Below are 62,333 nucleotides of genomic sequence, written 5' to 3' on the forward strand. Positions count from 1 at the left end.
GGGGCTGTTGTATGAGAGTCTCTTCCTATGCAGGAGTCCAAGTCCTCTGAGGAATTATTGGTCAGCCCTCCGACTAGCACGGAGTCGGGGGAGTCCAGCCCCGACCTCCTAGAGATGATGATGGAGGAGTGGCAAGAGGCCAGAGAAGAGCCACCCACGGTCGACAGGGACGATGCTGTCCCACCTAAGCGGTAAGAGTGCGGCGGCTGCAGCCAAGGCCTGGGAGAGTGGGGTGGTGCTGAGCCACCGGTGGTGGGTCAAGGAAGCCAACCCCTGAGGCATGGGGCCGCATAGAGCAGCCAGGGATTTCTCCTGCCATGGGAATGAGCAGGGTTAGAGCCCGATGGCAGGGGCCAGAGCAGGTGCTTGAAACTCCTCCTGCCTCGAAGGGGCTGTGGGGCTGAATGGGGCCACGTACGTGTGGGGCTGGGTGCGGGAAGAGGCAGGAGGGTGAGAGCTGAAGGGTCAGAGAGACGTTGTCCTTGCTGTTGCAGGAGCCTTTCCCCACAGACACACCAGGCCCTGCGGGAGGTGGTGACGTGCGTCCTGGGGCAGGTCGCCCGCAAGCGCAGGGGGCAGAGGGATGACCAGATGGATCTGCAGGACAAGCTCAAGTGGTAAATCTCTGCAGACACGGGCAGTTCTTCCTCTCGCACAGTGCCCTTCCTCCCGCTCCCCGCAGCTCTGGGAAAGAGAGGCGCTTTGCCTGGCACTGGCCTCTCAGCAGAGCCGCCTTCTGCAGCCACAGCAGCCCCGGCTGCAGAGCGGTCTCCCTGTGCTCACACCACTCCTTCCCGCTGTGTGTCTGCAGCAAGCTGGCAGTGCTGCAGTGGCGGCGGTCGGGGAAAGAGGCACGCAGCAGGCAACGACTGCGGGAAGCTGGACCCCAAGCTGCACCCCCTGCTGGTCCGGGGAAGAGGAGGGCGGGAGTGGTACGTGGCATGGGCTCCTGGAGGGACTGTGTTGTATCTGCCTGTAGAAAACACAGTTATACGGATGACATGCCTTACAAGACCCCTTACCGTGTGCTTAGCTGAAGGCTGAAGCACTTCTCCTGGGCTTTCTCGAGAGGCAGCAGATTGTTCTGTCCGTTTGGCAGACAGCCTTTGCTTCTGCCATCTCCAGAAACAGCCAAGGACTTGATTTGGTGGTGTTTGTAATGGCGACGGCACTGCCAGGCTTGTCTGGGATAGCAAGCAGCTGGGTTGCTTTCAGCCCCATGGCTGCTTGGCTCAGGGGTCATTGCAGAAAGGCTGTGCAGTGGGGCCTGTGAGGACTGTGAGCAAAGCAGGGCTGATGGAGGGGCTGAAAAGAAGAGGCAGGAGGGAAGGGGAGAGCTAAAATGCCCCAGCCCTGTGCCGGGGAGACTGACGCTGCCTGCTGCTGCATTGCCGTGGCCCTGCAGGCACAGCCCCGCGTGTGCACGGAGGAGGAAGGACGCAAGCTCTGGGACTCCTTGCGCAAGAAGTGCCAGCAGAAGGCAAGGGCAAAAGCAGCACCCCTGAAGGCTTTGGCAGAAGAGTGAGAGCAATGGGTGGCCCAGGTACTGCAGGCAGTGAAAAACAATTAGGAAAAGAGCGTTCCTCTTCTGCCGGGAAGCCAAGGTGGGAAGGTCCCTAAGCCCTAGGAGCGTGGGGGCTGACCGTCCTGTGTGGGGCTGTACCTGCTCGAGGTGCCTTCCCTGCTGCCCAGCGACATCTCCTGTGCTCACCCCTCTCTCTCTGTGCAGGACTCCTGCATTCGGGGCACTCCAGAGTGGTGGGGAGAAGGCAGAACAGAGCCCTCCGTGGAGGATGGGGAGAGCCCAGAGGACAAGTTGAGTCCTTGCCTGTCCGAGTGCTCACCTCTGAAAAGGTGAGTGTGGGCCAGCTTCAGGCCAGACCTGGGCCAGCTGGGAGCTGGTGACCCAGCTGTGGGTGGAGGAAGCAAATCTCAGCGCCACGGGGCTGGACATGGACAGCATCCTCTCCTTTCTCATGCCATGGGAATGGCACGGGTCAGTCCCTGATGCCAGGTGCCCTCTGCAGCCCCAAGCACAGCTGGCACTGAGGGGGCTGTGGGGCTGAATGGGACCATGGATGTGGGGGTCACTGGGAGAGGCAGGAGGGTCTCGGTCGAGATGTGAGACTTTGTCCTTGCTGCGGTAGGAGCCTTTCCCCACGGACCGACCAGGCTTTGCGAGGAGCAGTGACCTGCCTCCTCGAGAAGGTGGAGGGAAGAGACCATTGCTGTTGGTGGTGAGGAGTCGTCCCTGAGGTAAGAATCTCCAAACATGCCCGCTGTTTGCCCCTGCGCGGCAGTCCCCTTCGTTCCTTTGCCTTCCCGCAGCCCCTGGGCGAAGAGGGCCTTTTCCTGACAGCCCTCCTGGCGTGGAGCAGGCTGGATTGCATTACAGGGACCATGGGCCTGCTCGCTCCAGACAGAAGCAGATGCCACCACATGTGTCCTGACTAGACTTGTAGTGTTGCTCTGCTCCTTCTTCATGCACACAAGACTACAGAGCTTTGTATTCAACTCCTCAGCTCTGGGAGCAGACCTAGCCCACATCAGCGAGTGCCAGGAGAGCCTCTCAGGCACAGAGGCTCCCGAGAGAGATGTCCATCCAGCAAGAGCCTCCTGCAGCAGGATGAGTGCCAGTACCGGCCGGCCAGGCTGTTAACAGCAACGCTTCCATCTGTTCAGTAAAGCCCCATCTGCAAACCACTGGGTCTGACACTGTGGGTCTTTCCTTGGTGGCTGTGAAATCTGCACTCGGCAGTGGGATCTTTCTTTTGGGGCTAGCAGCAACTTTGCATGCTGAATCCCAAAGATCCTTTTTATCTCTCCCTACTCCTGCCAGGCTCGCTCGGCTGATGGGGATGCCGTGGGTCTGTGGCCAGTGGGCTGGCTGCCCCATGGGGGTGCAGGGGTCTCTGGCAGGGCTGAGACACCTCGCTGCTTCTTCCCTGCAGTCGACGTGCACTGCGCTTCCAAATGTCCTGCAGGCTGGCGCTGTGCAAGGGAGCAGTGGTGGTTGCTGGGGTTTTGGGAACAGTCCTGTCCCAAGCAGAAGAGGTGTGCGTTGAAAGTGGGTAAGGGGAAAAGCCCCTGAAAAGCTGAGGCTGGGTGACCTCAGTCAGGGTGACCTCAGACGAGTGCTCGTGCACTCCTGTGGGGAGGCCAGGATCTCCAGGCATGCAGTTCTTGAGCCTGGACAGATTTTGGTCTTTTCTTCTTCTCTCTCTGTGAGTGGGGAGGAGATTGGCCCACCACACCTGGCTTTTTGGAGGGGAAGCAGACTTGTGAGGGGAAGGAATTGGGCCTTCTGTGGGGATGGGCCCACCAGTGCCTGTGCTCTTACTGACTCGCATGGGCTTTCTGACTGTGGTGGTGTGATACAGCAGGCACTTGGGCCCTGCAAGAGGCAGGCAGCTGCTGGCAGCAGCCACCTCGCAGCCAGGAGAGAGACTTAGAGCCTGAGCCCTGTCAGCTGAGCAAAGGTCTTCCACACACATGGCCCTTTGGGACACTGGCTGAGCCTGCAGCCGTCTCTCTGCACATGAGGATGTTCACCCATCGTGTGCTATCACTTGTGCTGCAGGAACTCATTTTGTCATCTGCATATAAGACCCAGCTTAGCAGTCTTCTGCTTGAGCCTCTCCACTTCCTCCCACACTTCAGGAGAGCTTGCCTTCCTCAGAAGACAGTTCTCTTGAAGGACACTGCATTGCCTCTCGGGCTCCTTCAGGACACTCTGCAGGTGGGCGTTCTGCTCCAGCAGCCTGATGTAAGTGCTACCAGGCAGCCAGTTGTCCTGCTGCCCTACTGTTGGAACACCCCGCTCTGCCACAGACCGCCCGCTGCAGGTCCTTCCTTGTGGCGGGGATTCCAAGCAGTGCGGCGCCAAGTCTTGCCCCACAGTATCTAGCAAAACTCTTCCCTTCCTCCTGGAGGTGAGCATCTTTGAAGTTCTTGTGGGTTTTCCGCTGTCCTTCTCCATCGTGGGAGTAAGGTGCCAGGAGGCTCTCCAAAGAGCAGGGCCCAATGGACCCAGTGCTCAGGAGGGTCTGCAGACCTGGCCTCCTTGCAGGAAGTGGGCTGCTTGCCCTCAAACCACGCCGAGATGTACTTTAGGAAGAGTCTCCTCTGCAGCAGCAGTTCGTTTTGGAGGCAGAGATGCGGGCGGCCTGGTCACCGTTGGTATTCAACTCTTGCACGTCCTGGGCCTCATACCTCTTCTGCTGTTTTGCCACTGCTTCTTCCAGGTTTCTGTGCTGCCTGAGATTTTCCCCCAGCTCTGTCTCCAAATGCTCTCTCTCTCCTGCTTGTTAACGTGCTCTTTCTGTTGTAGTTGTTGCTGGGTTTTGGAGCTTTTGTGGTCTTTGTTAGTGTACGGTGTCAGCTAACCGTCCAATCTGATAGAGAAAATGCAGAGGAGAGAGAGTGTAGTCAGTCTAGTACTATTACTAGTAAGACTTCCAGCAAAGACATGGCGAGAGGCTTGCATGAGTGAACTCTCCCTGAGCTTGGGCTGAACGGAACCCAAGCAAAAACTGTGCAAGAGCATTGAGATTTGGCTAAGTATGAAAAAACCACTTGGCATTTTCTCCACCTTGAAAAAAATCACTTTAGCTACCTGATGTCACTTGCCCTTCCTGGGTGCCTTTGATGCATCTTGTGCCATGTGCAGAGGCTTTGCAAGCAGGATCTACGCAATTTAATCAAAGAAACTGCTTTACACTTTGAGTGAACACAAAAGATAGGACAGAGTAGCAAGGCATTATGCGAGGTGTTAGCATGCTCCCAGAAGGAGAGCCTTCAGAGTCTTTGCTGGCCAGGCAGGCTTCAGGCAGGAGGTGAAGGATGGGGGTCCGCTGCTCCGTGCACTGGGCTGATCTGAAGTCTTGCCGGGTCACTGTCTTCCAACTCATTGTTTTTTCCATTGATTTTCTCCTCTTGAAGCCTTGAGTTCCTCACCATGGCAGTTACAACAATCCAACCTTTCTGACCTTGCCACTTTTGCCCTTCCTGTCTTCTCTGGATGACTGGATGATCTTAAAGGTCTTTTCCAACCTAAATGATTCTATGATTCTGTGATTCTCCCCCATCCCACTGGGAGCAGGGGAGGGAGCAAGTGTGTGACTACAGGGGATAAGCCACAAGACTAACAAAGACCATAAGCCACAAGACTAACAAAGACCAAAACTCTTTGGCCATTAATTGGCTGAGGAGCTGTTAAGGACCTACAGGCACAGCCTTGAGGAGGGTCAGCCTGGTCTTTGTAGCTGGAACAAGAGGACGAGAGGAAATGGCCTCAAGTTGCGCCAGGGGAGATTTAGATTGGATATTAGGACAAATTTCTTCACTGAAAGGCTTATGGAGCATTGGAGCAGGCTGCCCAGGGAAGTGGTTGAGTCACCATCCCTGGAGGTATTTAAAAGAGGTCTGGATGTGGCACTTAGGGCCATGGTTTAGTGGTGGCCTTGGCAGTGTTGAGTTAGCGGTTGGATTCGATGGTCTTAAAGGTCTTTTGCAACCTAAATGATTGTATTCTATTCTGTTCTGTGAGGATTACGGAGAGTTGGGGGTGGCCTGTGAGACCATGCACAATACGCTAACACATGGCTAGGGGAAGGGTCGAAGGTGGGCAGAGCGGAGGGGAGGGGAGGAACATGGCATGGAAAATGGAGAGGAGGATGAATAGAGTCTCATGTGGCCAGTCAGTATTTCTGTCCGACAGCCCTGTGCCTGCTCACTGCAGTGTGTATCCTAGCTTATGACGTCCTTTCTTAACTGTCTGTCTGTGTAATTTCACTCTCTGTCCCAGCTGTGCGTGCTGCTAGGCCCAAACGCCAGCAAGTGGAGAAGCGGCCACAGGTCCCAGGGCTCACAGCTCTGTGTGTCAGCAGCTGGAGAGACCGGTGCATGCGTGTATGTGTGCCAGGTCCAAGGACCAGTCATGGGAAGGACTTGGCTGAGTTTATATTTTTCCTTAGCACGTTTAACCTTATGTGTGTGGGGGTGTATGCACAGATCACTCGCAAATTCATAGTGGATTAGACTGCGAGCAGGGGGGAAATCTGTATCTGGAAAGCCTCAAAGCCTGAGCCTGATGTGGGTAGGGGAGCCCGGGGTCTGGGAATGGGTATTAGGCTGGCTGAGAGCCTGGACTAATCCTCCAGGGATCCAGGAGTGTGCGGGTGCTTGGGAGACAAGCTGGTGACTGCATGCACCCATTTGCTGGCAACCATGGTCAAACTGGACTAGCTGGCAAGGAGGAGGAGACGCACACGCCAAGTGAGAGGGCCCAGCATCTGGGCTGGGATGTTGGATGGACGGAGGGCCCACGCTGACATTTGAGGGATCCGTGAAGGTGGGCGTGCTTGTGAATCCGGAGAGCGATACCATGGGCAGAGCCATCTTTCCTAACTTTTGCCATCTGAAAGTTTGCTTTTGAGGTTAGATATCACTTTTTTCCCAGTCAATGGAGGTAGACTTCTCCTGCACTAATGAGAAAGAACTAGGCACTTCATGTCAAATTTCTGATTCTTAGCTGAACGTACAGTCATGTAACATCCTTTTCTAGAGCCTTCCCCTGTAGTCGCATCATGCTATAAAAATAGCAATAAACATATAAAAATAGCAATAGCGTGGGTGATGAGTCACCCCTCTCATTATCCTGGGAATGTTAGCTAGAAATAGGTCTCCCTAAGGAATATCTAAAAAAATACTGACATGTCTCACAAGCAAAGAACGAAACAGAATCCAGAGAAGATCTGGTATCTTCTACCAGTCTACCTCAAGCTGTCCACACTTGGAGGGAGACAGAGGATTGTGTTTGCAACTGCAATCATCCTTCTGCACGGTGATGGCAAACTGATGTCACGCTCAGATTTCTGTGTAGATCTCGGCAAGGATGTTCAGAAGGAAAAGAAACAGAGCAAGAAGAAAGAGAAACCAAAGGATGCGCGACCTGTGCTCAGGTCTGTGATCTGCAGTGAGGGCCATTCGTAAGTGGACAGCAAGCTGACATCTAACACAGTAAATACACGTGTTGGTCAGCAGACAGTAAAGGAGAGTCCCTATGGGAGTACAGACACAGCCAGTTTCCACCTGCTGTCTTAGCAGGGGCACTCTCAGCCCATCAGTACAAAGAGGATGACTCCAGGCCAATCCCTTTACAACTTCAGTGTCATTTGAAACCATTTTGAAGACAAAGAGATGTAAAACAAGGACACATTCCTGTGACTCATTTCTTCTAATGAACTCATTTATTTTTCCTTTGGGCATTTTTAATATCTACAAGACAACAGAAAACAAGGAAGACAACCCAGAGGCATGTGATATCTCATTTTTGTTCCCTTTGGCATAGCTCTGGACAATAATAAATAATAAGAGTTCTTTTCCAGGGAAGTCAGAAGTGAATGAGAGCTTCTGTAAGCAGTGAGGCTGTTGCCAGTAGGTCGAGGGAGGTGATCTTTCCCCCATAGTCAGCACTGGTGAGGCCACACGTGGAACACTGTGTCCAGTACTGGGCTCCCCAGTACCAGAGAGCCATGGACATACTCGAGAGAGTCCATCAAAGGGCCACGAAGATGGTGAGGGGCCTGGAGCACCTGTCCTGTGAGGAAAGGCTGAGAGAGCTGGGGCTGCTCAGCCTGGAGAAGAGAAGGCTCAGGGGGCACCTCATCAATGTGTATCAATACCCAAAGGGAGTGTGAAAAGAGGGTGGAGACAGGCTCTTTCCAGTGGCCCCCAGTGCAGGACCAGAGGCAATGGGCACAAAGTGAAACACAGGAGGTTCCCTTGGAACATCAGAAAACACTTTTTTACTGCGTGCGTGACTGAGCCCTGGCAGAGGTTGCCCAGGGAGGTTGTGGAGTCTCCACCTTTGGAGATAGTCAAAAGCCGTCTGGACATGGTCCTGGGCAACCGGCTCTGGGAGTGCCTGCCTGAACAGGGGGTTGGACCAAGTGACCTCCAAAGGGCCCTTCCAACCTCAACCGGTCTGTCATTCTGTGACTGCAGACATCATCAAATACTGTTTGTCCTCTCTGCTGCCCACCTTAGAAATGTCTAGAAATCTCTACAGGCACAAATAAGGAGCAGCTTAGATGCTGTTCAAATCAGCCAACTTTGATTTGGATCCCAGTGAGACCCGTGTGTTTAAAGCAGACATTTCTGAACCACCCTTCAAGCTCTCTGTCTCTTGGACGGTAGATGAGGGGACTGATTCAAAATGTTAAGACAGTTTAGAAAAGTTCAGGTGCCTATTTGCTTCAGGTTTCCTCTTCTGAAAGCATCTGGTGATCAGTACACCATGTTGACGTTTCGTTGACATTGTAACAGCAATCAGTGATCAGATGAGAGGAGCAGTTGTAAACATCTTTTTGCTAAAAGAGATTTTCAGAACGGAGGAAAGGATATGAATTGCAAGATGTCAGACATTGTAGCATTGTGGAAAGCATCTCATAACCTCTGTGGTGAACTCTGCACTGTGGCCAGTGTAGCATCATCACAGGAATGATTAAAGTTTAGCATGAGATTGCCAAAGAATCGATAAATTTCATTAGCAACATCAAAAGTCAGTTGCCATAGAAACACTCGGTAAGGATACTAGCCTTCCATTTTCTTACCCGGCTCCGAGCTTAATGCAGAGACGGGTATTTCCTACTGTGCTACAGGGCAGAAGTTTCCATGTTGCTAAAAACCAAGCCTAAGGCACCCCTGCCTGGAGATAACATTCTCCACACACCAAAACACTCAAACTGTAAAACTTCTGTGCAGCCCCTGCAGAATTGGGCTTCCCGCCGTTCTGAAAGCCGGGATGGGGAGCAGGCCATCAGGCAGGAGAAGCGGCCCCGAAGATGTCCATGGAGGGTTGGAGATGGTGGTCAGCCAGCACCAGCGCAGTGATGAGGCGTTTTTGATCACAGTCAAAACACAGACCGAGAACAGGCCAGCAAGACAGCAATCTCCACTTCTGGAAGGTTCCCAAATCCCAAAAGGGCAAACTCAGCGGAAGACGTTTCATTTTCTTTTCCTTCTTTTCTGCATGAGCTCTTCCAGTGTGGTAGGAGGAAGAGAAGCAATGAAGCAACAAAAGATATGACTTGTGTTAAGCCTGAATAAATCTCAGGCATCTAACATTGCTGAGGGAGAGAGGCAGGGCTCTGGAGTGCGCTGAAGGGAACGGAAGGTCCTGGGGGTCCGCTGGGACGGGTGCACACAGGGCTCTGGGACAGCTGGAGAGCAACAGGGAACAGGAGGGCAAATGTGGGGCTTGGGGCAGCCCAGGAGGACGCAAGTGCCCAGGGCCGAGCGGGCCTCGTGCCACCCACAGGGGATACCCTGCCCCTCCCGGCCTGGGTGGCGGGTCACAGTGGTGCCCTTTGTGACGCGCCTCTGTGACACCCTGTGGCGCTGCATGTGGTCAACGTGGCCGCGGCCCCCACCCCACAGTGTCCGGCAGGACAGTGACGGGACAGGGCGGGAGCGTGGAGCTGGCGAGGAGCCCCCGAGCACAGCCCACATCTTTCCCCGGCAGCCCCGCGGTGCTGAGGCATTTCGCCAAAGCTCCCCCTTCCCCACACTCACCCCTTTCCTCCGTCCCGCGGGATGGCGCAGAGACCCCCCAGCCGCCCCAGGCTGGCCTGGGAGCAGAAGGGGGCTCCCCAGGAGAGCAGCTCTCCACCGCAGCCCTACGAGCTGTGCGTGCCCAGGCCGCTGCAGAGCAGTAAGTGAGGGGCCCCGGCGGGCTGGGCAGGGCTGGGGCCAGTGACCGCACCCTCATCCACGTGGGCCAGGGTCCTGTCTCCCTGGCACACGGGCACTGGGGGTCCCACGGGCAGGGAGCAGGGCGCTGCTGGAATGCTGCTCAGGGCTGGGAGCCGCCCCCGCACAGCCTCCCCCAGGGCGGGAGAGAGCAGAGGGGACCCAGCTCCTGCTCCGCGATACAGTACGGGCAGCAAGAGGCAGCTGGCCTGGCAGGAGGCAGCAGTGCTGAGCGACGGGGACCTTTCCAGCCTGTCTGCAAGCGAGATCCTAAGCCCGCTGCACTCGTGGCTTTCCACGCCGCGCTGCACTCCAGCATTGCAGCCCATCTGCCGGGCACCCTGCAGCCCGGGCACCCACGGGGAGACTGCGCCAGGGGAGCCGGCACGGGGCTGGACGGAGGGCAGAGCTCCTTCATCTCCTCGCGTTTGCCTTCAGCCCCTCTCTACAGCCTTCCGCGCTCTCCTCCTTTCCTAGGTGCCTCCTGGTGTGAGCCCAGCTGGCGGGCTCTCTACAGACTTGCAAAGCAATCGATGCAGTTCATCCGGGCTTTCCTGAAGAGCTCAGCAAAGGTAACCGCGGCCATTCCCATGGTAGCTGTGCCTGCGCCTCCTGACGGGGCCACCGGCTCTGCTGCCTGCTGCTGGGGCTGCTGGGGGGCTGCTGGCTGGGCAGAGCTGCTCCCCCCCAGGGTCTCCTCCACAGCACTGCAGCACCAGTGCTCCAGTCCTGCTGGCCCTGTGCCTACCTTCTCACGCTCCCCGTTTGTCTCTCTGTCGCCCGGCTGCCAGGAGGAGGCCCAGAAGATGCGGTTCCTAGAGAGCGTCTGCACCCTGTGCAAAGCTGCCAGGCGCAAGGGCTTGTCACGGAGCCTGAATGCCTTCTGCCAGAGATTTGAGCTGGCAGAGAATATCAAGGTGAGGGGACAGCTGGCAGGCGTGGGGAGCGGGGCAAGGTCCCCAGGCACCGGCGGCACGCTGTGAGGACAGCGCATGGGCAGGGGGAGGGCAGGGACAAGCGTGCGTGGCCACTGAGCTGCCGCGAGGGGACTCGGGTGCCGCTGAGAAGCCCTGCCAGCAGAGACGCCAGCACCGGGGGTGGCAGGGGGCACTCTGGGGACCGGTGCTGGGGCAGGGGCAGAGGGTGTCCGCCAGCCTGGTGCTGGGTCTGCTGGCACTGGCTGCTGGCGGCTGCCAGGTCCCATGCCGCTTGTGCTCTGCAGGTGCTGCTGGAAGAGGAGCCCAGGGACCAGCTGCACACAGCGGTGCGGCAGCAAGCCATGCTTGCCATCGCCGCCTTGAGGTACCTGCCCAGCCCCTGGCTTGGCTGGCACCTCTCCACAGCCCGTGGCCCTGGGCCTGGCCGGGGGCATCCCCCATGCAGGCAGAGTGCAGTGGTGCCGTCAGAGGGCCTCTGCTCTGCTCTGCTCTGCCCTGCCCTGCCCTGCCCTGCTCGCGGCTCCTTGGGAGGGCGCAGGGGAGGGCCGAGGGCTCCTGCAGCTCCCCACCATGCCTCGGCTCTTCCCCAAAGCGGGAGGCAGGAGGCTTGCCTGCCAGGACTGTCCTTTGGCCCAGGCCGTGGCGGGGAGGGAGGAGGTGCCTCCTGGCAGGGCTCCCTGCACACCCTCCATCCCTCTTGGGGACCACTGCTCCAGAGGTCCGTGTCCACCTGCCCAAGGCATCCAGGCACCGCTCCCAGCGCCGGTGTCCGACAGAGCTCTCTCTCTCTTGGCAGCAAAGCGGGGACGGTGCTGGAGGGCAAAAAGAAAAGCCTCTTACAGGCCTGCTTCCGCAGCGTCTTCTCGCTTCCTGCAAAGGTGGACATGCAGGGCCTGGACGCTACTCTCTACTTGGACGTAAGTGCTGGCCGTGCTCCAGGAGCCCCCGGTCCCTCTGGGCTGCTCCCTGGCCGCCGCGTGCTGAGAGACAAGCGGAGATCCAAGGCAGGGCAGGAGCTCAGCTTTGCTTTCCCACCCTCAGCCCTTCGGCCGCTTCCCGGGGGCCTGGCCACGTCCAGTGCCGCAGGCTGCTCTGCCCACAGCAGCTTGTCTGCCCCGAGGCCTCCCCTGGGCTCCGCCAGGCAGCACGGCTGTCCTTCCTTGGCGTGGGGAGTTCATATGCGTCTCCGGGGCTGAGAGGGACCGCAGAAAGACTGCCACAACCCTTTGTCCTCCTTGCAGACCCTGGATGCCATGGACACCATGCTGCGCACGTTGGTGCTCAGCTCTCCTGCCTCCGGCTTCATGGAGCTGCAGAAAATCTTACAGGTCTGGCTTTGGCAAAGAGTGCAGGTGGCAGGGGCTGTTCCTCACCCTGGAGGGAAGGGAGTGTCCACTCTTGAGTGGAGGCTCCCCAGCCCAGTGCCACGCACAGAGCACACTGCAGGGAGGGTGCCCGGCTCCCTTGGGGGAGCCAGGGCTGGCCCACCATGCTCTGCTGGGAGCCCGCTGTCCCCTGGCTGCAGTCCATGGGCCTTCCCCTCTGCAGCCTGCTCCAAAGCCTTGCCCATGGCACTTGCTTAATGCAGAGAGTGGTATTTCCTACTGTGCTACAGGGCAGAAGTTTCCATGTTGCTAAAAACCAAGTGGCCGTAGCCCCATTCCCCCACTGCAGACCCCACAGGCAGGCTCCTGCCCAAAAGCCCAGCCTTGACGGAGAGGGGACACAGGGCTGTGCTCTGGGGGAGGGCACAGAAAGGAGCAGACTCTGCCCTGGGGGTGGCATCTGCCTACCTGCCTGGCCTCAAGGACTGCACGAGTCCAGCCAGGACCTCAGCAGTGCTGCTTCTGCTGCCGCGGGCGCCAGCTCCCAGGGCACTTTCTCTCCTCCCAGATGCTGCTGACCTTCGCCCAGTGCCAGAGCGCAGCTGTGTGTGAGAGGGCCGTGGGGAGGATTGGGAAGCTGAGCGATTTGCTGGCCAGCTGTTCCTCAGTGGAGGTAAGGAGCCAGGCACCCTGCAGCCAGGCTGTCTCCCCTTCCCTGCACACCGGAGCAGCCTGCAGCTCAGAGACGCCTGCCAGGCAAGCCTGGGCACCGCTTGAGGCATTCAACAAGGCTCTGCCCTGGAGCGAGGGTCTGGGTTTCTTTCTTTTTCCCATGGTCTTCTCTCCCCAGCTCCCTCGCTGCCAGGAGCCATCTCGGCCCCAGTCCTGTGCAGGACAGGACTGCCCAAGGAGCTTGGCGGGAGCCCAAGCCTGGCAGCTCTCCGTGCCCTGCTGCCCAGCTAGCTGCTTTGGGAGGGCCCTCCAAAGCTCTCACTCTCCGGGGATCCTTCCCAGGGCACACTAGGGGCTTCAGGCCTTTGGTCGCAGCTGCTGCCCCTCAGCCCTTCTACCTGTCCTGCCTCCTTCACCCAGGTTTTCAGCATCTTTGGCGGAGATGATGACAGCCCTGCCTGCCACACAGAGATCCATATCCCCATCCTGGGACAGCTGCTGGGACGCCTCATCCTTTGCCGCACTTGCAAGGAGTGGGAGATCAGCTGGGGGGCTTTGGATGCTCTTCATCACCTCTTCAGATTCATCCTGCAGCAAAAACGTAAGAGAAGCAGCTGTGGCGGGCTGCGTCCCTCCACACACAGCCAGCTCCTCACGTGCCTGCTTGTTTCCCTGAGGATTGCAACGGACCCTTCTTGTGCGTGCTGGAGGCTGTCCATGAAAGTCGGCCAGCTTCTCTGACCCCCTTTGCCCCTCACAGACACTTCTCGTAGCATCCCAGCTATTGTTTTGCTGCAGCAGCTGAATGCTCACCAGAAGTCCAGCACCTGTTCTTTGCCGCTCTCCTTCCCCACTCCTCTCAGCACCTCTCACAGCCCGGCTGTTTCGTGGGCCCCATAGCCAAAGCTACCATTGATTGCCACGTCCCAGAAAGAATTCTTCCCTATCGGAGAGCTGCAGACCCAGCTGTGCATCACCCCACCCCAGCTGGTCCCTCCAGTGCCTGCAGCAAGAAGCTGTCCCTGACGCCCTCCAGAAACCTCCCTGACTGCTTGTGTCCTGCCATCTTGCAAGCAGGTCTCAGGGACGTTCGAGTTCCCCATGAGGATCCGGGCGTGTGACATGGACGCTTCCCCACGCACTTTCAGGAACACTTCACCCACATGCTCTCCCCGACCCGGGGGGTCTGCAACACGCTGCCACCACGATGTCACCAGCACTGCCTCTCCTCTGCTTCTGAGCCACGTGCTCTCTCTCAGGGTCTCGACCGTCCCGTATATCTGAGCTGCTCCTTCAAATACGAGGCAGCCCCGCTCCTCCTCTCCCCCATCTCCCCCAGAGAGCTTGCATCCCTGCACCGCAGCACTCCAGCCGTGCGAGCCGTGCCCCGCACCTCAGTTATTCCAACAATGTTTTAGGTGTGTGACTGCATGCAGAGCTCTCGGTCCTTTGAGGTTCCCAGGCCATGAGCGTTTGCACTTGAGGCAGGGGTAGAGACAGAGATCCTTCTGCATCATCCCTGAGGTCCCTCTTGTTCCCTTTGCCTGTCACCCTTTGCTTTGTAGCCCTGTCCACCAGCACCTCCCCTGACTGTGGGTCGTAACCTCCCTCCTCAGCCATTCCTAGTTCAAAGCTCTTCTCACCATTTGGTAAGCTTGTTGGCAAAGACGCTGTGTCCTACCGACTCTTCTGTCATCCCCTCCTGTTTAGGCGCGACGCTGCCCAAGGATAACCCGGAGCATCCACAGCGTCAAAGGGAATGGGAAGCTGAGAACACCTCCTGGCTTGCTTTGCCCAGCACCAGCAACATTACAATGGTAATGAGCCACTCCCTTGCTGGGCCTCTTGTCCGTGGCATCAGCAGGAGCCTTGTGTGAGCAAAGGCATCCAGAATCAGCGGGCTTGGCATGGCCCCAGTGTCCCTGGGGAGAGGGTTGCTGCTGTCCCTGAGCAGGGACTACAAAGGGCTGCACTGCAGTGCCCCAGCAGCAGCTCCAGCCCTCCTGGCTGCCAGCAAGCCCTGCTCCTCTGTAGGGCCAGCACGCTGTGCCCACCACCCCAACCCTCCTGCCTCCCCCTGAGGGCCCTTTCTTCTCTTCCTCCACCACGCACTGATTGCAGCCCCTGCTTCCAGCTTTGCTGCGGGCACTGCTGCCAGCACTGCCGGGCCATCTCTGGCCAGAGCTGCTCTCACTGCTCAGCTAAGCAGCGCCATCAGGGCACTCGGTGTGACAGCTCTTCCCTGCCTTCCTTCCTCCCTCCCTCCCGCAGGCGTTTGGAAAGTACCTCCAGCCTTCGGAGAGGACAGGCATCGTCCTCATGGCCATTGAGGCCATGAGAGACTCAAGCATCTATGACGAGGAGGAGGCGAGCAGCATCCTGGCTGTGGCCATGAGAGAACCTGCCTCCTGGCTGACGGAGGTAAGCGGCCTGTGGCTGCCCTGCCCCTGCCCTTGAGCCCTTTCAGGCGTTGTTTCTCCCTCCATCCCTCCCTCCCTAACCCAGGCGCCTCAGGCACCTTGAAGCCATTTTAAGCCAGCAGAGTAGGATGGCAAGGCCAGCACTTTCAGAGGCAGCTGAGGAAATGGCTGCGCTCCAGTGGCAGCACCATCCTCACCTGTGTGCCCTCCAGGTGCCAAACATCGTGAGGGGCATCTATGAAAACATGGAGTGCATCCGCACAGCGTCAGCCCGGCACAGCTTGGACTTGCTGCTTCTCCTGATGACCGACCAGTGCCCCAGGGAAGTGGTCACAAGCCTCCTGAAGCTCTCTCCGTCGTCATGCGACAGGTGCTGACCCCAAAAGACTTTCTGCCTGCCAGACCCACGGAAAAGTGCAGGGCATCCCCGAGGAGCAGGGCCCTCCACGCCACCACGCTTTCCAGCCCTGGCGGGGCGGCCAGGCCCGCAGTAGCCAAAGCTGGCCAAGCCAGCCCAGAGCCCCGCCACGAGGTTCCTCCCTGCCCCATGGGGAACACTCTCTCAGCCCCCTCTTCCTTGCCCAGGCAGGGACCCGGGCACTCCAAGCCAGGGGGCGGGAAGGGCCGCAGCTGCAGCACAGCCTGGGTCCGGCGGGGCTGGCCTGGGCACAGTGTGGTGGCCGAGGCAGCCCTGCTGACAGAGCGCTCTGGGCCCGCAGTGCTGCTCTGGCCATGTGGGATGTGATGCTTTCCCAGCCCCACACGCTGGTGAAGGTCTTGAGGGAGCTGCTCAACAGGCTCGAGGACCAGCGGCTGCGCAGGATGTTCGGCTGCAACACAGAGGACGCCTGCATCCCGCACTTGGCTGTGAGTGACCAGACCAGTCCTTGCTCTGCCTCAGGGCTGTGCCTGCCTCTCCAGGAAAACAGGCACGGCCCTCTCCCCTCCCATCTGCCCGCAAATGGTCACCTCCTCCAGGACATCCAGCTTCCCCGCTGCCTGCATCCCCCCACCCCGCTCTGCACACTGGGAACCTGGGGCAGGGCCAGGGCAAGGGCAAGGGCAAGGGCTGCCTCGGGGGCAGGGGCAGAGACGTGGCCATGGCCTCTGCACAGGCTGAGCGGGCTGCAAGGTTGGGGACAGGAGACACTCCTCACCACTGGCGTCTCGTGCCTCCTTTGTGGCAGCTCTTGCTCTTCGAGCGCTCCTCAGAGGCGTCAGAGCAAGAGGCTGCCGATGCTCAGAGGACAGGAGGAGCTGGCACAGACGACCACGTGGTGTGCAGCGAGGCGCAGGGCACGGGGGTGCCAAGCGGCCCTCTGCGGGCAGAGCTGCCCCCAGGACAGGCTGTCTGGCCCCGCTGCCCTTGCCCTGAGCTGCCAGGGGGAACCAGGAGCCACACGGTGCGGGGAGCCCTGCGGGCTCTGCCAGTCTCTCACTGCCGCCTTTGTTTCAGCTGCTGGCCTCCGGCGACATTAAATCAGGGGACTTTGCTGGCCTGTACAAAGTCCACAGGTACCTGAGGCGGCCAAGCCTGGTGCTGCTCTCGCTGGTGCTCAGAGGCCTCCTCACGCTGTCGCAGAGACCTGAGACGGTGAGCAGGGCAGAGTCAAGTGAAGCCCCACGTTGGCAGCGTGGGGCTGGGGCAGCGGGTAACACGCACGGGGGCTTGGCCTGGGCTGGCAGTCAGGAGGTGGGGTGACGGCTCCAAATGCCCTCGCTGTCCCCTTCCCGGGCCACAGTGTCCTTCAGGCTCGCACCTTGCCGCTGCAGCGCAAGGAGCAAGGCTCCCTCAGCCAGCTGCAGGAGCTCTCGCTCCTGGCGCATCCCCGCGCTGTTGGGCAGGAGTTTCTGCTGCGCACCGAGGCAGCCAGCGCCAAAGTGCCTCAGTGGCGGGAGCGCTGTCCCCAGAAGAAGCGTCCTGCTGAGAGGGGGACGATGAGGTACAGCCGATGCTACGGGCTGCCTCTGGGGCCTGGGGCAGCGGGCCTCTGTCACGAAGGGGTCACAGCCCGCTCGTTGCCAGCTTGGAGATCGCTGCCCTTCCCCGCACCATGCGGTGCACAAGCCGTGGGGGTCCGCAGAGCGCTGCCATAGAGGGGCCTGGTGGCTGCCTGGGGAGCTTTCCAGGCCCGGAGGGTTACTAACCCCTGTGCCCGTTTGGGCCAGTCAGGAAAGGGGGTGGCTGAGCAGGGGACACGCAGCCTTTCTTCTCCTGCCCTAACTTCCCTCCCCGCTGCTATCCCCGTGTCCCCATCAGCGCGCCCATGGCCACCGCCTGCCAGGAGGCTGCTGCAGGGATTCCTGTGCTGCCTGCCCTGCCAGGAAGCCCGACGGGAGGCTGCTGCTTAGTGGCCAGAGCACTTTTGCCAGGGTGGTCTTTCACCGCTTCGCAACCAGGAAATTCTGTGCTTCACACAGGCAAGAAAGATGCTGGTCCTGCTGCCGGACATCCTGGAGAGCCAGCAGAATGCCAGCACTGACAACAAGAGGAAGGCCCTGCTTGTCTTCAGAAACGTCATGGGCCATATGAAGAGGAAGGAGGCCAGCCTCACCGCTCTGCAGCTGGCGGAGAAGCTCCTGCTGCTCTTTGATGACGTAAGGCTGCTGTGGGAGCCTGAGCCCCACTGATGGGCCCTCCGCAAGGACAACTTCCCAGCAGCCCAGCCCTGCGGCAGCCCTTGGCCAGGGCTCTTCCCCTCCTCACGCCCCTGGGCTCTCGTGGGGATGGCTTCTGGGCTCTGCAGCCCCACACGCATTCCCCCCGGGGCCATTCAGCCGCTGCTGCAGATCTGGCCCACAGCTCCTGTGTGCAGAACCTGACTCCAAAGCAGCCCCCCTCACATCAGCCACGCTCACGCCCTTGCTCAGGGAGCGCCTGTTGCTAAAGTCCTCCTGTCCTCCTCCCTAGCAGGAGTCCAGCCAGCTGCGAGAGCTCTCCATCTGCCTCTTCAAAGATGTCATGCAGATGGCGGTGGGGAACGACAAGCGGCAGCTGAAGAAGAGCGTGCAAAGAAGCCTGCTCCCACTGCTCTTCCGCATGAGTGACCGGACCGAGAGCGTGGCTGAGGTACAGATTTCAGGCCCCAGCGGTCATGCGGAGAAGGGCGTGCTGACACCACAGGGGTGGCCTGGGCATCAGGGAGGGGCAAGGGCTGCTGGCAGTTGGACTCTGGGCAGAGCTCCCCTCCTTGCCTGCACCGCTCCCCCCACTGCCTTCCTCCTCCCTCTGTGCCTCCTGCTGCAGAGGAGGACGGGGAGGTGGGGTCCCCTCCCATCCCCACTCCCCCCATTCCGCCCTCCTCCAGCACACCCCAGAGGAAGGCTCCCGCCATCCCCAGCGTGAGGAAGGGCGCAGAAGCTGGCACGGACATTTCCCACACCTGCCCTACCTGGTCAAGCCGGGCTCAGCAGCAGCCCATGGCCACCAAGGCCTGAACATGAGAGGCCCTAGAGGCCTCCCAGCTGCCCCTGCAGGTCTTGGAGGCCAGGCCTTTGAGCCCCAATCCCTCTCCACAAGCACCCCAATCCGTCTCCACAAGCCCCCCAGTCCCTCTCCACAAGCCCCCCAATCCCTGTCCCACTCTGCAGGCCTCTCGGGAAGCCCTCCTCGTCGCTGCAAAGCTGCTCAAGTGGAAACAGCTCAAGCACCTGACCAAGACCCAGCAGGCATGCAGAATTGGGGAGTGCTTGGTGAGGACAACCCCCAAGCCCCAGGGCCCGCGCTGGACGAGGGCTGCCCCCTGTGCAGCTCTGCCTCGCCTGCCCTGCTCCAGCCCAGAGCCCACAGCCCGGAGCTGCATCCTCCTTCCCTGCCCTCAGGCACAGAGCCCCCCAAGGGCTCTTCTCCACGCCCCTCTCCCCTCCCCACCCTCAGCATGTTGCAAGCCCGGCTGTGCCCTGGCTCAGAGGCTCTCAGGGCCTGCAGAGCCCGCTCTGCCTGCGCCTGCCTCTCAACCTCAGCCCCATGCCCTTGTGCTCTCTCCAGCTGCTGCAGGACAGGAGCAGAGTTGAAGAATACCTGAGTCAGAGCCTGCCATACCTGACCGATGCTCAGGTCACCTTGCGAGAGGCGGCCGTGAGCTTCATTGGTGAGCCACAGCCCCTGTGCCCCATGGGGTCCCTCTTTTGGCAGCCTGGCCCCAGCCCCAGCCGCTGCACTGGCAGCAAGGGGCAGCCCTGCGGCTGCCACAGCCCCGACTGCCCTGTGCAGGGCCTGGGCAGCCAGGGGCTCTGTGCCTCCCTCTCCCAGCCCTGCCCACGCAGGTGGGCTTGCTGGCAGCCTTGCTCAGTCCCACCCGCCCTCACCTACTGTCCTTCCCTGGGCTCACCCTGCTGAGGGGGAGGAGGGTGTGCAGCCAAACCGGCAGAGCCGGGAGCTGCGCTGCTGGGAGCATGCTGGGGAGCGGGAGGTCTGACGCAGCTCTGTGCCTAGGGCTTGCCGCGCAGCACCTGAGGAACAACAGCGAGGAGAAGCTGTCTGAGATCTGCAGCGGTGAGCAGGGGCAGTGCTGTGTGTGCCAGGGCTGGTGGGGCAGGCCCACAGGGCCTGGGCAGTGTGCTGCTGCTATGCCTCGCCCTGCTCCAGGGAAACACTTTCAGGGCAGAGGAACACCTCCGGGGCATTCCTGAGCAGCAGCTTCCAGCTCATCCATGTGTCCCACCTGCTCCTCCTGGCCAGGGAAAGGCATGGCTGGGGCTGGCATGGTCTGGAGGGGATGCCGCGGGGTCTCTGCAGATAGGTGGGTTTCAGCTCTGTTCTCTTTCCTTCTGTTGCAGCCCTCCAGCTTTTGGAGAAAGACGCCGAGCCCTCGCTCTCGTCCCTGGCAGCCCAGACCCTGCTGATCCTGAGAGCTCCAAGGGAGCAGCCAACAGCGGGGCAGAGCCTGTGGGCGCTGTGCTGCTGGCCCTGCACAGCCAGGCAGAAGTGAAGCTCTCCTCAAGACAACGGCTCTTTTGGATTAAAGCTGGAAGCACAAGCCCAAGGCCATGGCGTCCTTCCTTCACACGGGAACCACCCTGAGCGTGCCGAGCGGACAGCGCTGTTCCGGGCCTCTACCGCTGTGCGCAGGGCAGCTCACCCCTCAGCACACCACTGACATCACAAGCAGCTGTGCAACACAACTTCCTGCTCCTGCTCTGCCAACTCCTCAGACATCTGTGACATCATAATGACCGGTACCCGGAACGTTCCTGCTCCAGCCATACCACCTACACAGCTCCACATGACATCATAAGCACCGCCAATATACAGCTGCATGCTCTGCCCTACTACATACACTGCCACCACAGGCATCACATGTAGATGTACACGCCACGAGACACCTCTGTCTTGCGAACATCCGGGGATTTCTCCCATGCCAAAGGTGCCAGCCCCCAAAGCTCTTGCCGGCCCTCACTCTGGCCATCTGCCCTTGCCTTGCCTCAAAGCATTCCCAATACACACACATTCTCAGGCTCACTCTCACTCCAGGCACAGACCACCTCCCAAGGTACAATCATCCACCAATTTCTCCCATACTATAGGCCTAAGTGCTTAGAGCTGTTGCTGGTCCTCACCTTCCCTTGCAAGCGCTTTCACAGCAAACACACTCTGGCCATCTGCCCTTGCCTTGCCTCCCAGCACTCCCATTACAGATTCACAACCTCACTCTCACTTTCGGCACAGACCACCTCCCAAAGTGCAAATTTCCAGCGATTTTTCCTACACCGCAGGCCAAAGGGCTAAGAGATGTTGCTGGTCCTCACCTTCCCTTCACAGCGCTTTCACAGCCAAAATCACTCTGGCCATCTGCCCTTGCCTTGCCTCCCAGCACTCCCAACACACATTCTCAGGCTCACTCTCACTCTTGGCACAGACCAGCTCCCAAACTACAGTCATCCACCAATTTCTCCTATACCATAGGCTTAAGGGCTAAGAGTTGTTGCTGGTCCTCACCTCCCTTGACAGTGCTTTCACAGCCAAACACACTCTGGCCATCTGCCCTTGCCTTGCCTCCCAGCACTCCCAATACACATTCCCATACTGTGTGTTTGAAATCGCTGGGCGTTTGCACTTTGGGAGCTGGTCTGTGCCAGGAGTGAGAGTGAGCTTGACAATGTGTATTTGGAGTTGTTGGTGGAAAGGCAAGTGCAAATCAGCATTGTGTGTTTCGCTGTGAAGGCGGTGGCCGGGAAAGGTAAGGAGGAGCGAGAGCTTTCTGTGCTGGCACCTTTGCTGTGAGAGAAATCACTTGACTTTTGCAGTATCGGAGCGGGGTTCTGCCTGTCATGACAGTGACACGGAGGGTTGGCAGTGTAAGGAGCTAAGCAAGCATGGAGCGCCACTGTGTGCGCTTGGCAGAGCCCTGCTCTGCACTGCAAACTTCCAATGCTTTCTGCCACAGCAAAGCTGCCAGCACTCAAAGCTCTTGCTGTTCATCAGCTTTCATTGTGTGTTGTTTCACAGCCAAACACAGAGTGGCGCTCCATACTTGCTTATTTCCTTACACTGCCAGCTCTGTCTTACTGTCATGATCAGCAGAGCCCTGCTCGACACTGCAAACATCCAGTGATTTCTCCCACAGCAAAGATGAGAGCACTGAATGCTCTTGTTGCTCCCCACCTTCCCGTGCCACCGCTTTCACAGCACTAAGGCCTTCAACTATTGCGGTGGGAGGAATCTCTGAACATTTGCACTTTGGGAGCTGGTCTCTGCCGAGAGTGAGAGTGAGCTTGAGAACATGTCTTCGGAGTGCCTGGCACAGAGGCAAGGATACATCACCATTGTGTGTTTCCCTGTGAAGGCGGTGGCTAGGAAAGGTAAGGAGGAGCGAGAACTGTCCGTGCTGGCACCTTTGCTGTGGGAGAAATCGCTGGATGTTTGCAGTCTCGGAGCAGGGCTCTGCTGATCGGACACAGTGGTGCCTGTGTTTGCTTTGCTCCTTACAGCTCCAAATTCACTCTAGAGCATCAGCACATCAAAGTTCTTGGATGGAGCACCTGCTGCATCCATTTGTCCACAGGGATCCACTAAATCCAAGCTTACTGGTGAAGCCACTACTCACAGGACTCATTCCGCATCGTGACCATCACTCCTCTCAGGAACAGATGGGAAAGCTCTGCATGACAAAGGCTGTCAGGACGTGCTCCAGAAGACCAGTACAAGAAGACCCCTGTCACCTAATCGCACAGAAATAATTCTAGCTCAGTGAAACAATTATTGAAAATGAAACACACAGAACAGCATCCACCATCAAAACTCTTTCAGTCATAGTTTTAACTGCCACAGAGCTGCAGGCTGACAACCTTACCATCACCGTCACAGGACCCCAAAAGAAATGGTAACTGGCAAACAGTAACTCTGCCCATAGCCCGTATCTCTCCAGCCTTCAGAGGTAGAAAAGCTCAGCCTACAGCTCTGCAGGTACAGACCAGCCCAGGCTTACAGCCTGTGTCTGCCTACTCCATCATCTGCCCAGAAAGTCAAATCAGCGGCTCCCGTCACGCAGCTCCCCCTGCCCAGGGCTGTGGCTGGCAGCACAGACAGACCTGCATTTTGGGAAAGCCTTGGGGCCCAGAGCAATTCCAGGCAGCTCCCTCCTGGCAGCTCCCCTCCCCTCCCCTCCCCTCCCCTCCCCTCCCCTCCCCTCCCCTCCCTCCGTGAAGCAGGCCCAGACCCCTACACTGTGGCCCTAAACCCCTAATTCCTTGTGTTTGGGGGGACTTATTGGTCATATTGGGGCCACTCACTTTTTTTTGGTGGTGTTTCCGGTAGTAATGTGTGACTTCCGGTAATGCTGGAGGCCTTCCGGACCATAGAGAGGAACTTCTGGATCGTAGAGTTGGAAACCAAAAGCTCCTCTCTATGACCTGCACCATCGAGTTCGATCCTGGAGGCCCAACTCCATGGTACGGCCTATAGAGTCGGCCCTGTGCAGCACAGAGCGGCGCGCCAGAAGCCCCTCTCGTACCCGGAGGTGCAGCTCCATGGTCCGGCTCCCAGGGATGGCCCACAGCGATCGTGGCGGTTTGCCGGTAGCGTTTGGAAGGCGCTGTCTGTGGTTTGGGAGTCCTGCACGGGCAGAGCGTGGTGTTGGTTTTTTAGGTTGTTCGCTCCTTTTGTTGAGCCTTTGTGTGCTGGATGTGCCTTTTGTTTCGCAGTGGGTGTTTTTACTTGGGTTTATGGGTGTAGATGTTATTTTGTTTGTGTGTAGGAGTGCTGGTGTGCAGGTCGGTTAACAGATTTGTTGACTCTTGTTTGCATATTTGATGGGTGAAGTTTCCTAATGGTGATGTAGTTTGCATTCCCGTTGGGATTAATCAGTGGTGATGGTAATCTGTGGGGGACAGTGGTGGGTGTGATGTCAGTAGTCCTGGCTGGAACGCTAATGATTGTGTAGATTAAGGTATAAAAAAAATTAAAAATAATCAGTCTGGTGCAGCAGTAGAAAATGCCATGCTCCCTGGGAGTAAAATTAATTTATTTTTTTTTTAATGCTTACTCGCAGGTAGTATGTAACTTTCTCCTGCTGCTTTTTTTCTTTTTATAAAAGTGATTTTTCTTTTAGGTTTTTTTTTGTTGTCTCGACTGAGCGTGCGAGCGATGTCAGGGCCGTAGGGAGGCAAGGCAAAGCCAGAGCCCCCGTGTTTGTGGTGCTGTGGAAGCGGCGCCAAGGGAGGGTGAGGGCTGGGCAGAGCTTTGGGTGCTGGCACCTTTGGCGTGGGAGAAACCCCCGGACGTTGGCAATTTGGGAGGTGGGCTGGAGAGCCCTGAGGGAGGGCAGGGCTGTGCACAGCCCTTGCGCTGCTGAGAGAACAGCCCCAGGGCCATGGCCCTTCTCGCAGGCCGTCTCTCCGCAGGCCCAGTGTCCCGGCGGGCTGAGGAGCCGCTGCGGGCTGGGGGGCAGCGGGCGCAGGGCAGCCCTGGGAGGAGAGGCGCGGGCTGCCTGTGCCCGCCTGGCAACAGCCACGCCATTGGCCACAGCTGAGCCAATGAGCGGAGCCGGAGGCGGCCTGTCAGTCCCAGGCAGCCTGGGGCGGGGCCGGAGGGGGCAGAGGCGGAGCAGCCTGAGGAGAAATGGGGGAGGGGGGGAGCGGGGCGGGGAGCTGCGGTGGCGGGAGGAGGAGGAGAAGGCGAAGGAGAAGGAGAAGGAGAAGGAGAAGGAGAAGGAGGAGCAGGTATCTCCCCGTGTGGGTGGGCCTGGGGACAGGGACCTGGAGACCTCAGTGCCCTGGGCCCCAGCATGGCCCAGCTCCCCAGCCCAGCCCCGAGTGCTCAGCCCCAGGGCCAAGGCCACAGGCAGGGTCCGAGCGGTTCCTGCTGCTGCCCCGAGGGTTGCCAGCCCGAGCCCTGAGAGCTGGAGGTGGGTGTCTGATGTGCGCAGGGCAGGGGAAGGCGGAGTGGCCTCCTCTCCAAGAGAGGGCTGCAGGCTGTGGAGCGGGCGTGCTGTGGTGGGGACAGAGCAGGTGCCTTTGCTGTCCCCAGGCCTTCACGTGGGTCTCGTGCTCATGGTCGGCCCCATCTCTGTTGACAGCCTTTCATAAAGAAATGTGCTGCCTGCAAAAGGCCTGCCCTTGGGCCTAATCCTGCACCCTAATATTGGCATCACCTTGCAGGGTGGCCAGGAGTGGGGAGAAAAGCCCGGCTGGGAGGAAAACAGTCACCCAGCTTTGGGTTTTTTGTTGGTTTGCTTGTTGGTTTTGCTTTTAAAATAATACCATTTAGGCTCTAAATAAAACCTGCAAGGAAAAAGGTATCAGGCATACCAGGCTGGCCACATTTCAAGCCTGAATCCATTCAACAGCCGCGCAAACCACCGCTCGCTCCCGCTGTGCACACTCCACCACCTGCCTGCAGGTACAGGCAGCCGCCCTGTTTCTTGAGCGCTCTCCAGGAGCAGCACCACCAGGCATCTCAAAAAACCCTCCTGCTTGCAAAACCTTGAGCAGGGGTTAATGGGGGACAATTTCTCCTCTTTTCAGGCCTGCTGGTTAAAGACTCGTCCATGGAGAGATGGCTCAGGACCACGGCAGGGCCAGCGGCGCTGCTTTCTGGATGCCATGGCGGCGATGGGCAGAGGGACCGGTTGTCAAATCCCAGGTCTGGGTACCCGTGTGGGGTGTGAGGGTCCCCCCTGCCTGGCTTTTCCCAGCAAAGTCGCAGCCGGTGCTGTCCCCATGCTGCAGCCCCGGGGCCAAGGCTCAAGGAGCCAGGCATTTCTGTGGGTGCTGCACCCTGCCGGGCCCCAGCGCCGTCTGCCCTGGGCTTCCCCCGCTGTTCTCTCCAGCTCTGCTTTCTGCCAGGGCCGGGGCACCGCAGAATGTCTTGCCCGCTCCCCACAGCCGTCCTGACCCACGCCTGCAGCTTGTACTGTTGTGTCCGCAGCATCCAGCGTGTGATTTGGGGGTGGCAGGTCTCTCTTGTGGCACCCTGGGAATGGGGACAAAGCAAACGCCATCGCTCTCTTTTGCTCTTTGTCCCCAGGGTGAGCAAGCGGAGACGTCCCGTGTGCTGGAGAGCGTCCTGCAGGGAGGTGACAGCGCATTGCAGAGCAGCGCTGAGACCCGCCTGACAGCCAAGGCGCGCGGTGGCCGCAGAGCAGCCCAGGTGAGCTGTTCTCTTGGAGGCCCCCAGAGCAGCCACGGCTGCCCCGAGGGGTCTTGCGGGGAGGACGGGGTCATCTGCATGGTGGCTGTGGCACAGAAACAATGAGCTGAAGCCCCGTGGTCATGGCTGGCCGGGTCAAAGTCTCCGAGTGTCTCAGCCATTCTCCCCAGGGGCATTTAAGCTGGGCACTTTTCCAGGGTGTGAAGATGGATGGTGGTGACGTCCTGGTGGCTCCGTCTCACTCCCACTTCAAAGTTGTGATGTCCAAGATCCGGGGCCACGTGAAGGCCCTGGCAGAGATCTCCAGGGAGTTTGTGATCCATTTTCTGGTATTGTAGGGCTACAATGTGCTAGGGTTATGGGGTGACAGGGTTGTAGTATGCCGGAGTTTAAGCAAGTTACAGGTAAAGCGTGTTACTTTTATGGAGAGAATCTGTGTTTGTTGGCCCTGGGTTCCTGGGGTTAGGTTGTTTTTGCCTTATCCTGTGTTCTGCGTGGTCTTTTTTTGTGGAGAGTCCTTTTTTTCAGCTTGTTTGCCTTTTTAGGGTTTGGAAAGGAGCCTTTGGTTTGTGTGCGAAGTTTCTTCTGGTTGTTTTTTGCTGTTCTGGTGGATTGTGCTGTGTTTTCTGTCTTGAAAGCATCATTTCTGGTCTAATATGTCTACTTCATGTCAGGCAGTGTCCCTTCTGGTGCAGTCTGACTCATTTCTGGTGAGTCGGTAGCTGTGTTGGTAGGTAGGTGGGTAGGGAGGTCCATGTGGTCCATGGAGAATGACTGCCAGCGACTAACGGGCAGTTCTGGGGAGGGGTGAGAGGACTTCTGGCCCATGGATAATGACGGCCAGAGGACTAAGTGTGCTTCTGAGCTTGTGTGGACTTCCAAATTGGAAGTCCAAATTGGACTTCCAAATTGTGGACTTGGTCATTTCTCCTGCCTTGAGGAAGAGCCCTGGGAAGACACCAGCCGCACAGAAGGACAAGGGTTTCCCCAAGGGTACGTGGCTTTCTGGTTTTTGCTTTTGAGTGAGCAATCTGCAAAGAGGCTGCTGTCATTAATTTTAGTGACATTTTGTCAAGTCCTGGACTGAGTTTCGTGTGACTTGAAGCATTGCTGACAAAATGGTGGAGGTTTGGGTGTTGTGGATGCTTCGGGTTTGAACGTCTGCTCGTGGTGGTGACTGCATGCAGTCTTAGCTCCTGTCTTAGCTCCTGTCTCAAGGCACAACATGTGCTTAGGACGAGGTTCATCATCCATGCTAGTGGATGTGAATCTGTATTTCAGATAGATTTCTTGATCGTTTTGGGTAGTGGGGGGTGAACTTCTTGTCAGATCTGATTCCATCATCCTTGGTCTTGCATCTTCATGTGGCTGGCGAAGAGCTCGTAGGAGGAGCGGGAGAAGGGTCAGTGCTGCCGTTTCCACATTGACCGCTTGTGCTGGAGTTATCAGGATTCTCTTCCATCGGTGGTTTCTTTGCAGGCATCTCTTGAAGCCACTTGTCTGTTTTGTGAGGGGTAGTGGACTTAACGGGAGACCTGCTTTAGCTTTTTTTGGTTGTTCTTGCATTCTTTGGCAATATCTACTTAAAAGTCTACTTCAGCAAAAGAAGAGGAAATCACTTTGGATTTCTGTGTCTGCCTGAAAGGACTAAGCTGATGATAGAGAGAACTGATGTGAAGAGCCATTTTTTGGCGATATTGGGTGCCCCATCTGACTTGTCTGTCTTTCCCTGTGCGTAGGGTGGTGGTTTGCGCATGGCACTGCTCTGTGCTGCTGGGTCCACGTCCCTGTTGGTTGCCAGATGCAAGGCAAAGGGCTTATCCTCATTAAAAATGACTTGTCTAATTTCAGAAATTGTCTGCATAGAGTTAAAGATGAAGTCTTCCTCATCTCTTTGTGCACTAGTAGAGAAGCGGTGGGGGGTTTCAGGGCAGTGCCTGTGAACGAGCCTTTAGGAGATGCTGTCCCTTGACCCTCAGATGGGGCAATGAAGAGTTTGAGAAAGTCACAGGTGTTTTGGTGTTCACCAAAGCAGTTTTTTTTTCTTTTGTAGCTTTTGTAGCTTATGTTTCTTATGTAGGAGAGCTGTGAGGCTGGGAGGACAGGCTGTGGGTAGGAGGGAATGTGCTTAGTTGCATATCAAAGGAAGATAAATATCTGAGTAAGGTCAGCACTCAGAGTTCTGGCTGTTTACATGTGGACCTGAACTTTTACCACAATGGATTTGCTTGCACTTCTCTTCTAGTTCATGTGTGGGTACAGGAAAGAAGGCAGCAAACGTATACACTAGGTCAAATCCCTTTTTATTGCCGGCCATAAAGGTGCCTCTTGGCTGGGAGCCTGAGAAGGACGCCGTGTTACAATTGATTCCTTATATGCAGTCTTAAGGCTACTCACGTATTCATTTTGACAGTCTAAAAAACTCTCTTGGATTTGACCATCAGGTGGCCTGTTAGCATTCACTTTTGAGTATTTTTTCACATGAAGCCCTGTGCAAGAATGCTTAATGCATATTTCCTAGCTGAGTTGGCACTCTTTTGGTGCAACTTTGCTGCTTTCAGCTGGTTTCCGTCTGGTTTCTTCTAACAGTAGAGCCACTTGTATAGGCGAGGTCACAGTCGGTCAAGTTCTCTTGCGCATGTCTTTGAAGCCATCTTTACATAGGAGCTTTTCTTATGTACTGCAATGTGCTGGTCAGTTTTTTCACCCGGGCTAGTTCAAAGCCTGCACAGCAGGACGTAACCACTGCCTGACAAGCTTTCTTTATATCCCACGGGAGCTCGATGGTGATAATGCCATTTCTAGCTTTCCCTAGGAGACAGGGAGGAGCAAAGCTCCTGTATCACAGCTTGGCTTGGTCTGGGAAGGCAAACTGAAAAGCACGTGGCAGTCACAGACACTTCTGTCCTGGGCCGTGAGCTGTGCAAATGCCAGCAGAAAGCTCTGGGAACACTTTGCACACAGGCCAAGGTGTTCCTGCTGCTACCCCAAGTGTCGCCAGCCCGAGCCCTGACATCTGGAGACCGATGTTTGACAGCAGCGGGGCAGGGGAAGGCAGAGTTGCCTCCTCTGCGACAGGAGGCTGCCAGCTTTGGAGCAGGCATGCTGTGGTGGGGTCAGACCAGGTGCCTTTGCTGTCTTCTGTCCTTCCTGTGGGTCTCGTGCTCATGGACAGCCCCATCTCTGTTGACAGCCTTTGATAAATGGGGATTTGGAGAAGTGGAAGTTGTTTCTCCTCCTGGTGGGAGCACGCATGGGCCTTTGTTGTCAGAGGAGCAAGTGGGGAATGGTCCACACCACCAATCAGGTGGCAATGTGCGGTTGGAACCCTCTTGGTTGCTTACCCTTTGATTTCAGTGCTGTCCTCTAGTCTGAATCTTGCAGTGGTTTTGCTGAGGCATAAAAATTAAAGGGCTAAAGCAGATCATCCTCACCCATGCACACACCTTCCCCCCAGCTCCAGGTGAACAGCCAAAATCTCTGGGGGGACGTTGTTTTATGAAACGTGTATCAGATATCCAGCATCAGGGGACCTGTGTACAGCGAATGGCTGCAGGTGCCTGGGGCTTGGCTGGTGTCACCTGGAAGGGAAAGGGAACAAAGGTGACCATGGGGACTTGTTACCAAGTACATTTATTTGTAATTTCTCATTGTATGTTGCTGTATGTGTGCCGTGCAACATTTAGCTCGCAGTACTTCCTCCTCTCCTCCCCCTCTTCCTCCTCCCGATCGTCTTCCTCCACCTGCTGTTCCTACTCCTCTTCACTGTCATCCTTTTACCCTTCTTCTCCTCCTTCTCTCTGTCCTCCTGTTTGTCGTTGCTGTAGTTGTCCTCATCCTCCTCCTCTTCCTCCCCCTTCCTCCCACTTCTCTCCACAACTTCATCCTAATCCTCCTTCTCCTGTTAGTTGTCCTTATTCTCTTGTTAATCCCCTTGCTCATCTTCTTGTTTCTCCTCCACCGCCTTCTGTTTCTCCCTCACCTCCTCCACTGCCTCTTCTTCGTTCTGTTCGTCTGTTCATCCTGTATGTCATCCTCCTCTTCCTTCTCTTCATCTTCCTCCTCCTCATCGTCCCATTCCTCTTAATTCTCCTTCTCCTTTTCCTTCCTCTTCCTCCTCTTCCTGCCCCTCTACCTCCTCCTTGTCCTTCTCCTCTTCCTCCTCTTTTTTCTTCTTTCTCATGTTTGTCCTCCTCCTCCTGTTCTGTGTCTTGTTCCCCTATCTTCTGCTCCTCCTCCTGCTCCTCCTTCTTCTCTTCCTATTCTTCCTCCTGCTCCTGGTGCCACCTGTTCCTCTTCTGACTGTTCCTCGTGTTCGTCTTCCACCTCTTCTTTCTCCTCCTCTCGCTCCTCATGTTTGTCCTCCTCCTCCTGTTCTGTGTCTTGTTCCTCCTTGTTCTCATTCTCTTTCTATGTTCCTTGTCTGCTTCATCCCCTTCCTCCTCCTCCTGCCGTCCATCAGTTCATCCTGTTTGTCTTCCTTCTTGTTCTCCTCCTCCTGTTTGTCCTCCTGTTAATTCTCTGTGATGGGGTCATCACAACCCGGTTTGTTGGGTTCCTGGAGCTGGTGATAGATGAAGGGATTCCCCATTTAGAAGCGGCTTTCCATATGCCCTTTTCTTGTGTCAACATGAGAACAACGACAGGCTGACAGTGGGGGTTTTAAAGGGTTTGTGGGCTGGACAGGGCGGGAAAATGAGCTCATTCCACTGGGCACTCTGTCCTGTGCTGCTAAAAGGTGGTCTCGGGCTGATCGACTCTGTGTTACCATTTGTGGTGGTAAGTTGATTTCTTCCTGTAGGGCTGTAATAATCTCTGCGGTTTCATTAATGGCTTTTTCTAATTCTCTTGACACATTTGCAGTAGCTTGCTCTAGTTTTGCAACCCCTAAGCATGGGATAAAAGCTGTTACAGACAGGGGGAACGTAGTGCCACATGTCATCAGAGGGCTGTAACACGTTTTCCCATAGCTATCAGTAGCTCGGAGCTCCAGAGGCAGAAGAGATAGTGGTTCTAACCTGTGCGGAAGGTATTAATGCACTTAGAATCCCCTTTTCAGCTCAGGTGGAGGGTAAATCCTGGAAAGCCCTTTCTTCACCTATCCCATATTGCCCTGGTAGTTGTGCAAATAGGGCAGTCTGATCTTCAGGTAAGTCTGAATGATGCAAATGATTTCCTGTGCAAGGGTTAGCATGTGCTGGATTGGGTTGTTCAGGTAAACGAGTGAGGCTGGGACCCAGAGGAGATGACTCAGAGCATCAGGATCCTCTGGGCCCGTAGTGGCAGCCAAACTCTTACCATTACCTTTAGTTCGATTGTGGCTTCCTGCAGAACAGCAAGTGAATCTCTCTGTGAACATCCACGTTGTCTGGCAGTGTGCAGGGCCGGATGAACTCCCTCCAGGAAGAAATGGCCAGTGTGATGGCTTATTCGAATGGGTTTCACGTAAGGGCTTCTGGAGAATCTCCCTTGCCCGTTCAGTGGATGTGGTAGATGGGAAGGTTTGGAGGAATGTGTGGAGGAATGGCGATTGCCTTTAGGGAGAGCTCAGGGTTAGGAGGAAGAGGGTGGGGCTGCCGTGCCCCCATGACGCGGGCCTTTTGTCATAATGCGCTGGGTGAGGTGAGGCACTGGCGGCAGCCTATGCACTTGTCGTCCAGGAAAGCCCTGGGCGGAATGCTGAGGCCGGGCGCCCGAGTAGCCGTAGCGAGCGGTTGGGCCTGGGAGCGCTGCGTGCGAGAGAGGGAGCGGAGGAGGAGCCGGGGCCGTGGGGGCCTCTCCCCATCGTGTGGCCGCCTGCTGGGCTGTGAGGAGGAGCATGCCGTGCGTCCACTACAAGTTCTCCTCCCAGCTGAGCTATGATGCGGTCACCTTCAGTGGCCTCCACATCCCCCTGTGTGACCTCAAGCGCCAGATCATGGGCCGTGAGAAGCTGAAGGCGACCAACTGCGACCTGCAGATCAGCAACGCCCAGACCAACAAAGGTGCATGGGGGTGGCGGGCGCGGGGCCTTGGGCACCTAAAGCTCCCTGTTTATCTGCAGATGTGTCCTGGTTTTGTCTGGGACAGAGTTGGTTTTCTCCCTAGTAGCTGGTGTGGTGCTGTGGTTTGGATTGAGAATGAGAGCATGAGAATAATGTTGATAGCACACTGATGTTGTAGTTGTTGCTCAGGAGTGTTTTTGGCAGTCAAGGACTTTTCCGCTTCCCATGCTCTGCCAGGTGCAGAAGAAGCTGTGAGGGGGCAGAGCCAGGAGAGCTGACCCAAACTGGCCAGAGGGCTGTTCCATACCATAGGGCGTCATGCTCAGTATAGAAAGTGGGGGGAGTTGGCTGGGGCTCAGCGATTGCTGCTCGGGGACAGGCTGGGCATTGGTCGTTGGGTGGTGAGCAGCTGCATTGTGCATCACTTTGTGCTTTGTATGTTCTTTTATCATTAGTAGAAGCAGTATTACTATTTCTGTTCCTCTGCTGTCCTATTAAACTGCCGTTATCTCAACCCATGGGTTTTAACTTTTTCCCCCCCAATTCTCTCCCCCATCCCTCTGGGGTGTGGGGGGAGGGTGAGCAAGCGGCTGTGTGGTGCTTAGTTGCCGACTGGGGTTAAACCACGACAAGATATTTAAACTATGTTCAGGAGAATGTCTGTGAAGAGACTTAAGAGCACAATGTTAGGGGTCCTAGGGATGCCATTGGATTGCATGACACGCGTAGGTAGAGATACATTTCAGAAGTCTTGTATTTTTCTACTACTGTTGAATGAAATTGTCAAGAGCTTTTGAAAAATGGTTAATTTGCCTGAAGGGCTTTTCTGCAGAAGGGTCTCTGAATTTTGTCTTCAATTGCTAAGGTACTGTCAGCTTCACACATGCCAGCAGGCTGAGTGGCCAACTGGCTGGCGTCACTACTGGAATGGTTGGGTCTGTGTCAAACAGAGCCTTAAAACCAGACTGATGGATGGTACTAAATGTGATGGAGCCCAATTCTTATCCCCAGGAGAAAAAATGTTTTGAGATAGGGCAAACATGTATTCTATTATAGCAGGTGAGGAACAGAAAGCAAAGTTTTAGAAGAGAAAATGATGCTCATAAAGATTTTACCCCATAAAGTGTTACTGCAATATACATCATACCAGTTTTACAAAGTGTGTTGCTTTGTTTTCATCCGTACTCAGAATGCGGTGAAGAAAAAGTGTCTGCTTCCCTAGGTTCTGTTAAGCATGGTGTTCCCTAAAGGTGAGGCTAAAGAAGGAGTATCTGTCATGCTTTAAAGAGCATCCCTCTTGTTCACCAGTGACCAGATCCTCCTCTAGGTCGGTTGTGTTGCCCTTTGACCTTTGTAAAAGGAGTCTAAAATTTTAAACTTGGTCTATTAGTGACACAGGTGCTTCCTGAAGCTTTCTTAAGGGTGTTTTCCATGTGAAAATGCAAAAATCCCCCCATGGTTTTCAGAGCAAAGCTAGAGAATACATTTCAGTGTAATGTATACGTATACCAAATTTTTGCTTGAAATGCATAACCATGAATTTCAGTTTTTATTCATCAGATGTAGATGCGTAAACTCACTAGTAGTAAACAGGGTTTTAAATATGACTGTGTCCTGGTTTCGGCTGGGATAGAGTTAATTTTCTTCCTAGTAGCAGGCACAGTGCTGTGTTTTGGATTTAGTAGGAGAAGAATGTTGATAACACGCTGATGTTTTTAGTTGTTGCTGAGTACTGCTTATGCTAGTCAAGGACTTTTCAGCTTCCCATGCTCTGCCAGGTGAACAAGAAACTGGGAGGGGGCACAGCCAGAATAGTTGATCCAAACTGACCAAAGAGCTATTCCATACCATAGCACATGACGTCATGCTCAGTATAGAAACTGGGGGGGGTTGGCTGGGGAGCAGCGATCGCTGCTTGGGAACTGTCTGGGTATCGGTCGGCGGGTGGTGAGCAATTGCATTGTGCATCACTTGCTTTGTATATTATTATTACTATTATTATTATATTGCTATTATTATTATTTTACTTTATTTTATTTCAATTATTAAACTGTTCTTATCTCAACCCAGGAGTGTTTCTCACTCTTACTCCTCCGATTCTCTCCCCCATCCCATCGGGGTAGGGGGAGTGAGCGAGCGGCTGCGTGGTGCTTAGTTGCTGGCTGGGGCTAAACCACGACAGACTGGAATAAAATGATATGATGGACTCTTTTAAGATGCTGGGAAGGCAGACTGGATGGTTGGGAGCTATTTTAAATGTCAGGGGGGCAGGGGTGTCCGCTTCCATGCTTACTCTAGAGGCGTGTTCTATAAAGGCAGAATTCCCTTCAAAAAGCCTGCACTCAGGAATGATGCATTTCAACTTGCCGCCTCCTCTTAATTTGATCTGAACTTCTTGACCTGTCTTTTAGAATAGATGTTCTCACAATGTTGTGGAAGAACTGTGAACTCCAGAGCTCAGGATTCCTGAGTGCTCTTTCCTGCCCTGTAACATTCTGACTCAAACCCCTTGGAGCATGTGCTATTCTGCTTCTCAGGCAAGAGACAACAAACCAACAACCAAACAACAAACCCCAGCTGGGACCTGACCTGGTCTTAATGCAGATGGCAGGCTGTCTTCTGTGTTCTGTCAGTCCTGAGTGACCTTGGAGACCAGTGTGCTGTTGGCATTCAAACTGTTTTAAATGAGTGGAAAAGATTTTGCTGCTTGTGTGTGATTACCAAACCTGAAGACTTCTAGGAATGTCCCGTTAGTGTGTTGAAACGATAAAAGCGCAGTGTTACATAGAAAGCTTTGCTTTCATACCTGTGAAGGGATTGCCTGAAGTGCTATGTAATGACATCTTAATAGACATTCTTACAAACTGAATACTGTTTTGTTCTATATTTGTGTTGTTTTCAGAATACACAGATGATAATGCCCTGATTCCAAAGAACTCATCAGTGATTGTTCGAAGAATCCCTGCTGGAGGAGTAGAAGGTACCAGCAAAACCTATGTTGTGTAAGTATCCATACAGCATTGTACCCTTTGTTAGGGCTTTCAGTGTGTTAGCTGGTTTTGTGGATATTAGTTTACAGAGGCATTCCGATTGCATCTTTGTTGTTAAAGCTGCTGTTAATTTTGGTTGTCATGGGGTAGATTGTAATGTACCTGTCCCAAAGTCAACTGGGACATGGGGTTCAAACTCCAACAGTGGTAACTTTTAAGATGATTCTCTTGGGCTTGTTCTTGGGCTTGATTTTTCTGAGACCCAAGTTGTAGATGCTGTTTCCTCTACGTGGACTGGTCTTTATCATATCTTCTTGCTTCTATTGCTTTTATAGTGAAGAGAGATAGGCATTGTAGTGTGAACTCAGAACTTGTTCCCATCTCAGAAGTGTCTGATTGTTGGGGTTTGACTCTTTCTTGCCTTTGGGGGAGAGAGGGTGGGATATGGCAGGTATTCTTATGCCCCAAGGCTGGGGGTTTTGCATCCTAGCTGTAGAGGAAAGACCAAGGGTTGCCAGCTGGCGAACCGTGCAAACAAGAAGTTCCATTCATAAGGGATTCATATCAGTTTCCTAAAGACAACATCCATTTCAGGCAAGAGAAAAAGAACAATATCCCAAAGTGTATTGCCTTTTGTGCGAGTACGATGAAGGAATAGTTAATCCTTTCCAAACCTGAAATGCAGGAAGCAGTTTAGCACGTTGCCAACTGTTGCTAGTTCTCTTTCTAAGTCTGTTTTTACCCTAAGCTGATATCTGTGCTCCAGGTTTTAGTTCTGTATTCCTAAGATTTACGGAGGACAGAGAATCGGGTATATTGATTAAAATGACAGATACTCAAATGCAATCCTGCCTACAGCATCACTGCTATCATTTCTGTATTCACAGAGTCCAGTTGTGTATCAGCTGCATTAGCACTGTTTGAATGGTCACGTTTTCCAGCCTTCTTAAAGACAGGCCTCTCCACCACAGTTAGTATTGTTATTAGGTGTTATTAGCTTGTGGTTTTGCCATGTCCTTCTGATGTGGGTTCCCCATAAATAAAGTATACTGATGAGTTACAGTGTGTCTTGAACAAACAGTACAGCAGCATCCTGGCACCCGTGAAGCACTTGCCAGCCAAAAACCCTGAATTTGTGTGACTCTGCATGTAAACTTTGGTCATATTACTGCAGCAGTTGTTGCAGTGCTTTCAGGCACTACCGCGTAATTCTGGACACCACAGCGCTGTGCTTATAAACGTGGCCTTGTTTTGGGGGTTAATTTAAGGATGTATGCTCAGTGCTGCCTTGTGAATGCATCCTCCGTTTCTGGTTGGGTGGCACCCTCTCCTGGTATTGTAATGCTGCCCTAAAGTGAGAGGACAGATGCTGCTGGCATCAAAGCTCAACTAAATCCCTGTGTGTGGGGACAAGGAAAGAATGGCACTGCTGTTGTAACGTTGAAAACTAGCCGTGCAGATTAGCTTTTGATTCCTCTGTCTGGAAACATTGCAGAAACTGCTGGTAGAGTGGTTAATGTTTGGGAATGCTGACCGTATGCTGTAATGGTGGAGAGGCCTTCAAAAATGCATTACTTACCTTGCAGTTTGTTCTTGAAGGAGAATGTACGAAGAAGCCCCTGTGTGGTGGTCTCAAGCATTTCCTTGTACTTCCTCATCTTCAGGAGGTACGGGCTCTATTTTAAGTTCTGATCACCTCCATTTCTCTTCCAGAAGTCGAATGGAGCCAGTGAGTGGACCATCAAAACCAGTACGTAAAAACACATCTCACACTTTATTCTAAACACTGCACTTAATTCTAAACAATGTAGCTTTGTATTAATTTTCCAAACAGTAAGTCACTGAATACTTTACAAAGTACACTGAAAATAATTTTCCTGTAGTGATGGTTACTTCTCAAACAAAATTAAGTATTTTTTTAAATTTTGGCACAAGGCTAGAGCCTGGTGCATTTGTCGGTGAAATCCCTGTCTTTTGTCCTAACCTCTGCCTGCAGTATGCTTTTGGAGCTCAGTGACTTCAGGGTTGGATGCTGCTTTAATTTCCCAAGAGGTTAAGCCTTTTTTTAGTGTACCACCATATGATTCTAAACATATAGAGAAGGAATGATGAACTGAAGTGAGGAATCATTTTCTGCATGCAGAGATTTTTTTCCCTAGAGTCGGCTAAAACTGCTCCCTTGAATTCTTCCACTGCGTTAGGCACTAAAGGACAAGAGCGTTTTCCACGGAAGGCTTTTAATCTCTCTTCTGATCCAGTTAGTGACCCCTTGAGGAGAGCTGTTCAGTTTACATTGTGAAATGTTATTCTACGCTTTTGAACAACTTCAGGCATAATAAGCAGTGATTCGAGTGTCTTTCTGCTAAGGTTTTACTGGGGTGAGCTTCACTGCTGCTTGTGGCGTAATAGAATTGAGTATACTGGAAAAGGAGCAAGCGAAGAGTTCCCCTTTTTCCTTGTGGAAAAATTGCCCTCCAGTCATTAGTTCTCAACAAACACAGCAGTCCATTACGAACCAGTGGCCTGAGGACTTCATTCCTGCAAGCTGTTCCGTAGGTAGCTGGGAGGGAGGAGTGTGGCTGCAATTTATTCTCATAAATTCCTTTTTAGCTGAAAATTGGCAGCTTCCTTACCCCTTTGACTCTTAAGCAGTTGTGAGCATTTGACAAGGGTCCCTCTCTGAGATAGTCTGGAGCAGTAAGTTGATCTCAGGCGGGTTTGGTGAGTTTGGTTTCTTCTCATTAACCACAGAGGCACTCTGGAGCTGTCACAGGTTTGGACACTTTTTTGAACAAATACAGATTACACTGGGTTGGAAATGCCTCTTTCAGTGACACTCAGAGGATACAATGCAGCCTTTCAGGCTACAGTAGAGGTGAACTATTGCTGTGTTTTGATTGTAGAACTTGAATATGTATTTAATGTTTTGTGCACAGATCAATGACTCTTCTGGATCTATTTCTCTGGCCCAGCTTATTAAGGTATATCTAGATATATTCTTGTCAAATGCTTAAAACCAAAAGTGTTTGCTTTGTATTTTTAAATCTTATACTGTGATCTATAGCTGGATAACTCTTGTAATGTGAACAGAACTTTAATTTAGATTTTACTAATTTAAAAGTATTTATTTTAACTGTAAAATATGTGTGTATTTTGATACTGTCCTGTAAAGAGTAGTTGCCAGTCTGGGAAGATAGAAGGGGAGTACCTTATCAGCCTCAACGTAATGTTGCCGTATTACTCACCTTCAAGACGCAAAGAAGCAGCACTGCAGAAGCTGTTTACCGTTTTTCATACGTTTCATTCATTTTGTGTTGGAAACTAACACAACTTTCAGAGAAGAATTATATGGTCTGTAAGTTATGGACATTTCAGGGCGGGTTGCAGCAGCCAAACGAGAAGCGTTTCTGGAACATGGACGATTGCATGGCTATTTTTGAATTTCTAGTCACGATAGTTACAATTCTGTTCTGTGAATGCTGCAGAGTTTCATACATCATAGTACATCTACAGTGGACAGCACAATCTAATTTGTTTGAGCGCAGGCTGTGTCAATTGTGTAAATGTACCTGACCGTTTATAGGAATATGCCAATGTGTATGTGTGGCATATTAGCAGATGGGACCTTCTGAAACTGTTGCAATGCCGTGTTTTGCTGTGGAACTGCTTGTGTTCTGTGCTCAACAATGTGTAGCTTTGCCTGGTGATTGCACTAGTGATTGCACGTTGTGCAAAGGCGTAGTGCTAGCCAATGGAATGAGTGGTCTTTCGAGTGACAAAGATTAGAGAAGGCCGGGCCTAGTGCAGAGGAGCTGCTTCTTTCTTCTGAAAATAAAGGCTGGAGTTCATTTCCAAGAAAGAGAAATCTCTTCCCACTCGTAACTTCTTCCCTCACTCACTGCAGAAATTACACTGTGTACATTTGGCCAAAAAAAAAAAAAAAAAATTAGTTTGGAAGGTATCCACCAGAAGAAATTGGACTCCATTAGTGCTGTGCCTAAATGTGTCCTTGGTTCTGTAAACTCATGTGAAGTTTTCCTCTGCAATGTGAAAAACTGTCCAAGTGGTGTAGACATTTCAGCTTTTGAGAACGTTTAAAGAAAAATACAGGAAAATAACATAAAGCAGCTCAGAACTGTTACTTGCTCTGACCTCCTGAGTGCAGACTGGCTTAGCATGGAGGCAATGTGTTGTAAAAAGTTTTCCAGTTTGTTATTCCTATGTATTAAATGCCATATTTGAGTTTTGGTCTATTCCTAGAATGTGTTTTTTGTGTTTTGGAAGTGTTCTGTAAACCGTTTGGATTCAAACAAACTAGTCAAGTATCTGTAAAGTTGTCTATAAATGTTAATGGCAGTGACTTCATAGATGTTGATCTGGATGATGTTACAGTTGAGAAAAAAACTGTCTATATGAATGACTTGACAGATGTTGATGTGAATGATGTTACAGTTGAGAAAAACTGTCTATATGAAACAACCATTTAATAAAATACTGAAACTAGATGGTTGCTTTTGTGAATGAATGCATCTAAAAGCAAAAATATGCGCTGTTGATCTGAAAGATAGGTGCTTGAAGGTCCAAGTCATTTACAGTCCCTCCCTTCGTCCCTGCTTATGTCTGGACTAGTGTGCAATAAAAAAATCTGACCAAATACTGGTTAAACAAAAGCAGCTGGCTTCAAGAATTTGAAGATCTCGTTGTGCGTAAGGTTTATGAAGAAGTTAGTAGGGGGGAACGTGCAGTTTGGACTGCCTACAGCACATGATGGTGACATTTCTACTGAAAAGAATCCTTTGTCTTGCTGAGGGATTCTAAAAAGCTTGATTCCTTTCATGCTTCTGTGTCCGAAACTCAGTTTCAGCAAGCAGAAACAACTTCCCTTACTGCTAAGTTGAGTGTCCTTTTAATGCTGCAAAACGTAAATCATGATAGTGGCATACATCTTTCTCAGTTAAATGTACAGCGGAGATCTTCTCCTTCACATAGTCTGGAGCTTACTATCAGTTCAAAAATACTGGACAGTGTAATTGTTTCTACGCAGAGCTTGAGTCCACGTGGAAGAAAATGGGACTGGTTCCACAAGCCTTTATGTAAGGTGCAGACAGAGCCCAAGGTTTTGGGTGCCCAGGAATGCTCTTGTCAAGCAGGTTACCGGGCACCCAACCCCCACGTAAGGGCGTAAGGACTCCCCAGAACATCTTCAGCACAACTCTGTTTTATATGAGTAGCTGTTTTGGTGGAGCCTCAGCTGGCGTTGTGCTGCTCTTGACAGGACTGGGTGAGTGCTGTGGTGTTTGGCCATGTGGGCTGCATTGTGTTTCTCATGCATGTGTCAAATCCTGACCTGTTAAACAGACTGCCAATCTGGCTGAAGCCGATGCTTCCGAGGAAGATAAAATAACAGCGATGATGATACAGTCTTGCCAGGAATATGATCCATCCAAGTAAGTGTTGCTGATGTCAGATCTGTTCTTTGAAGATGATGGAAAAGCTGCAGAGATGCTTGTTGGAACAAGAGAGACACCTTTGCATACCTTTTTCTTTCTTTCCCCAAAATCTTTCAGTTACCTGAAGAAAGCCTTGGGTCCACCTCCACCATCTTACACTTGCTTCCGTTGTGGAAAACATGGCCACTATAGGAAGAACTGCCCAACACATGGGGTAAGATTGTGGGGGACTGCTGGTGTTCGGTAGTTTGTCATTGTTTTTACCTTGGCAGTCATGTAACAATACAGAAACACTCCTATTAAGAGTTGTTTCTCTTGGGGTGAAACACAGAGGTTACCTGGCAATGTTGCAAAGCCCTTCAAGCTTCCAGGGAAACCTGCAATTACAAATGCAAAAATGTCTTTTTTCCAGGTCATAGACATTGAATATGTCCATAGACCTTTCTCTGTGGACTTTCACGCACATTTTTGTATATTTCAATATCACTGGAAATGTTTCTGGTTTTAACTCTTTTTAATGACTGGTTGTAGACAGGTTTCAGGATTCGGTCTAAACCCAAGATGTTTCTGTTGACCCCATCTTGTGACTATGTGCGTGTTTTAGGTACACAAGCCTCTGGTTGAGTATTCATGCTATTGAACGTTCGTCACTGAATGTATCTGCATGAGGTCTGAATTCAGCCTTCATCTAGAGATGGTGAACACAAGTTTCCCCAGCGAGTGATTCAGAGCAGCGAACTGAGCTCTCGCGCTGAATTGCGCTGGGGAGGAGGAGCGGGTTTGTGTCTCTTCTCTGAGTGGATGGCGAGCGCAGGGGTATTTCCCCCTTCAGGAACCTGAAGTTAAGCCAAAGAATGTCAAATGAGTTCAAAACACTGCTCAAGCCTTTTGAACGTCCTGGCTCTGTTCTTTTAGGAAAAGAAGTATTTTAGTTGAGCAACCCTTACGCTAGGTACAAGGAGAGCACTAAAGGCTTTTGCTGCTTCAAATAGTCCTTGAAATGTCATTTTAATTGTGGGTCCTGACATGAGATATGTCTGCATTTCTTTCCTTAACAGGACAAACAATTTGAGTCTGTTCCCAGAATTAAAAAGAGCACAGGAATTCCCAGGAGTTTCATGGTGGAGGTGAAAGATCCCAACACCAAGGGTGCTATGCTGACGAAAAGTGGAAAATATGCAATACCAGCTATTAATGCGTAAGTAGGGAATTAATTGGACTGACCACAAAGGGAACGAGAGAAACCATGTGTAAACATCTGAGTGGCAATGCAACCAAGTTGGCTGGCATCTGGAATTACGAGGGAGGAAGCATTGTCATTGTAGCTTACCCTTAAAATCTGTGATACTTTCTACCATTAAAATAGGGCAGTCCTTCTGTTCCTGCCCCTGCAAGTTGGTGAAACTTGTGGTATGCTAAGAATCTGTATTTCTGCAAAACGTTTCAGTAGTGTTTACAGCGGAGTCGGTCTCTGTGAACGCTCATTTTGCTTCTGGGTTATGCTTCAAAGACTTCCTGCAAAATGTAACAAAGAGCTGTTGGACTGAGCTTTCCTGCCCCCCTGACTTTTATCCAATCCCATGTGTGAAACAGACTGAAGCTTTCCTGTGGCTATAAACTAAGAAAACACTACTGTGTGCTGACAAGAGTGGCTGTTTTCAAATGCACTTGGTAGCACTTGTGTTTTTCTGTCGTGGATCTCCTTTTGTAGAAGCTGTAACACAGACTTCCTCCATTAATCAAACGTAATTACTCAGAGACTAACTTTACCCTGAGCCTGCAATTTACACTTACCCTCTGGCAAAGGAGAGGTGGGATTCATTTCACCTGATTTCTAGGTGTCAAGGAATTATTTTTCCAGTCTGAGCTGGTTTCTGAGTTGATCCAATGAATGGGAGAGTTCTGCAGAAGGAAAATTCTTCCCCCCTCCCTCTTTTAGTGCTGTGGCTACAGGAAAGTAGTTCAAACAAAATGCCTACGTGTTAGAAGGCTAATGGGGTACGAGAAGGATTCCATCTATTCTCTTCCTTTGATAAATTCAAAGTTTGGAAAAGTTTTCCTTTAGTCATCTTTAACTCCTTCCTTTTTCCTTCCCCACCCCGCCTCCAGGGAAGCTTATGCTAGAGGCAAGAAGGAAAAGCCTCCCTTCCTACCAGTGGAGCCATCCTCCTCCTCCTCAGATGATCCTGTTCCAGAGGAGTTGTTGTGTCTCATCTGTAAAGATCTCATGACGGATGCAGCTGTTATTCCCTGCTGTGGGAACAGTTACTGTGACGAATGTAAGTGTTACTGCCCTGTCTGTTCATTCAAAACATCACATCTGATCTTTGGAAAGCAGAAATAGGAGATAACGAAATTGCGTTGTTACCACTTCTACTTAATACTTCAGTATACCCTGAACAGGAAAGGACTCTTCTTGTATAAAGAAAAAAAAAAAAAGAAAAAGGAAGAAAGCTTTTGTCCCCTTTTATGTATCTAGTTAAGTCCGCTTTACATGGGAAAGGACGAGTAAGAGAAGAGTGCGTAACTCTGCAGGTGATTACAGTATTAGATATGGAATGCATTTAGTTTGTCCACAGCCCTTTCCCTCATGCAAAATTATACAGCCAGCTCTGGTGCCTGACTGTGGTCTGCAACAAAGGGAGAGTTAGGCATTTAATACACATTCTTCTCCAAGGGAGAGCTGGTTAAGGTTAAACCTTCACAACTCAAACGTACTAATGAGTTTTTGAGATGTGTTTTGTTCATTAACTTGAGGTTGGTGACTTCTTGCTGTACTAGACAGTGGAAAAAAGACTAGTGGGGACATCAAGACACAGCCTACTCTACATCTTCAGGTGTGACTAGTGAAATATCAAAACTACGGTTGTGTGCTGCATACGAGACATTTGTGACACTATTGAACTTTTATAGCTTCATGCTCTCAATTCAAGACCACATTCACCCATTAATCATAGATGTATTTTGAGAATTGATTAGAAGCCAACAAATGTCCTCACTTTGGCTAAAACCTGTTTTGATGGTTCTAATTATTCACAGGCATTAGAACAGCGTTGCTGGAATCTGAGGAGCATACCTGCCCAACGTGCCACCAGACAGACGTTTCACCTGATTCTTTAATTGCCAACAAGTTTCTACACCAGGTACCATGATGCCTTTTACGTAAACTGTTTGTAAGAAAAGTCTATTTGTGAAAAGGTGAAAGGGAAGCAAATACTAATTTACATCTCCTTTAAGCAAGGCTAAATTGAACAAGGCCAAATTTACTTTTGAAATACATGATCTGTTGTTACAGAAGCTTACAGCCTGGCACATTCAGGTCACACTTTTGTTTAAGATGATTGCCTCACTTTCTGATTTGGTGTTAACACTGAAGGACTTTAAATACAGATACTCTGAGTCACCAGTCATTAATATCAGTGTCTAATGGGATGTGTTCATATATCTGTATGGTGATTTATTTTACGGTTGATAGCATTTATAAGAACACAAAAGCAATTTTACTCTGTGGAGGCTTTTGTTCGTGTATCTCCTGAAGTTCCATATGACCTTTTTGTAAATGTTTTTCTGCCTCTAGGCTGTGAACAACTTCAAAAATGGAACTGGCTACACAAAAAGGCTCCATACCCAGATTCAGCAACAGCAGCAGCAGCGGCCACCACCACCACCACGACCACTCCTGCCCGTCACACCTCCTGCTGCTCTGGTGAGTGCCACTCAACTGTCTAAACCTTCCCCTCTGTCAATCAGCAGTCTGTTGGAAGAGAAGGTAAGTTTTGTTTCAACATATGTGCTGATTCTTGTATTTTCATAGAGCTTATTTTCCAACTGTTTGCATTTATTCACAAGGGCTACCAGGTTCCTGTACAGAGACAGCCAGCAGTAGCAAGTGTTCTGGGCCCCCAAGGACAACCAATACCCACAGCTGGTAAGTAACTATAACTTCAGGATTTCCTGAAAAGAATGATCTTCAGACCAACTGAATGGATTTTTTTCCTTTTTTGTCTCCCCACTCCACAAGATCTTCCAATGAGAGCCAGAACAATTCGCTCAGCAGGTGGCAGAGCAGGCTGGGAACTATGAGTATTCTACAGAAATTCAGTAGATGACCACTTGTAACCTGTTAAACGAGGCCGTAACACATGACTTGTACAGCAGCTGGTTTATAATGAACTGAGTATGCACAGATCGCTGTTTACACGTGATTTTGCTAAGGAACTGATGAACGATAAGAAGATTCAAGAAGAGCATAGGCATTCGTTTTCCAGATAACTGCTTTCCATGTCCGTAAAGGAGAAGCAGATTGTCTGGAAGAACCAGGAGGAGTTCCACTCCACCTCTCTCGTTAGATGGATTGGGTGACTCAAGGGATCAGCACTGATAGGAGTTGCACATGTAGGTTGCTAGCTCAACTCTGGCAGAGATTCAGGTTGACCGATAGTTGTCCTTTGGCAGCCGTTGTTAAGGAACAGGCGTCTCTTACTAAAGCTTCTCTGCAGTGACATCCTTCACCTCCTGACAGCCGTGAGAGGCTGGAAACTGAGGAGGTGGAGTTGCTGGATTTTCTGTGTCTCCCTATTCTGAGTGTAACCATGACCTCAAGGCACTTTGGAGGAGGTATGTGAGAGAAATTGTCTTCCTTTCCTCTTTTGTTTATTTCTGGAGGATACATGGAGAGATTTTAACCTGGACTGCAAACTGGTGGCTTTCGCTAGTATTCTGTTGACATTGTTGAACTTTTCGTAGGAATTAAAAGATCAGGCTTGTTTAAGGAAATCTTAAATTGGTGAAGGACTTTGAGAGGAGGAATGACGCTAATGGCCATAGGTGGAATAATGTGATGTGGTTCTTTAAAAAACTAATAAAAGAAAAACTTGTGAAGAAAAAACTCAGGGTAGCTGATGTTTTCTATCCCTCAAAATCACTTGGGCAGGAGTCTGAATAACTCTGTTATTCATGCTCTCAGGATCTTTCCTGGAGTAATGGCATTGAGTCACATGAAACCAATCAACAGCTGTGGTAGTTCATGTGATAGAAGTGAGTGGAAATAGCCTTACCCTTCCTGGATGTTTTTACACTAACAAAGCAGCAGCTGTTGTGTCTTGTAAGCAGAAACTCTTACATGTTAGCAAGTTCTTCACTTTGCAGTAGCATCATGTCAGCAGCTGAAAGAAGCTTTGATGTAAGTATACGGAGAGGAAAAAGTAACCCAAACCAAATTTGGGAGGAAAAAAATTGGGGACAGTGACTGTTTTGAACTACCTTCAGTATTTTTTTGTGTGTTCTGTTTTCACTAAGGTCCATGTCTCCTTGCAGTACTTCATCTTGCTCTAGAAGTTCATATACCGACTCCAAATCAAGATCCAATTCTTCCTGCATTCGCTCCTCCTCTCGATCATATAGACGTTCCCGTCCTCGTTCCTACTCAAGATCACCACCGTATCCAAGAAGAGGCAAAGGGAAGAGTGGCAGCTCTCATTCTAGGTCAAGGGCACATGGTTATCACAGGTCAAGGTCCAGGTCACCCCCATCCAGAAGATCCCATTCATGGTCAAGATCTCCAGTATTTAGAGCCCAGTCTCCCACTAAATGGACAACACCTCAAGGAGGAAGGGAGTATTTTAAGAGACACAGAGAAGTTCCACCATACGATAAGAAAGCTCCCTATGGCAGATCTGCTGCCTTCCGACATCCATCTGAAAAGGAAAGATACAGCGCGTGGGAGAGGAAGGTGGACACCAATCATGAAAAATCTGCTCACATGGAACCTGCTGTGAAAAAAGTGAAGAAGGAGTAGCCAGATACAGACAGTGTTAGAACATCTTCCTCTTAAAAGGATGAGAATACTTTGATAGTATCCTGTAAAGAGTAGTTCCCATTTTGGGAAGCTAGAAGGGGAGTACCTTTTGGGGAGGGGGGTGTTGCAGAAGCCATTCTGGAACATGGACAGTTGCATGGCTATTTTTCTCTTTGTTTACTAGCTATACTTTACTAGTTATACTTTGTGTATAAACACAAATCACATGTTCATAAATAAAGCTAACATTCTTTTAGCCTCGTGTATTCCCTGGCACGTCTGTCTTACATTTCTAAGTAGCATCTTACCATAAGGGAACAGAGAAATCTCAAAAAAAAAAAATTAAAAAACAGGAAAAATCGTGGAGTGGGAGGGAAGACTTAGTCTTAGTTAGAACTAATTCAAGTAAATGAGAGAGAAAGCAAACACATTTCCTTCTTGTTTGCTCTGACTGTCCCTGATTTGGGCTGTGGGTGGCTGTTGGGAGGGTGGAAGCCTTGCATCTCTCTTTAGAAGTCCTCTCTCCCTCCCCCTGTCAAAGCACTGCAGCCTCAGGTGCTTTCTAGTCTTGGAGACACAATTAGCTTCATTCTTAAAGCTACCTCAGGTCTTGGTCTACAGGGTGCGGTTTTGGGTTTGCTTTGGTTTCATTTAGTTTCTTTTTTTTTTTTTTTTTTTTTTCATACGTGTATCCTTGTATGAATTTCAAACCAGAAGCTGGATCTTAGTGTGGCAGGAATAAATCACTGGAAAGCTTGCTAATTCTTGTTGAACAGTAAAACAGCAAACCTAAAATTAGTGAAGATTTTTTTAAAAAAAGATGCACAAAGCTTATACTTTTGAGTATTTCTTCATTGTCTTGCTCTTCTGTTAGCTGTCATTCTACACTTGCAAATTTGTGCTGCCGTCCTGCTGTTACTGCAGCCAAAGCAAGAAAGTGGATCCTTTTTGGTTTAGTATGACTATTTCAGTAAGTGAAAGGATCTCTGGTTGGCATTTGTCCTTAGAGGCTGCAGAAGTGCAGAGTCATGCCCATTGTTTTAGTGCCATCAAGCACAGCTGTGATCCTTCCTGGCTGAATTTTGAGTTTAGCCAAGCTATTGGGTTTTAGGAAACCACTGTAATTTACATGCAGCACTGCAGCAGTGAGATTAGCCTTTTCCTGCTATTTTCTGTCCCCTTCCCCACTTGCTTTGTGTTAGTTTCTGTTTAGTCTTCTGTTGGAAGTGGGAGTTAATACATTGACTGTCAGTTCTGGGTTTTGGGGTTTGTCTTTTCTTTTTCTATTTTTTTTTCCCAATTCTTCTGCATTATTATCTTCGGGTTTCATCCAAGTTGCATACATCGCCTGAGGATGGAAACATTTACCCTGCTCCTGGGAGCAGGGAGGGCTCAGGAGCATATCTGAAATGCTTGTACAGCAGGGCAGGCAGTGTGAGAAACAACCAAGCTGAACTGGAAGCCTGGGTCCATTCCCAGAGCTAGGATATCATTGGTATCAGTGAGACTTGGTGGGGCAGCCAGGTGTCAGCTACAGCTGCTCACATGCTGGAGTGCAGGGCAGTCCTGGGAGAAAAGCAGGAGCCAGGCACGTGCGTTGCATTTGCTGAGCAGGGCTGGGTCCCCGGAGGGCAGAGAGCAGTGGCTTGAAGAATGGCAGCCTCAAAGGGCGTGCAAGGTGCGGGAGCTTCCTGCTGCCACCCTGGCTTGTGGGGATAGAGCTGAGGCACCCAGCTGAGTGCAGCCTGGTCCCTAGGATGGCAGGGCAGGCTCTGCCTGAAAGTGGAAGAGCTGCTCTCAGGGCCCTTGAGGCGTAGCATGGCTTCATGGGCACCAGAGCTGGGCCCCAAACCAACTGGCTCAAGGCTGCTTTGGATTTTGGAATGGACCTGAAGGTGGTGCCCAGTATCTGCTCAGAGCAGACAGAAGGCGGCCTTAGAGCAGACAGCTTGTCTCCTGTGGATACTCTGCTATTGCAGCCCCAGATTTTGCAGGTGGTTAAGGGGGATTGATGTGAGAGGTGGCCACACTTGACAGAAAATTGAAGGAAGAGTTGTGGTCACTTTGGGGAGAGGAATCTGGCAGAGACAGCAGTACCCAGGAAACCCCATCAGTAATGGCATGGAAGTCCAAGACGACCTAGCTAACAGCGCCTGAATGACCACATCTGTTCCCAGGTGTGGCAAACATGGGAGCAAGGGTGGGGGGAAATAAGCAGGGGTAGGTCCCTTGTTTGGGAGGAGGCAAGGGTGGAGAAAGGCGGGAGTCAAGGAAGCTGAGGGGGGTGTACAAGCAAATGACCACAGGCAGAGAGAGGCACTGCAAAGTGAACAGCCAACTCTTGTAATGAATTAAACAAGAAGCTGGGATCTTGAAAACTGAAACTAAGTCCCTCTTTTCAGCTGAGGGAGGGAGCATCAGTGATGGCTTCAGGCTGTGTCACAGCAGGTTCCCCTGCAGCCCCAGGGACAACACAAGGGAGCCCAGAGGGGCAGAGCAAGTGCTGCCTTGGGCTGGTGCTGTGCTGCTGAGCTGGGCCGGGCTCCTGGGACACAGGCAGCTCCTGGCAAGCGGGCAGCGCTGCAGAGAGACAGCTCTGCCCAGGAGCAGCTCCTGTGCCAAGCGCAGCAGGGCTGAGCGCAGTGCCTGCAGGCAGGGAGGGGAGAGGAGGGAGGCAGAGAGAGGTTAAAGGCAGTGTGGGGTGGGAGGATGCTGAGAGCTCACTGCAGGAGAGATCTTCACAGCCCTTGACATGGTAAGTCACTGGCTGTAGGACAATACCGGTGCAGTTCCTGGAGGGATCTCCTGAAGCTGGTACATCCCACAGCTTACAGGATCTTACAGGATACAGTCATCTGACACAGTTGAACAGCCAGGACTGGTCCCTGTCCCTGCCCACTGCTGCAGAATAGGGCTGACTTCTCAAGAGCCTGTGGGCAGATGCCCTGCTCCTCATGGCCCACACGGCCAGCACCAACCAGGGCTTCAGGCACAGAGCTCAAGGAAGGTCTGCTAGAAACAGAAAAGGGTGTCTATGTATGACAGGGGGAGTGTCTATGGGAAATGGCTTTCATTTTGCTCAGAGAAGTCTCCCCTAACTTGTCACTATCTTTTTCTCCAATGACAGTCCCCATGCCCAGAGGCAGCAGATGTCCAACAGCAGCTCCATCACTGAGTTCCTCCTCCTGGTGTTTGCAGACACGCGGGAGCTGCAGCTCCTGCACTTCTGGCTCTTCCTGGGCATCTACGTGACTGCCCTCCTGGGCAACGGCCCCATCATCACCACCACAGCCTGTGACCACCGCCTCCACACCCCCATGTACTTCTTCCTCCTCAAGCTCTCCCTCCTTGACCTGGTCTGCATCTCCACCACTGTGCCTAAAGCCATGGCCAATTCCCTGTGGGACTCCAGGGCCATCTCCTACTTGGGATGTGCTGCCCAACTCTGTCTGTCTGTCTTTTTCATTTCAGCAGAGTTTTTTCTTCTCACTGTCATGGCCTATGACCACTATGTTGCCATCTGCAAACCCCTGCACTACGGCACTCTGCTGGGCAGCAGAGCTTGTGTCCACCTGGCAGAGCATGGCAAGCTGAAAAGTCCTTCACTAGCATAAGCAATACTTAGCAACAACTAAAACACCAGCGTGTTATCAACATTCTTCTCATCCTAAATCCAAAACACAGCACTATGCCAGCTACTAGGAAGAAAATTAACTCTATTCCAGCTGAAACCAGGACCGTATCTATATATACACACCTTAATAAGCTGGGTCAGAGAAATACATCCAGAAGAGTCATCAATCTGTTCACAAAACATTAAACACATATTCAAGTTCTACAATCAAAACACAGCAATAGTTCACCTCTACTGTAGCCTGAAAGGCTGCATTGTATCCTCTGAGTGTCACTGAAAGAGGCATTTCCAACCCAGTGTAATCTGTATTTGTTCAAAAAAGTGTCCAAACCTGTGACAGCTCCAGAGTGCCTCTGTGGTTAATGAGAAGAAACCAAACTCACCAAACCCGCCTGAGATCAACTTACTGCTCCAGACTATCTCAGAGAGGGACCCTTGTCAAATGCTCACAACTGCTTAAGAGTCAAAGGGGTAAGGAAGCTGCCAATTTTCAGCTAAAAAGGAATTTATGAGAATAAATTGCAACCACACTCCTCCCTCCCAGCTACCTATGGAACAGCTTGCAGGAATGAAGTCCTCAGGCCACTGGTTCGTAATGGACTGCTGTGTTTGTTGAGAACTAATGACTGGAGGGCAATTTTTCCACAAGGAAAAAGGGGAACTCTTCGCTTGCTCCTTTTCCAGTATACTCAAGTCTATTATGCCACAAGCAGCACTTAAGCTTACACTAGTAAAACATTACCAGAAAGACACTTGAATCACTGCTTATTATGCCTGAAGTTGTACACAAGCGTAGAATAACATTTCACAATGTAAAATGAACAGCTCTCCTCAAGGGGTCACTAACTGGATCAGAAGAGAGTAAAACCCTTCCTTGGAAAATGCTCTTGTCCTTTTGTACCTAATGCAGTGGAAGAATTCAAGGGAGCAGTTTTAGCAGACTCTGGGGAAAAAAATCTCTACATGCAGAAGATGATTCCTCACTCCAGTTCATCATTCCTTCTCTATATGTTTAGAATCATACGGTGGTACACTAAAGAAAGGCTTAACTTCTGGGAAATTAAAGCAGCATCCAACCCTGAAGTCACCCAGCTCCAAAAGCATACTGCAGGCAGAAGTGAAGACAAATGACAGGGATTTTACCCACAAATGCACCAGGCTCTAACCTTGTGCCAAAATTTATACACTGGGGTTTAGGTATTTTCATTTGCAGACAAACTATTCAACTAAACTGCTTCATCTGAGAAAGTGGAAAGATCAAATGCAGAACTTTACAATAGCACTTTGTGTAGCAACGATGTTTAATTTCACGGCAATCTATGAAAGACATTTATTCACTCAGAGGGGCCCAAAGAATATCACTTCAATCATACAGTTTTAGGAACAAACACCCAGGTATTTAAGGACATGGAAAGGAATCATTTAGCTGCACAGAACTGTCCTCAAAACATATGGGATACGTGGCTCATCGTATTTGTTTGAACACCCAAATCAAAAGTAAGAAACAGTACCAAGTTGAACAATAATGGTTTCTCAGGGGGTTTTCATCACATTTTCAAAAACAATTAGGCAAAAAAAAAGTGTTTAAAAACAACAGCTAAGTGATACAATGTGAAAATGGCAAAAAAATGCACTCCAGACAATTTGTATTGCAAGAATCAAAAAGCACACAACAACCGATACAAACATACAAACTATTATGCTGAATCAAATACATTCTATTTACAACATATACTCTGTTTTACTGCAAAAGAGATGAAATTACTGTTTGGAAAATTAATACAAGGCTACATTGTTTAGAATTAAGTGCCGTGTGTAGAAAAACAGTGCGAGACTGTGGTTTTACATACTGGTTTTGATGGTCCACGCACTGGCTCCGTTCGACTTCTGCAAGAAGAAATGGAGGTGATCAGAACTTAAAATAGAGCACGTACCTCCTGAAGATGAGGAAGTACAAGGAAATGCTTGAGATTATCACAGAGTGGTTTCTTCGTACATTTCCCTTCAAGAACGTACTACAAGGCAAGTAATGCATTTTTGAAGGCCTCTCCACCATTACAGCATACGGTCAGCATTCCCAAACATTAACCACTCTACCAGCAGTTTCTGCAATGTTTCCAGACAGAGGAATCAAAAGCTAATCTGCACGGCTAGTTTTCAACGTTACAACAGCAGTGCCATTCTTTCCTCGTCCCCACACACAGGGATTTAGTTGAGCTTTGATGCCAGCAGCATCTGTCCTCTCACTTTAGGGCAGCATTACAATACCAGGAGAGGGTGCCACCCAACCAGAAACGGAGGATGCATTCACAAGGCAGCACTGAGCATCCATACTTAAATTAACCCCCCAAACAAGGCCATGTTTATAAGCACAATGCTGTGGCGTCCACAATTACTCAGTAGTGCCTGAAAGCACTGCAACAACTGCTGCAGTAACATGCCCAAAGTTTACAGGCAGAGCCACACAAATTCAGGGTTTTTGGCTGGCAAGTGCATCACAGGCACCAGGATGCTGCTGTACTGTTTGTTCAAGACACACTGTAACTCATCAGTATACTTTATTTATGGGGAACCCACATCAGAAGGACATGGCAAAACCACAAGCTAATAACACCTACTAACTGTGGTGGAGAGGCCTATCTTTAAGAAGGCTGGAAAACATGACCATTCAAACAATGCTAATGTAGCTGATACACAACTGGACTCTGTGAATACAGAAATGACAGCAATAATGCTGTAGGCAGCATTGCATTTGAGTGTCTGTCATTTTAATCAATACGCCTGATTCTCTGTCCTCTCTAAATCTTAGGAATACAGAACTAAAACCTGGAGCACAGATATCAGCTTAGGGTAAAAACAGACTTAGAAAGAGAACTAGCAACAGTTGGCAACGTGCTAAACTGCTTCCTGCATTTCAGGTTTGGAAAGGATTAACTATTCCTTCATCGTACTCGCACAAAAGGCAATACACTTTGGGATATTGTTCTTTTTCTCTTGCCTGAAATGGATGTTGTCTTTAGGAAACTGATACGAATCCCTTATGAATGGAACTTCTTGTTTGCACGGTTCGCCAGCTGGCAACCCTTGGTCTTTCCTCTACAGCTAGGATGCAAAACCCCCAGCCTTGGGGCATAAGAATACCTGCCATATCCCACCCTCCCTCCCCCAAAGGCAAGAAAGAGTCAAACCCCAACAATCAGACACTTCTGAGATGGGAACAAGTTCTGAGTTCCCACTACGATGTGGCTCTGTCTTTACTATAAAAACAATAAAAGCAAACAGACATAGCAAGGAATCTCTCCAGACAGAGGAAACAGGATCTACATCCTGGGTATCAGCAAAATCAAGCCCCTGAACAAGCCCAAGAGTATCATCTTAAAAGTTACCATTGCTGCAGTTGGAACCCTGTGTCCCAGCAGGCCTGAACATGGAAGTTGACTTTGGGACAGATACATTCAGCTATCAGAAGTCCTGGTTAACAGGGGAGGTCCCTGATGACTGGAGGCTTGCCAATGTGACGCCCATCTACAAGAAGGGCCAGAAGGAGGACCCGGGAAACTACAGGCCTGTCAGCCTGACCTCGGTGCTGGGAAAGATTATGGAGCGGTTCATCTTGAGTGAACTCAACAGGCAAGTGCAGGTCAACCAGGGGATCAGGACCAGCCAGCATGGGTTCATGAAAGGCAGGTCCTGCTTGACCAAGCTGATCTTTTATGACCTGGTGACCCACCTGGTAGATGATGGAAAGGCTGTGGATGTCATTTACCTGGACTTTAGCAAAGCCTTCGACACAGTCTCCCATAGTATTCTCCTTGGGAAGCTGGCAGCTCATGACTTCGACGGGCATAGTCTTCGCTGGGTTAAAAACTGGTTGGGTGGCCGAGCCCAGAGAGTAGTGGTGAATGGAGCTAAGTCCAGTTGGCAGCCAGTCACGAGCGGTGTTCCCCAGGGCTCTGTTTTGGGGCCAGCCTTGTTTAATATCTTTATCAATGATCTGGGTGAGGGGATTGAGTGCACCCTCAGTAAGTTTGCAGATGACACCAAGTTGGGTGGGAGTGTCAATCTGCTGGAGGGTAGGATGGCCCTGCAGAGGGACCTGGACAGGCTGGACCGATGGGCCGAGGCCGACTGTATGAGGTTTAACAAGGCCAAGTGCCGGGTCCTGCACTTCGGGCACAACAGCCCCATGCAACGCTACAGGCTTGGGGAAGAGTGGCTGGAAAGCTGCCTGGCTGAAAAGGACCTGGGGGTGTTGGTTGACAGCCAGCTGAACATGAGCCAGCAGTGTGCCCAGGTGGCCAAGAAGGCCAACAGCATCCTGGCTTGTATCAGGAATAGTGTGGCCAGCAGGAGCAGGGAGGTGATTGTTCCCCTGTACTTAGCACTGGTGAGGCCACACCTGGAATCCTGTGTCCAGTTTTGGGCCCCTCAATACAAGAAAGACATTGAGGTGCTGGAGCGTGTTCAGAGAAGGGCAACAAGGCTGGTGAAGGGTCTAGGGAACAGGCCTTATGAGGAGCAGCTGAGGGAACTGGGATTGTTTAGCTTAGAGAAGAGGAGGCTGAGGGGAGACCTTATTGCTCTCTACAACTACCTGAAAGGAGGTTGTAGTGAGGTGGGTGTTGGTCTCTTCTCCCATGTAGTTAGCAATAGGACAAGAGGAAATGGGCTCAAGCTGCGCCAGGGGAGGTTTAGGTTGGAAATTAGGAAAAATTTCTTTACAGAAAGGGTGGTCAAGAATTGGAAGAGGCTGCCCAGAGAGGTGGTGGAGTCACCATCCCTGGAAGTGTTCAAAAAACGGGTAGATGTGGCACTTTGGGACATGGTTTAGTCTAGTCTACCCTTGATTGGTTTAGTGTGGACTTGGTAGTGTAGGTTAATGGTTGGACTGGATGATCTTAAAGGTCTTTTCCAACCTAAATGATTCTATGATTCTATGATTACAATCTACCCCATGACAACAAAAATTAACAGTGGCTTTAACAACAAAGATGCAATCTGAATGCCTCTGTAAACTAATATATCCACAAAAGCAGCTAACACACTGAAAGCCCTAACAAAGGGTACAATGCTGTATGGATACTTACACAACACAGGTTTTGCTGGTACCTTTGACTCCTCCAACAGGGATTCTCCTAACAATCACCGATGAGTTCTTAGCAATCAGGGCATTATCATCTGTGTATTCTGAAAACAACACAAATGCAGACAAAAACTGTAGTCACTTTGTAAGAATGTATAGTACTATGACATTACACATCACTTCAGGGAATCCCTTCACAGGTATGAAAGCAAAACTTTAGAGGTAACATTGTGCTTTTAACATCTCAACACACTAACGGGACATTCCTAGGAGTCTTCAGATTTGGTCATCAAACACAAGCAGCAAAATCATTTCTGTTCTTTTAAAACAGTTTGTTGTTTGCCAACAGCACAATGGTCTCCAAGGTCACTCAGGACTGACAGAACACAGAAGACAGCCTGCCATCTGCATTAAGACCAGGTCAGAGGCCCAGCTGGGGTTTGTTGTTTACGTTGGTCTGTTGTATTTTGCCTGAGAAGCAGAATAGCACATGCTCCAAGTGTTTTCAGTCAGAATGTTACAGGGCAGGAAAGAGCATTCCAGAATCCTGAGCCCTCGAGTTTACAGTTCTTCCACAATCCTGTGAGAACATCTATTCCAAAAGACAGGTCAAGAAATTCAGATCAAATTAAGAGGAGGCAAGTTGAAATGCATCATTCCTGAGTACAGGCTTTTTGAAGAGAACTCTGCCTTTATAGAACATGCCTCTAGAGTAAGCATGGAAGAGGACACCCCTGCCCCCCCTGCTATTTAAAATAGGACCCAACCATCCAGTATAGCTTCCCAGCATCTTCAAAAGAGTCCATCAGATCATTTTTTCCACTGACATTTAAAATCCTGTTACCTTTTAGCGAGTTTAAGCATCTACATCTGATGAATAAAAACTGAAATTCATGGTTATGCATTTCAAGCAAAAATTTGGTATACGTATACATTACACTGAAATGTATTCTCTAGCTTTGCTCTGAAAACCACAGGGAGATTTTTGTGTTTTCACATGGAAAACACCCTTAAGAAAGCTTCAGGAAGCACCTCTGTCACTAATACACCAAGTTTAATATTTTAGACTCCTTTTACAAAGGTCAAAGGGCAACACAACCGACCTAGAGGAGGATCTGGTCACTGGTGAACAAGAGGGATGCTCTTTAAAGCATGACAGATACTCCTTCTTTAACCTCACCTTTAGGGAACACCACGCTTAACAGAACCTAGGGAAGCAGACACTTTTTCTTCACCGCATTCTGAGTACGGATGAAAACAAAGCAACACACTTTGTAAAACTGGTATGATGTATATTGCAGTAACACTTTATGGGGTAAAATCTTTATGAGCATCATTTTCTCTTCTAAAACTTTGCTTTCTGTTCCTCACCTTCTGTAACAGAATCCACGTTTGGCCTATTTCAAAACATTTTTTCTCCTGGGGATAATAACTGGGCTCCATCACAGTTTATGACCATCCATCAGTCTGGTTTTAAGGCTCTGTTTGACACAGACCCAACTATTCCAGTAGTGACGCCAGCCAGTTGGCCATTCAGCCTGCTAGCATTCATGAAGCTGACAGTACCTTAGCAATTGAAGACAAAATTCAGAGACCCTTCTGCAGAAAAGCCCTTCAGGCAAATTAACCATTTTTCAAAAGCTCTTGACAATTTCATTCAATAGAAATAGAAAAATTCAAGACTCCTGAAATGTATCTCTATCTACGCGTGTCATGCAATCCAATGGCACCCCTAGGACCCCTAACATTGTGCTCTTAAGTCTCTTCACAGACATTCTCCTGAACATAGTTTAAATATCTTGTCGTGGTTTAACCCCAGTCGGCAACTAAGCACCACAGAGCCGCTCACTCACCCTCCCCTCACACCCCACAGGGATGGGGGAGAGAATTGCAGGGGAAAAAAAAGTAAAACCCCTGGGTTGAGATAAAGGTGGTTTAACAGGGCAGCAGAGGAAGAGAAATAGTAATACTACTGCTACTAATGAGAAAAGAACACACAAAGCACAAAGTGATGCCCTTTGTGATGCTGTTGCTCACCACCTGCTGACCGATGCCCAGCCCATCCCTGAGCAGCAATCGCTGAGCCCCAGCCAACTCCCCCCACTTTCTATACTGAGCATGACGCCCTATGGTATGGAACAGCCCTCTGGCCAGTTTGGGTCAGCTCTCCTGGCTCTGCCCCCTCACAGCTTCTTCTGCACCTGGCAGAGCATGGGAAGCGGAAAAGTCCTTGACTGCCACAAACACTCCTGAGCAACAACTACAACATCAGTGTGCTATCAACATTATTCTCATGCTCTCATTCTCAATCCAAACCACAGCACCACACCAGCTACTAGGGAGAAAACCAACTCTGTCCCAGACAAAACCAGGACACATCTGCAGATAAACAGGGAGCTTTAGGTGCCCAAGGCCCCGCGCCCGCCACCCCCATGCACCTTTGTTGGTCTGGGCGTTGCTGATCTGCAGGTCGCAGTTGGTCGCCTTCAGCTTCTCGCGGCCCATGATCTGGCGCTTGAGGTCACACAGGGGGATGTGGAGGCCACTGAAGGTGACCGCATCATAGCTCAGCTGGGAGGAGAACTTGTAGTGGACGCACGGCATGCTCCTCCTCACAGCCCAGCGGGCGGCCACACGATGGGGAGTGGCCCCCGCGGCCCCGGCTCCTCCTCCGCTCCCTCTCTCACATGCAGCGCTCCCAGGCCCGACCGCTCGCTATGGCCACTCGGGCGCCCGGCCTCAGCATTCCACCCAGGGGTTTCCTGGATGACAAGTGCACAGGCTGCCTCCAGTGCCTCATGTCACCCAGCGTGTTACGGCAAAAGGCCTGCATCATGGGGGCACGGCAGCCCCACCCTCTTCCTCCTAACCCTGAGCTCTCCCTAAAGGCAATCGCCATTCCTCCACACCTTCTTCCAAAACCTTCCCGTCTACCACATCCACTGAGCGGGCAAGGGAGATTCTCCAGAAGCCCTTACGTGAAACCCATTCGAATAAGCCAGCCCGCTGGCCATTTTTTTCCTGGAGGGAGTTCATCCAGCCCTGCACACTGCTGCATAACGTGGATGTTTGCAGAGAGATTCACTTGCTTTTCTGCAGGAAGCCACAATCAAACTAAAGGTAATGGTAAGAGTTTGGCTGCCACTACGGGCCCAGAGCATCCTGATTGCTCTGAGTCATCTCCTCTGGGTCCCAGCCTTACTGGTTTACCTGAACAGCCCAATCCGGCACATGCTAACCCTTGCACAGGAAATCATCTGCATCATTCAGACTTACCTGAAGATTAGACTACCCTATTTGCACAACTACCAGGGCAATACTGGATAGGTGAAGAAAGGGCATTCCAGGATTTACCCTCCACCTGAGCTGAAAAGGGGATTCTAAGTGCATTAATACCTTCCGCACAGGTTAGAACCGCTATCTCTTCTGCCTCTGGAGGTCGTAGCTACTGATAGTTATGGGAAGAAGTGTTACAGCCCTCTGATGGAATGTGGCACTAAGTTCCCCCTGTCTGTAACAGCTTTTATCCCTCGTTTATGGGTTGCAAAACTAGAAAGAGCTATTGTGAATGTGTCAAGAGAATTAGAAAAAGCCATTAATGAAACCGCAGGGAGTATTACAGCCCTACAGGAACAAATCAACTTATCACCACAAATGCTAATACAGAATTGATTAGCCTGAGACCACCTTTTAGCAGCACAGGACACAGTGTGTGCATTGTTGAATCACAGCTGCTGGGCTGTTTATGTAAATCAAGACCAGAAAAATGAAACTGATTGAAAAAAAAGAAAAAGACTCATTTAACTGTATGACATGAAGTAAGGCACGGATCTTCCCTAAATCTCTTTGGCTGGTTAACCTCTTGGCTCCCAAGCTCAGGTAGAGGACTGTGAACTAAAAGGATTTGGGTTGTTGCATTCACTATCGTATTTTGCTTTGTAATTGTATGTGTGTGTTTATAGTGTTGTATACCTTATGCACTCAATTTCCGGCTTATAAAATGAATAGTATAGTGTGAGCCTGATGGTCCAAAGAAAAGGAAGTAAAATCTCATTCCCTAACTATTGTACCAATTAGTCTTTAGACTATGAACTTGTATGAACTTTCTTAAGATACATCGAGCTGACACTGTATACTGCACCGCCATGGTTCAGCCAGCGTGCCCAATGACCCCAGCTCTCTGCAAGGAGAAGGACAGCCCCCACCCTGAAGAACAAAGCACACCCCTGCACTGCCCAGATCATGCCAGCATCCCAGCCCCTCCCACACCTCTGGGAAACCCTCCCCTTCTCTGGCAGCAGAGACAAGGAGCTGCAGCAAGACCCACTCCAGGGACGTCTGGATCAAGAAAGCAGCAGATACATGATGACGACACAGAGACAGAGTTGCTTTGCAAAACAGCAGCGTGTGTGTGTGTGCGTGTTCAGTAACGATGTGTCAAATTGCGTTGGACCTCAATGCTTGAATGGTCTAAGAACCACGTGTCAGACCACATTCGGGCTGCGCCAGTTTGAATGGGACAGCTTGTGCGCACGAATGCAAGAATTCCTCTTGTAATGCTGTACTTTGCCTCCCAGCCTCTCTCGTCGGTCGGCACGGGCCACTTGCCAAATTTTCCTGACAGCTCCCCAGCATGGCCACACGGTACCAGCACTGGTTCCACCACACTTGGGTGCAGCATCTTCCCCCTCTGGGGCAGAGACGGGGAGGGAAAACACAAGCCAAAAGCACCCCATCCTCACTACCGGGGCGGGATGGGGCAGCACACATATGTCGGCATCGCAGGGCCACCGGTGGTGGCCCCATGCCTGCCCCTTGGAGAGGAAATTCACCTCCCCGCAGAAAGCATGCTTGGGATGGGAAACTGTTGGGGTGGGAAACAGGGCTGATGCAATCATGGTTGGGATGGGAAGCCATCATCGGGATGGGAAATCACCATTGGGATGGGAAACCATCATGGGTATGGATGGGAAACTATGGTGGGGATGGGAAATCAGCATTGAGGACAAAATCATCAGCAGGCAGGGAAATCATTGAGATGGGAAGTCGTTGTGGTATGACAAATCAAACCATCGCAAGGCTGGATGAAGCAGGTGCTGGCGGAACCATTGCCATGGGGACGCCCCCCCCCCACAATGCTGTTTGTCCCCAACAAACCCCACACCGACCAACCGCCATGGCAGGTACAGCAGCAGGCTCCTGCTCCTCCTGGTGCTCCTGCCCCCCAGGTAACTCCCCAGACGGCTCTGCCCACCAATATCTCACCCCATCACCCCTCTTTGCTTCCCCCAACAGGGAGGTTCCCTCTCCGCCTGCCCATGGCATCGGAGGTATCCAGCATCACATTCACCACCCCGGCCATGCTGCCACCGGTCACTGCCTGTGTGCTGCCTTCTGTCCCGGGGCTGACACTGTCCTCTGAGCCTGCCCAGCTCCACACTGTCACCTACCAGCTGGCCCAGGGCAGCGTCTGCCAGGGAGTGCCAGGGCCCCTGGGGGCCCCGGGGCAGGGGGTGCAGCTCCATCGCGCGGTGCCGCTTCCCCCTGGGGTGCAGCTCCCCACCGTGGTGCAGCTCCCCCATGGGGTGCAGCTCCCCACCGTGGCTGCTCCCTTGCCCTCTGCCTACAGCTGGGGACAGCCGGTGGTGACAGGGATGCTGCTGCCCCACCAGCTGATGGAGCTGGGGATGGGGGCCATGGTCAAGGGGCAGCCCCTGAACCCCAACAGTTCCTGCTCGCTGCACGTCCCTGCCTGCCCCACCGCCCTGGCCCCCCGCCACCCCACGGCTCAGCTCTGGGTGCAGGGCCCCCCTGTGCTCCACACCCTGCCTGGCAGCACCCAGAAGCCATCGGAGGCCGCCAACAAGGACGCAGCGGCCATTGAAGATGGTGACCCTGCTGCCAGCCCCCACCAGCGTGCCCTGGCTCCGCTCACCAGCGGAACTGCAACAAAAGCCAAAGGTGAGGTTTGGGGGGTAGCAGAGCCTGCAGGTGGGCGGCCAAGCTGAGGAAACCCTGCATCACCCTGGGGTTGGGTTGCCTTTGTTTGCTATTTCAGCAGTGGTGACCACCCCGGCAGCCCCAGGGAAGCCCACGGAGCTGTCCAAGCAGGGGCCATATGCCTTCACCAAAGGGATTCCTGAGCAGGTACAGAACACCACCGCCAACTATATGCTCACCTGGCTCAACAACATGGACAGCGAGGACACTGTCCCTGATGTCCCTGACAGCCCCAGCTTGACTGACTTCCTCCACCAGCTCCCCAGCCTCTCTGAGTATGCGGTAGATGGCGGCTGCCCCAAAGAGCAAGCAGCGGTGGCGGGTCTATGGGACAGCAAGGACACCGTCTCTGATGTCCCTGACTTGTCTGCTTTCCTCCAGGAGTTCCCCGACCTCTCCGAGTACGTGGCGGAGGGCGGCTGCCCCAAGGATTGAGTGGTGGCGGCAGGGCTGGGGGACAGCAAGGACACCCACCCTCATATCCTTGATTTCCCCAACAGCCTCACCACCAACGCTTTCCTCATTGAGTTCCGTGAATTCTTGGAGGACACGGCGGACAGCAAGTGCCACCAAGACCAAGCGGTCGTGGTGCGGCTAGGGGACAGCGAGAACACCACCTCTGCTGCCAGTGTCCCCAGTTTGACCACCAAGGTCCCTGACCTCTCCAAGTACGTGGCAGAGGGAGGCTGCCCTGAGGAGGGAGTGGTGGTGGTGGGGCTGGGGGATGGTGAGGACACCATCTCCGATGTCCCCAACATCCCCAACTTGACCTCCTCCCTCAACAACCTCCCCCACCTCTTGGACTACAGGGCAGAGGGCGGCTGCAGCAGACAGCGAGTGGCGGCGGTGATGCCCCCGGCTGCCCCCCGGTGCCATCCGCCCCGCATGGACCAACTGCTGGAGGAGGCACTGTGGAGGCAGCCCCGGGTGCTTTTGACCCGCTTGCCACTGCCGCCGGGCACCGTATCCTGCCAAATGGTGGCCAGCTCAGGAGAGGCGGGCGGCAAGAAGGCCAAGCGCTCCGTACCAGCCAGCACCTGCAAGACGCAACATGCAAGAGTGAGTGCCCCACGGGACACCATCCCACCAAAGAAAAAGAAGATGGTGGTGGTGTGCCGGGTGGCCAAACACTCAAATACTCTCTTGCAGAGGAAGATGGACGGGGACGGCGATGCAGCAGGCGGCAGCGGGCAGCAGGCAGGAAGCAGCAAGCGGAGAGCATCCGAATCCAACAACGTCCCCGCCAAGCAACCTAGAACCCGGGGCGATGCCAGGGGTAAAGGTCCTTTGTGCAGCAGGAGGGGACAGGTTTAATGCAGCCAGTCCACCAAAACCCTGCAGCATGGAGTCCTTAAACCATGGGCCTGGGGCTCCGGCCCCGCGCCCAGCCCAGGGACCCTCCCCCAGCCCAGTCTACTGAACTGTGCGGCTGCTAAAAGGAACCACCGCCCCGAAACAGCATCCCCACCGCGGCCTGGTACCAACACCCCTGCTACCGCCATCTCTGCCCCTTCCTGCCGCTGACAGCCCCACTGCCAGCATCCCCACCGCAGGCGGGAAACAGCGTCCCTAGGAACAGCATCCACACCACAGGGCTGAGGACACCCCGCAACGACCTGAGGGCACTTGCTGAGCTCCATCCAGAGTTTCCACCCGCTGGGGCAAAGAGTGAAGGTGGTGGGGCTGGGACACCAACTGC

The 62,333-nt window shown here is 51.9% G+C and overlaps 3 protein-coding genes across 3 annotated transcripts; 2 read left to right on the plus strand and 1 right to left on the minus strand.

Moving 5' to 3' along the window:
* The first annotated feature begins 31,514 nt into the window (after positions 1-31,514).
* On the plus strand, positions 31,515-36,453 carry LOC142597053 (E3 ubiquitin-protein ligase RBBP6-like). The gene is made up of 3 exons (XM_075727488.1): positions 31,515-31,680; positions 34,583-34,682; positions 36,384-36,453. The coding sequence occupies exons 1-3, from the start codon at positions 31,515-31,517 to the stop codon at positions 36,451-36,453; spliced, it is 336 nt and encodes a 111-aa protein (XP_075583603.1).
* Positions 36,454-37,582: 1,129 nt separating this feature from the next.
* Positions 37,583-44,482, plus strand: LOC142597054 (E3 ubiquitin-protein ligase RBBP6-like). The gene is made up of 8 exons (XM_075727489.1): positions 37,583-37,651; positions 40,029-40,117; positions 40,238-40,334; positions 41,179-41,318; positions 42,230-42,399; positions 43,160-43,263; positions 43,698-43,889; positions 44,414-44,482. The coding sequence occupies exons 1-8, from the start codon at positions 37,583-37,585 to the stop codon at positions 44,480-44,482; spliced, it is 930 nt and encodes a 309-aa protein (XP_075583604.1).
* A 968-nt stretch (positions 44,483-45,450) lies between these two features.
* Positions 45,451-57,238, minus strand: LOC142597055 (E3 ubiquitin-protein ligase RBBP6-like). Its single transcript, XM_075727490.1, has 5 exons — positions 57,073-57,238; positions 54,639-54,738; positions 51,402-51,438; positions 49,675-49,719; positions 45,451-45,600 (listed from the first exon to the last, which is right to left on the minus strand). The coding sequence occupies exons 1-5, from the start codon at positions 57,236-57,238 to the stop codon at positions 45,451-45,453; spliced, it is 498 nt and encodes a 165-aa protein (XP_075583605.1).
* Positions 57,239-62,333: the final 5,095 nt, after the last annotated feature.

Source organism: Pelecanus crispus, unplaced genomic scaffold (genome assembly GCF_030463565.1).
Source record: "Pelecanus crispus isolate bPelCri1 unplaced genomic scaffold, bPelCri1.pri SCAFFOLD_47, whole genome shotgun sequence".
Classification (NCBI taxonomy): Eukaryota; Metazoa; Chordata; class Aves; order Pelecaniformes; family Pelecanidae; genus Pelecanus; species Pelecanus crispus.

What these genes read in the sequence shown, in the direction of transcription:
- LOC142597053 (XM_075727488.1), top strand. Translation starts at nt 31,515, where the DNA reads ATGCCGTGCGTCCACTACAAGTTCTCCTCCCAGCTGAGCTATGATGCG. An exon ending in CAACGCCCAGACCAACAAAG is followed by an intron (nt 31,681 to 34,582) that starts GTGCATGGGGGT and finishes TGTTGTTTTCAG; the next exon opens with AATACACAGATGATAATGCC. An exon ending in ACCAGCAAAACCTATGTTGT is followed by an intron (nt 34,683 to 36,383) that starts GTAAGTATCCAT and finishes TTTCTCTTCCAG; the next exon opens with AAGTCGAATGGAGCCAGTGA.
- LOC142597054 (XM_075727489.1), top strand. Translation starts at nt 37,583, where the DNA reads ATGTATTTAATGTTTTGTGCACAGATCAATGACTCTTCTGGATCTATT. An exon ending in GAACAGTTACTGTGACGAAT is followed by an intron (nt 42,400 to 43,159) that starts GTAAGTGTTACT and finishes AATTATTCACAG; the next exon opens with GCATTAGAACAGCGTTGCTG. An exon ending in GCAGTCTGTTGGAAGAGAAG is followed by an intron (nt 43,890 to 44,413) that starts GTAAGTTTTGTT and finishes ATGTCCGTAAAG; the next exon opens with GAGAAGCAGATTGTCTGGAA.
- LOC142597055 (XM_075727490.1), bottom strand. Translation starts at nt 57,238, where the DNA reads ATGCCGTGCGTCCACTACAAGTTCTCCTCCCAGCTGAGCTATGATGCG. An exon ending in ACCAGCAAAACCTGTGTTGT is followed by an intron (nt 51,439 to 54,638) that starts GTAAGTATCCAT and finishes TTCTTCTTGCAG; the next exon opens with AAGTCGAACGGAGCCAGTGC. An exon ending in CTCTGACCCAGCTTATTAAG is followed by an intron (nt 45,601 to 49,674) that starts GTGTGTATATAT and finishes CCCTTGACCTAG; the next exon opens with AATGAGAGCTGCCACTCTTC.